Source organism: Lampetra planeri, chromosome 72, assembly GCF_965212315.1.
Source record: "Lampetra planeri chromosome 72, kcLamPlan1.2.h2, whole genome shotgun sequence".
Taxonomy (NCBI): Eukaryota; Metazoa; Chordata; class Hyperoartia; order Petromyzontiformes; family Petromyzontidae; genus Lampetra; species Lampetra planeri.
Window position 1 is genome coordinate 3,240,329 of NC_136177.1, and position 70,909 is coordinate 3,311,237.

The 70,909-nt window shown below is 53.3% G+C and overlaps 2 protein-coding genes across 2 annotated transcripts; one reads left to right on the forward strand and one right to left on the reverse strand.

Moving 5' to 3' along the window:
- Positions 1-32,688: 32,688 nt before the first annotated feature.
- Positions 32,689-41,535, reverse strand: LOC144737611 (zona pellucida sperm-binding protein 4-like). Its single transcript, XM_078620375.1, has 13 exons — positions 41,467-41,535; positions 41,004-41,077; positions 40,069-40,158; positions 39,117-39,238; positions 37,272-37,386; positions 36,589-36,723; positions 36,217-36,395; positions 35,802-35,899; positions 35,297-35,424; positions 34,165-34,354; positions 33,542-33,677; positions 33,303-33,396; positions 32,689-33,014 (listed from the first exon to the last, which is right to left on the reverse strand). The coding sequence occupies exons 1-13, from the start codon at positions 41,517-41,519 to the stop codon at positions 32,758-32,760; spliced, it is 1,671 nt and encodes a 556-aa protein (XP_078476501.1). The 5' UTR covers positions 41,520-41,535; the 3' UTR covers positions 32,689-32,757.
- Positions 41,536-41,801: 266 nt separating this feature from the next.
- Positions 41,802-47,797, forward strand: LOC144737640 (zona pellucida sperm-binding protein 3-like). The gene is made up of 10 exons (XM_078620404.1): positions 41,802-41,920; positions 42,406-42,617; positions 43,048-43,164; positions 43,738-43,837; positions 44,499-44,676; positions 45,061-45,196; positions 45,294-45,388; positions 46,139-46,233; positions 46,631-46,759; positions 47,618-47,797. Exons 1-10 carry the CDS (start codon positions 41,866-41,868, stop codon positions 47,746-47,748), a joined length of 1,248 nt encoding a protein of 415 aa, XP_078476530.1. The 5' UTR covers positions 41,802-41,865; the 3' UTR covers positions 47,749-47,797.
- The last annotated feature ends 23,112 nt before the right edge of the window (positions 47,798-70,909 follow it).

Sequence of the window (70,909 nt, forward strand, 5' to 3'; positions counted from 1 at the left end):
TTACCAAAAGAACCAAAGAGTATGGATCCTTGCAGTCACGAAAACTTCAAATCTAGAATTATCTCTTCCACTCACTCCGGGTCATTAGCCGTTACCACCGGAGCATCCCATTCAGTGTCGAAAACTCAAGGAAATCCAAGACTTGTTTACCCCTTAACGATGCTTCATGGAACGTCCGCACCCTCCTGGACTCTGACGATAAACAAACTACAGACCGCACAGAAGGACAGCCCTCGTGGCCCATTAATTCAGAGAATACAACATCGACATTGTAGCGCTTAGTGAAACCCTCTTACATGGAGAAGACTCTCTCGCAGAGGCAGAAGTTTGTGAGGGCTACTGCTTCTTCTGGAAGGGTGATCCAGAAGATGCTCGCCACCTCCAAGGTGTGGGTTTTGCTGTGCAAACCTCAATCATTTAATGCGTGGCTGAATTCCCTATTGTTAGTATTGAGCTTCTGCTGATGTGGCGCATTCCCTTGGCCTGGGGGCACTCTGCCAAACTCATCGGTGCTCATGGGCCTATACTGGATGCAGACAATGATGCCAAGGAGGCTTTTAATAAAGCTCTCGTCACTGCCATTAAAAACACGCTGCGCACCGACAAGCTACTCCTAATGGGATACTTTAATGCCAGGGAGGGCTTGGAACACCAGATTTGTGACCGTGTACTAGGCCGACATGGGCTGGGTGAGCTAGATTACATCATCATCCGTCAGTGCGCCCACAAGGAGGTGCTAGTAACCCGAGCCATGAGTGGAGTGGAATATTGGACTGATCACCATATGATCAGAGCCAAGTTCCGCGTTGAGATCCGTCCATGCCATCCAAGGAAGGCCCCAAATAAGAGACGGAACGGCAATGCTCTCAAACATCCAGTTGTCACAAAAAAACTCCCCCCAAACTCCCTCGACCCAAACAACACATGGACTGAGTTGCAAAGAATTCTAAAACAGTTCCATGAAGGAATGCATGCCAGAGTGGTGCTTGGTGGACTTCAATCAGAGCTCTTCAACGTGGAGGTCGGGGTCAAGCAAGACTGTGTTCTGGCTCCAGTGATATTCAACATGCTCCTTGCTGCCATCACAAGCATTGCACACAACTCCCTCAACCTGGTGGTCCACCTGTGCCAGACGGGTTCAGCACATGAAAGACGCCATCTCACAGCGGAGATGCGAGAGATGCACCCAGAGACACCCCCAGACACCAACGCACAGCTGGAATAACGCCATCCGAGACCCATCACACGTGTCCGATCTGCAGCAGAGTGTGCGGCTGTCGCATCGGCATCCACAGCCACATGAAGTGGCACATACGCCAAAAGTACTAGCCCACCCACAAGAGGAGCAATCGCCATCTTTTTTCTATGGACAGCCAAGAGAAAGAGAGGTCTAGTAACTATAGTAGCATCTACCGACTATAGTAGTAACTGCAGATTTCAAAGGCGGGGGGGTAGGAAGAGGACATCAGTGGGGGCAACAGACGAGGCGCAAAGCACCAAAAAGCCTTCCAAACGAGCTAAAACGTGTTTTCTTAGCCCGTGCTGCAAAAGTAATTGTGCAGTCCGGCTCGTCTTCCCATGCACGCTGTCCAGGATTATCCTCAGCCTGTGCTTTTGCAACAGTAACGGTGCAGTCTCCGGCTTGTCTTGATGCAAGCTGCTCTGCAGTTTACTCAGCCCGTGCTGCCAAACTGCCTTCAACGTTTGGTTGCTGTTGAGAGCCGCAGCTGCTCCGTTTGTTTTGCACGCCACAATGCTGCCACACTTTTTTGCTTGGGAGGTTGTTTTTCTTGGCATTTTTTCTCGTAAACAAAATAGCCACCAAGTCTTTAGCGCCAACACTAAGCAACCGGTTTGCATTGCTCGAGGCAACCACGCATGTGCAGATGCGCGTTGTGGCTTAGTTATCATTAAGATCAGCGTACATTGTAGGTTGATTTACCAAGTTTATATTGGACCAAGGATACAAACAAATAGCGAGTGTTCATTCGGGGGCTTAGTTTGTTGGCTTTGTGTACCTTGTTGAAATGTAAACCCAATAATTTGTTTAAAGCGTTAAGGCAGACAAAATGACGTTCATAGGTAAAGAAGGAGTGCGTATATGGGTGCCATAGACATTAATATTACAAATGTTATCAGTTCAGGACAAAGTAATTTTATAGGAGGATATTTCAGGCTATAGGTCAAGTTGTTAAGTGGTTCGTGTATTTTCTAATTTTAACAAGTATGACTTAGAAGGAACAATCAAATCACCCCGATAAAATAGAGTGCTGTTTCACGTGTCATCATGTCAGTTATTATGCAGGATTGAGTAAGTCCAGGAGAAATGGTCTTTACAGGTTGCCCGTCCTACAGTGCGAGGGAGTTCAGGAGAAACGCTATTCAGACTCTTAGGTTTTTTCGTTAAAGTCACTTAGGTAAAAATTAATAATAAAAATAATACAAATAATAATAGAAATAAAATAATAAATCACGACGTTTCGGAGGCAACACAAGTCTCCGTCATCAGGTGGGACCATCACAGCTAAATTTACTGTATCAAGTGAGGCAAAATTCCAAGAGACAAGCTCTTAAATACAAGTTAAGGGGGAGGGGGAAGGGCTTATTTGAATGTGGTAGCCAATGAATGGAACGTGTTGGGGGGGGGGGGGCGGGGCTAAAAGAGAACAATAGGTGCACTTGGGGTTGTAACCGGTGTTGGCTGATAATCCAAATACAAACAAGTGTAGGGGTTATTACGGGGAGAAAAGGCGGACGGGAAACACAAGGGTGTCTGCACCCACACACACGGGTGTCTACACCCACGACCGCATCCGTTAACCACTGGGGGGCCATGGGGGTTCTGTGAGCCCCCATAACCCCGCCCCTCCGAGGGGATCCCTATAAAAGGCGGGGAGCCAGAGAGCTCGTGGCCAGTTTTAGAAGAAGCTTACCAGTGAAGTCTGAAGACCGGCAGAATAGGCCCTGGGACTCCCCTGTCTCGCTGCCCTTGTCAGGGCCGAGCTGGGTAAGCCAGCGGCGCGGCCCAAGAGCTTCCGGACCTCTGCTCTTGTAAGGGCAAGGCCGGCTTAGCTGGGTGCCGGGATCCGTGCTTACCAGGGCCGGATCAGACAGCCTCCCGTAGCACTATTAGAGGAGGACTGGGAACAGGACAGGGGAATTAGTGCTAGGGGTGGTTTCCCATCTAGTAAGGGTGAAGGGGCCATTACCCCTTCAACTATTGTATTTGTCCTTGAGTTAATAAAAGAGTGTGCCTCGACTCCATCGTCAGTCTCCCTGGAACTCACTACATCTGGCGTCAGAAGAGGTCCAAAGCATGGATACGAGATGGACGACTCGTGCCCAAGACCCCGGAGAGGATGACAACAAAGGAGAGGCGGTGCAAGATGTCGCCACCGACGTACCTGGCCAACCGCTGCCGGCTCCAACACCTGCGGGGCAGTCGGACAGGGTCGGGACGTCGGCTGATGAGTTGGCGTTAGCCCACTCCCGACTGGCGGAGCTCCTATATGCAGCGGCTGCCATGCTGGAGCAGATAACTCGCCTGGGGCCGGGGGGAGCGGCGCAGCGGGAAAACGGACAGCGCCCGCCAGATACTCCCGCCTTTGCGATGGGCCGGAGGCTTGAACTTCCCGCCACGGGTACAGTAGGAGCCGAGGGGGGGGCCCCAGCTCGTCACGCGGGTGGCGGGGCCCAACCAGCGTGCGCCACGTCATCGGCGGGGGAGGGTCGCAGTGCCTACCTATCAGCAGTCGCCAGGTCATCACCAGCGGACGACAGCACCGACCAAGCTGGAACCAGCGCGTCACCGATGGCGCGACCTCTATTAGGGTCCGCCATTGCTCCCCATACCGTCCGGGGACACGGTACGAGTGCTGGGAGATCATCGGAGACGGAGCCGACATTTCAGCAACGCCTGCCGGCCCTACAGGTGTTCGTATCGAGCCGCGGCGATTGGGGTGGGTTTCAGCGCCGTTTCGTCGCCCACCAAGAAATGGCTGGGTGGACGGACAACGAGGCGCTGTGTGCTCTTCCGGCGATGCTGGATGGCGACGCCCTTGGCACCCTCACCGCTGCACCCAGGTCGGCACGCTCCACGCTTCAGTCGGCGCTGCAGGTGCTGGCCACGGTTTATGGGCCGCCTTCTGATTGTCGCCAGCTTTTCTACGAGCGGCAGAAGGGCGACAAGGAGTCACCACTCGAGTACCGCACGGCCCTGCTGGCATTGGCGAAGGCGGCCTTCCCGCGCATGGACGAGGAGGGGATCGATGCGATGGTGGCCGAGAAAATTTTGCTATTGGCCGACGACTTGAACTTCGTCATCCTGGTACAGGATGATGCGGACATGTCGTCATTACGAGCTGCAAGGCACATTCATGCCAATCTGATTTCCCAGCAGAGGAAACAAGGCAGCTGCGGGACACACCGTGGCGGCAACCACCTCCGAATCTGAGGGGGGCTTCGCTGCGGGCCGTTCTGCGGGATGGCGGTCTGGCGGCGACCGGCTCGGGACGTACCGAGCCACCGAGAGCAGCCCAAGTCTTCTGGAGCACTCGTCGTGTGCTACAACTGTGGCCTCCGGGGCGACGTGGCTTCGGGATGCCGGGCTCCTCGACAGCGCGGAGCAAGAACTGCGGCTGAGGACGGACCTCTTCAAAAGCCTCCACATGTTCGGCCTGCACGCACACCCACTTCCCTCTCACATGCCCTAACACACGATTCTCGGGGTTCGGGTGCTGGTGCGTTGGGTCGCGGCTTGATGGGGAGGGCGCTCCAACCGGGCCAATGGTCCGAGTTGGCTCACCGTGTTGTGGCTGCATCGGCGGGGTCGTCCGTTGTCACAGGGCACATTGATGGGGTGGAGGTATGGGTATTGATCGACACGGGAGCATCGGCGACTATCATTTCCGATTTGCTTTATAATATCCTGCCCGTTCAGAGTCGCCCGTTGCTCCCCGTCGACATACCGTGTTACGCTGCAAACGGGGGCTCGTTAGGTATCATCGGCCAAATTCGATCGCAAATTTCTATCGGGGACATTAAATTATCTGGCCCGGTGTTGGTCTCCTCCTCTCTGGCAATTCCGTGCCTGTTGGGGACAGACTTTTTGGCCAAATTGCCTGTCAAAATTTTGATTGACCAGGGATGCATCGAGCTTCCATCGGGCCGACGTATAACGTTCCTGCCTTCCACCCCTGCCTTGCGTACTGCCTGTGCAACGGTACAGGCGCTCGTTGCTCGAACGGTGCGCGTACCCCCGGGGGCACAGATGCTTGTGCCCCTGCGGTTGCGTCGACCGTTCGCTAAAGGGGTCTCAGACCAGGGCATTATGCTGGGGCCGTCTAGGGCCGGGGTGAATGGGCCAGATTTGGTGACGGCCCAGACTATTGTTAGAGGGGATGAGGACCCGTTTATCGTGGTCCTCAATGTCGGGACACGGACGGCGGTGGTTTCACAGGGAACCGTGTTCGTACATGCGATTCCGGTACCTGTGGAAACGCTGATCATTGGCCAGGTGGCCACCGCTTCTCAGCCGCGACTGCAGTCAGACATTGACGAGGGTTGGCTGGAGTCGCTTTGTGCTGAGACACCTGACCTGTCCGACTCACAACGTGCTAAATTGCGTACCCTTTTGTGAGAATTTTCCGACGTCTTTAGTAAGCACAAATACGATATCGGATGTACAAAATTGCTGCACCACCATATTGACACCGGTGACATCGCTCCTATCCGCCAAAATCCTTTTCGGTTAAGTCCCGCCGAAAAGGATCATGTCAAATCGGCTGTAGATGACATGTTGGCTTCTGACATTATTTCTCCCTCGACCAGCCCTTGGGGTGCACCCATAGTATTGGTTAAAAAGCACGATGGGTCCCTAAGGTTCTGCGTTGATTTTCGGCGGTTGAATAAGATCTCGGTGGCCGATGCTTACCCGCTTCCTCGAATGGACGAATCTCTGGATGCCCTAGCAGGATCACGATTCTTCTCCACCTTGGATTTGCTGTCAGGGTTTTGGCAACTTCCCTTGGACGACGAATCGAAGCCCAAAACGGCTTTTCGAACGCCGCACGGCCTCTTCCAATTCAATCGGTTGCCTATGGGGCTCCACTCCACTCCCACAACGTTCCAGCGCCTGATGGAATTGGTTCTCACTGGCTTGCAATGGGAGGTATGTTTGATTTACCTAGACGACGTGATCGTATTTAGTAAGACGTTCGAGGAACATCTTGATAGGCTTCGGGCCGTCTTTCTCAAAATGCGCGCAGCTAATTTGAAATTCAAACCACAAAAGTGCCATTTGCTACGCGAATCTGTAAGATATTTGGGTCACATTGTCGGACGGTCAGGTATCTCAACCGATCCCGCCAAAACACGTTGTGTCAGCTCCTGGCCGACTCCCACCTCGGTGGGGGAGGTTAGGAGCTTCATCGGTTTTGCTTCATATTACCGGCGGTTTGTCGCGGAGTTCGCTTCCATCGCTAAGCCGTTACATGCCTTAACGGCAAAGGGGGTGAAATTTAATTGGGGGCCGGAAGAGGAGGCTGCCTTTAACTCTCTTCGTGACGCCGTGGTGGGGGCCCCGCCGTTGAGTTACCCCGATTTTTCTTTACCTTTCGTGCTCGACACGGACGCGAGCAACACGGTGATTGGGGGCGTGCTTTCCTAAGTTGTGGGTGGCATGGAGCGCGTTGTGGCTTACGGTAGTAGAGTATTGTCTCCTGCCGAGCAGCGATACTGCGTCACCCGCCGTGAACTGTTGGCTATTGTTTTCTTTATTCAACAGTACCGGCCATATCTGTACGGCCGGCATTTCACCGTCCATACAGATCATGCGGCATTGCAGTATGCCCTGTCTATTCATCAGCCATCGAGGCAGTTGTCCCGATGGCTGGAGATCATTCAGGATTTCGATTTCGAAACAACATATCGCAAGGGAATTCACCACACCAATGCCGATGCCCTGTCACGCCTGCCGGTCGCTTCGGATTGCACTTGTTTCTTGGGCTCGGGGCGTTGCAAATCGGCGAGCGACGGCCAGGATCGGGTCCTTGCGGCCGCCGTTGAGGTTCCTTCGAACGTTGGCCCTATTGATATGGGAGGGAAGGATTCCCTACTGGGCTTGTCAGGTGCGGAGTGAGGGCGCCTCCAAATGGAGGATACGTCGCGCGGAAAGATCCGGTCAGGGGAAGTCGGGCGTTGACTCATGGGGGTTGTGTCAGGGCCTCCTCATGCATTGGGACGGAACGATCCGCCGCCACAGGCTGGTGGTGCCTTCCGCGTTGAGGGGTAGGGCTGTATGGGCTGCTCATGAGCGGCTCCTGCACCTGGGCACCCTCAAAACCCTTTCCATGCTCCAGCTTAATTTCTTTTGGCCGGGCATGGCAAGGGATGTGGACGATCTGTTGCAGTCTTGTACCCAGTGTGCTCAACAGAAGCCGCGAGCAAGGGGAGCCAGCCCACCGCTCCAGTCTATTTCGGTCACCCGGGTTAATGAGCTTGTCGCTCTTGATATTTTGGGGCCGTTTCCTTCCACGCCTAGGGGTAATAAGTACCTATTGGTTGGCGTGGAATATTTCACGCGATGGCCTATGGCTTGGCCCCTTGCCAACCAGTCGGCAGCAGCCGTTGCGGAGGCTTTTGTCCAGGGCTATGTCCTCGACAAGGGCACTCCGGAACGGTTGTTGACCGATCAGGGAAAGAATTTCACTAGTGCCCTTTTACACGAGGTGTGTGAGCTTCTTGGTACGAAGAAAATTCGTACTTCGCCTTACCACCCACAAACGGATGGGATGGTAGAACGCCTGCATAGGACTCTTACGTCCATGCTGTCCCACCAGGTATCTGAGTCCCAAACCGATTGGGACCTTCAGATCCCGGGAGTTCTGGCAGCGTACAGGATGGCTCCTCACGCGGCGACCGGATTCTCGCCATTTTTTTTAATGTATGGCCGCGAAGTTGACCCGCCTGTCGCGACCCAGCTGAGAATTGCCACGCCACATGCTAAATCCAAGTTGGCGGACCATGTTAAATTTAACATTCTCCGGTTGGCTGAGGCACGGGAGGCGGCTATGCAAAACTCTGACTTTCGCCAGAAGGCGAATGAAAGGTTGCAATCGCGCCGGTCACACACGCACGAATGGCACCCGGGCGACAGAGCGTGGCTACACTGCCCCCAGGTACCATTGGCTACCTCGTCTAAGTTGTTGCGACCATGGAGGGGCCCCGTGGAAATTGTGCAGGTTATGCGGCCTCAATGTGTTCGCATTAAATGGGGGAAGCGTCGGTGGTTCGTACACCCTTCACGGTTGAAGCCGTTCTTTGCGCCACATGCTTCCTCTCATGACTATGGCCGAACATGTGGGGGGTCCACTGACTCCTGGAGGGCGGGGTCGCCGCCAGCCTCTGATCCGCTGCTAACTGTTCCGTCTTCAGGGGCCCAAGGACTGACGCCCTCTCGGCCGCCAGCCTCCCCCGAGGGGGTCGGCGCTGGCTCGTCCAGGAAGCCGGAGGGCCGTGCACCTGCACTTTCAACACCTGCCGCCGACCCTACCGGGTCGGGCCCTTGTGACGGGCCCACTACACGGACATGCGCCAAGACGCGCCGGTTGTTGTGAGTTGCTTTCCGCGCGTGTTCCGCTGCTGGAGGGCTCGCTCACCTTTTTTTTATTTTTTTTGTGGGTGGGGATGGGGAACCACACTCTGTACATATGTTGCATGTGGGGGCGGTGGGTATTTATATGGGACCGTCGGTTGTTGTTACTCTTGTTCTTGTTATTGTTATTGTTACGGGCACACGCATGTTGACTGTGTTAAGTCTTTATTGTTGGTTTTTGAGGGGTTGTTGCAGCCGGGACGGCTGCGAGTTGTACAGTGGGGGGTGATGTAGGGGTTATTACGGGAAGAAAAGGCGGATGGGAAACACAAGGGTGTCTGCACCCACACACACGGGTGTCTACACCCACGTCCGCATCCGTTAACCACTGGGGGGCCATGGGGGCTCTGTGATCCCACCTAACCCCGCCCCTCCGAGGGGATCTCTATAAAAGGCGGGGAGCCAGAGAGCTCGTGGCCAGTTTTAGAAGAAGCTTACCAGTGAAGTCTGAAGACCGGCAGAAGAGGCCCTGGGACTCCCCTGTCTCGCTGCCCTTGTCAGGGCCGAGCTGGGTAAGCCAGCGGCGCGGCCCAAAAGCTTCCGGACCTCTGCTCTTGTAAGGGCAAGGCCGGCTTAGCTGGGTGCCGGGATCCGTGCTTACCAGGGCCGGATCAGACAGCCTCCCGTAGCACTATTAGAGGAGGACTGGGAACAGGACAGGGGAATTAGTGCTAGGGGTGGTTTCCCATCTAGTAAGGGTGAATGGGCCATTACCCCTTCAACTATTGTATTTGTCCTTGAGTTAATAAAAGAGTGTGCCTCGACTCCATCGTCAGTCTCCCTGGAACTCACTACACAAGTAAACCCCTAAAAACAAAGTTTTTCACTACAAATCCTTTATATGTGTAATGTAGTAACTCGGCGGGAGACGACTTCACGGGTAACACACTCTTTATTTTATCAAACTCGTTCACAGGTGACTAACACCTACTTTGTATCTCGGGTGACAAACACCCACTTAGTATCTCGGGTGACAAACACCCACTTAGTATCTCGGGTGACAAACACCCACTTAGCTACTTGGCGACTAACGCCCACTGAGCTACTCGGATGACCAACATCCACTTAGTATCTCGGGTGACAAACACCCACTTAGCTACTCGGCGACTAACGCCACTGAGCTACTCGGATGACCAACATCCACTTAGCTACTCGGCGACTAACGCCACTGAGCTACTCGGGACACTCCCTGCCCGGGGTATCCGTCTCGACTGTGGGTCCCCAGCCCGACCCAAGGGGGCGTCGGACCCCGGGTCCCACAGCCTCGCCTCCGAGCCACACAGTGCCCCGGTCCCCACAAGGACGGCGGGACTAGGGGTCTCGGGGCACTAGGTCTTCAGCTCCGTCTTCGGGTCTTCAACTGGGTAACTTCCCCCCGAGTGCTCTCGCGCGTCCCCCTTTATACCCCACCTGCGGACGTCGCTGCGAGCACCCACTTATTCGACCAATCGCTGGGCGCTGGCTACGATCCTGTTTTCCCACATCTCATCGTGCCTCACCACCCACGCCGCGCCGCCCCGTCATCTGTCACTCCCGGCGCGCGCGTCCACACCACGCCCACAACGCGTGCCCAACCCCGCACCCCGCGCCGCCCCGTGATCCATCACTGTCACAGTCGGCGCACGTCAACGCCACCACTACATCACCCCCTACCACATAGCTCGCAGCCGACCCGGCTGCTATAAAAATATACAAACCGCCCTGTGTGCCCCGTAACACAACACAACAACAAGAACAACAAGTAACGTAACAACACAACACGACGCGAACACTACCATCCGCAACCATCAACCAATGCCACCGCGACAATAGAACAATATATACAAACCGGCGAGTGACAATAGCAATGTGTATGCAGAAAGGAAAATAAATGGAAAAAAAAAAAAAATTCTTTCGACTCGTGCAGTGTCCCCTTTTTTCCGAGCGTCCCTACAACGGGACATTACCCCGGCAGAGGGGAACACCGGGCGAGCTCGGTGTAGAGAAAAAACGTCTTCATGAAAATTGTTGAGCCCTAGCCCGAGTCCGCCTTGCCGGTCCGTCGTACGGCACCAGACGCGGTTGAACGTCCGGTGGTGCCGGCGGTTCAGGAAGACATCGGCCAGGCATCGAGGACCCGTGCGTGCCCCGGGGTTCAGGCTCCCGACGGTCAGCAGCCGTCAAGCCCGAGGCACCTGGGGGTGGGTCAGGTGGAGACACGTGAGGATCAGCCTGCGACACCTCCCTCCCCGAGTCGACGGTCACATCACACGCCCGGTCGTCACGGCACAGAACGGGGTCACACGGTGCCGCATAGGGCTTCAGTCGGGAGGGGTGCACGTACCAACGGCGTTTCCCCCATTTAATCTGTATACTCTGGGGTCGTGCAACCCGCACAATTTCCACCGGTCCTCTCCAAGGTCTCAACAACTTGGGGGACGTAGCCAACGGTGCATGTGGACAATGCAGCCAGGCCTTATCGCCTGGTTTCCAATCATGCGTATGCACCCTCCGCTCATGCAATTTCTCGTTTGCAATTTGCCGCGACCGCGAATTCAACCTCGCCGCCTCCCGCGCTTCAGTCAATTTGGCGATATTAAATTTGATGTGGTCTGCCAATTTAGATTTTGCACGTGGCTGGGAAATCCCCAGTTGGACGTCCATGGCCGGATCGGCCTCCCGCCCATACATAAGAAAAAATGGGGAAAACCCCGTCGCCGCATGAGGGGCCATTCGATAGGCCGCGAGTACCCCCGGCACCTGTAAGTCCCAATCAACCTGATCGTCGCAGACCTGTTGGCACAACATAGACGTAATCGTCCTGTTCAGACGCTCAACCATCCCGTCAGTCTGCGGGTGGTAGGGGGAAGTACGCACTTTCTTTGTACCCAACAGGTCGCACACCTCGCGCAACAAAACGCTCGAAAAATTCTTTCCTTGATCCGTCAGCAAGCGTTCGGGGGCGCCCTTGTCCAAAACATAACCCTGGACAAAGGCGTCCGCCACCGCCGCAGCCGACTGGTTGGCGAGCGGCCATGCCATAGGCCATCGGGTGAAGTATTCCACGCCAACCAGCAGGAACCTATTTCCCCTTGGTGTAGCCGGAAAGGGCCCCAAGATGTCCAACGCTACCAATTCGTTTATACGCGAAACCTGAATGGATTGCAGCGGTGGATTAGCTGCCAATGGTGGCGGTTTCCTTTTGGCGCACCCTACGCATCCCTTAAGAATATTCGCCACGTCGTTACCCATCCCCGGCCAATAATAGTCTCGCTGGATTAGGGCGAGCGTTTTGTGAAAACCCAGATGCATGAGCCGTTCATGAGCTGCCAGAACAACCCTACCCCGCATAGCAACAGGCACAACGAGCACGTGACGCCGGGACATGTTGTCCCACTTCATCAAAAGGCCCTGTCTGCACACCCAGGAACCGACCCGCGCCTCCCCTACCTCGGGAGCGCCAACTTTCCGACGTAGCGTAAGTAGGGAGCTGTCGGACATCTGGAGACGGCCCCACTCAATGAGGGGCAACGACAACAGCGAATCCCTCCCCGTGGGGGCGTCCTCTCCCGGGGTGTCAGTGGCGGCGAGCGCAACTCCCGGGGTGCCGGCGACCGGGGGTTTGCACTGCGCCGATCCCAACAAACATGTGCAGTCCGTGCATGGAGGCAACCGCGACAAGGCGTCCGCATTTGAGTGTCGCAATCCCTTGCGGTAAATCGTCGTGAATTGGTAGTCTTGAAGGACCTCCAACCATCGGGACAATTGGCCCGATGGCTGTGCCACGCGCATAGCGTATTGTAGAGCCGCATGGTCCGTACGGACCGTAAAATGACGGCCGTAAAGATACGGCCTGAATTGCTGTGTAAAAAACACAATCGCTAACAATTCACGACGAGTTACGCAATAGCGTTGTTCGGCGGGGGAAAGAACTCTACTACCGTAGGCGACCACCCGTTCAACCCCCCCGACCACCTGTGAGAGCACCCCCCCGATACCCGTGTTGCTGGCGTCTGTGTCAAGCAAAAACGGTTGTGTGAAATCGGGGTAACACAAGGGGGGAGCCTGCACCAAGGCATCACGAAGGGAGCAGAACGCAGCCTCCTCTTCCGCCCCCCAGTGAAACCTCACACCCTTAGCCGTCAAAGCGTGCAGGGGCCTGGCTATGGTGGCAAATTGCTTGACAAAACGACGGTAATAGGAGGCGAAACCAATGAAACTGCGAACCTCCGTGACCGAGGTTGGCGTTGGCCATGAGCTGACGCAATGCGTCTTAGCAGGGTCCGTCGAGATCCCTGAACGACTCACGATATGGCCCAAATACCTGACCGATTCCCGAAGCAGAAAACATTTAGCCGGTTTAAATTTAAGCTTAGCGGAACGCATCCTGAGGAACACCGCTCTCAGTCGCTGGAGGTGCTCCTCGAAAGTCCGACTAAAGACGATGATATCGTCGAGATAAATCAAACAGGTATCCCATTGGAGGCCCGACAAAACCAATTCCATGAGTCTCTGGAACGTGGCGGGAGCGGAATGTAAGCCCATGGGCAAACGGTTGAATTCAAATAGGCCACCAGGTGTCCGGAAAGCAGTTTTAGGTTTAGACTCGTTATCGAGTGGCAATTGCCAAAATCCAGAAAGCAGATCGAGTGTGGAAAAAAACTGTGCTCCCGCCAAGGCATCCAGCGACTCATCCATCCTGGGGAGCGGATACGCATCCGCCATCGAGATTTTGTTTAAGCGGCGGAAATCGACACAAAACCGCAAGGACCCGTCCTGTTTCTTTACTAGGACAATGGGAGCACCCCACGGACTAGAAGAGGGCGAAATGATATCGGCCGCCAACATATCATTAACCGCCGAGTGCACATGTTCCTTCTCGGCTGGGCTGAGCCGGAAGGGATTCTGACGAATAGGGGCCGCGTCCCCTGTAGCTATGTGGTGGCGCAACAGGTCAGTGCAGCCGATATCGTACTTATGTTTGCTGAACACGTCAGCAAACTCGAGTAGCAAACCCCTCAATGCTCCCAATTGCACCTCGGACAAGTTAGCAGAACCGGCACACAACGAGTCCAACCACTCAGTCCCCTCATCACTTGGAGGATGCGACTTGACAGTGAAATCTGCTTGAGCCACGAGCCGTTCCTCAACGGGTAGCGGCGCGGCGTGAGCCAGCACCGTTCCCTGCGCAATTACGGCCGGCCGCGACCCCGTATTCAGGACCATTACGAACGGCTCACTGTCCCCTCTCACCATGGTTTGAGCAACCGCTAAGTCGAGGCCCCTTCTGGCTCTGTTAGACGGCCCCAACAGCACCCCCTGTGCCTCCGCACCCACCTCGAGTGGCTTCCTGAACCGAAGGGGTACTAACATTTGCGATCCCGGGGGCACCCGTACAGTGTGAGTTGCCAGCGCCTGCACCGTCGCACAAACCGTGCGCATTTTGGTAGGGCTCGTCAAGAACGCAACCCGCCGACCTGACGGAAGCTCTATGCAGGCCTGATCTATAAGAATTTTGATGGGCATTTTGGACAAAAAGTCCGTACCTAGCAAACAGGGGACGGCCAGCGATGATGATACAAAAATAGGGCCCGCCAATTTGATGTCACCAATGCAAATAGTCGCCCGAATCTGGCCGATGATCCCCAGGGATCCCCCATTCGCCGCATAAAATGGCACGTCTACTGGCAGAAGGGGTCTACTTTGGACGGGAAGAATGTTATAAATAAGGTCCGAGATGATGGTGGCCGACGCACCCGTGTCAACAAGCACCCGGACCTCAACCCCGTCAATGAACCCCGTTACCACGGACGACCCGGCCGACGCAGCCACGATCCTGTGGGCCAATTCGGACCACTCGACTGCTTGCGGGCCGCGTACGGACCCCCCTCGCCGAAATGAACCCCCGGCACCCAGCCGCGAACCCCCCACCGCCAAGCGGCGACCCGAATGTGCCGTGTTTGTGGACCGAACGTGTGAGGTGCCGCGACTTGCCGGGTTTTGTTGGGATGACTTGTGGCCCTGGTCGTCGTCCCGACGTGGTCCTGTGGCGCGCTGACGCGGGGCCCGGCACCCGGCTGCGACGTGACCCCGAAGGCCGCAGTTGTAGCAGACGACGGACGTCGTAGGTTTCGGTTGCTCCAGCTTGCGGGGCGAACGTGTGGACGAACGACCTCCCGTTCTCCACTCCCCCGGACGCGATGCAGCGAAGGCCTGCTCCTGATCCGCAGCTGGCTGAGGTTCGGCGATCGTGGCGGCCAGTGCCGCGTTCCCCGCCCATTTGCAGACGACCCCCGGCTTGCGTTTGAGGACCTCGTACGCGTGAATGCTCGTGGCGATCGCCAGGGAGCAGATATCCATCTCGTCCGCCACATTGATGGGGACCCCCAACTCGTGGGCCAACGCCAGCAGCTGCTCCGTCACCATGGCGTCCTTCCCCTCCTTATCCATGCGGGGAAAAGCTGCGTCCGCCAAGGCGAGTAGTGCCGTGCGATAGGCGAGCGTCGTTTCTCCAGCCACCTTCCGCCGATCGTAGAACTGGTGGCGACACGTGGAGGGCGGCCCGAACACCTTCGCCATCAGGTGTAGTGCGGCCTGGAGCGTAGAGCGGGACGACCTTGCAGCAGATGTGAAGGCTGCAAGCGCGTCGGCGTCAAGCATCGCTGGCAACGCACGCAGGGCAGTGGTGTCGGACCACCCCGACATCTCCTGATGAGCGAGGAACCTTCGTTGGAAGGCTCCCCAGTCGCCCCCATCCGCCTTGAACGCCGACAGCACGGGCAATCTTTGCTGGAGGACCCGATCGTCGTCGACGTCGGAGAGATTTTCCCGCGCTCCGCTGTAGTTGTGTAAAATGTCGGCTCGGTTGTCAGGCGCAAAATGGAGAGCTCCGGCGACGCTGATGACGTGGGCTGCGCTGAGCGGAGGTGTCCGGCCACGTGGCGTCCGTCTTTCCCGCCAATCGGTGGCGGCCCCCCAAAAACGGCGGCAACTTCCAGACTTTTGGCGCGAAGCGCCTTTTGGCGGGATTCCTCCAACGTCGCTTCCTCCACCAACCCCGCAGCCGTTTTTCCGCTCGCCGGAACGGAGATGTCGGCCAAGACAGCGGCGGCGGCGAGTAGCAACTCCGCCAACCGGGAGTGCGCGTCCTGGAGGCTGGTGTCGGAGGCAAGCGGGGCGTCGGCCATCACCGCGAAGTGCTGCATCGGCGGCAACTCCTCGTCCTCTCCTCCCGAGGTTGGTGTCCCCGGTACGCCGTCGTCGTCCCGACCTCGCTCGTGGGTACGGGTAGTCTTCCTCGTGTCCATACTTCTTGAAGACAGGTTTACTTCTGACGCCAGTTGTAATGTAGTAACTCGGCGGGAGACGACTTCACGGGTAACACACTCTTTATTTTATCAAACTCGTTCACAGGTGACTAACACCTACTTTGTATCTCGGGTGACAAACACCCACTTAGTATCTCGGGTGACAAACACCCACTTAGTATCTCGGGTGACAAACACCCACTTAGCTACTTGGCGACTAACGCCCACTGAGCTACTCGGATGACCAACATCCACTTAGTATCTCGGGTGACAAACACCCACTTAGCTACTCGGCGACTAACGCCACTGAGCTACTCGGATGACCAACATCCACTTAGCTACTCGGCGACTAACGCCACTGAGCTACTCTGGACACTCCCTGCCCGGGGTATCCGTCTCGACTGTGGGTCCCCAGCCCGACCCACGGGGGCGTCGGACCCCGGGTCCCACAGCCTCGCCTCCGAGCCACACAGGGCCCCGGTCCCCACAAGGACGGCGGGACTAGGGGTCTCGGGGCACTAGGTCTTCAGCTCCGTCTTCGGGTCTTCAACTGGGTAACTTCCCCCTGAGTGCTCTCGCGCGTCCCCCTTTATACCCCACCTGCGGACGTCGCTGCCAGCACCCACTTATTCGACCAATCGCTGGGCGCTGGCTACGATCCTGTTTTCCCACATCTCATCGTGCCTCACCACCCACGCCGCGCCGCCCCGTCATCTGTCACTCCCGGCGCGCGCGTCCACACCACGCCCACAACGCGTGCCCAACCCCGCACCCCGCGCCGCCCCGTGATCCATCACTGTCACAGTCGGCGCACGTCAACACCACCACTACATCTGCGTGGCATCGGGGCGGCTAGAGTCCTCTCGTCCTCTGGCTTGAGATGGCTGCCACCTATGGGTCAGATGATTGTCTGGCAGCATTAAACAATTGGTAATTAAATATTTAAGTTTTTTTCCCTAAACAGTGTAAAATTTTGGAAACATTTTTTTCACGAAAATGCATTGTCACGCACAACGAGGCTGTGTGCAAAATGTCATCTCGATTGGATCACGGGAAGTGGGTTAAAAAACGACCGAAAGATTTGCACGGTCCTAAGCAAGCAAGCGAACTTAATATAAAGGATTTAACAAGTATAACCCGTAAAAACAAAGTTTTTCACTATAAATCCTTTATATGCGGGGCGGCTAGTCCTCTCGTCCTCTGGCTTGAGATGGCTGCCACCTATGGGTCAGATGATTGCATGGCAGCATTAAGCAATTGGTAATTAAATATAATATTTTTGTCCTATGAAGTGTAAAATTTTGGAAAAAAAATTTCACGAACATTAATTGTCACGCACAACGAGTCTTTGTGGAAAATGTCAGCTCGATTGGATCACGGGAAGTGGGTTAAAAAACGACTGAAAGATTTGCACGGTCCTAAGCAAGCAAGTGAACTTAATATAAAGGATTTAATAAGCAGTACTGTTAAACGCTGGGGGTGTCAACACTCGGTAAAGTAGAATAGTACCTGTCAAATAAAATGGTCCAAATATGTGTAGTTAAATTTTTTACATGTGAAGTATTGGAAAATGACGGCAGGAAACTCCTTGACGGGAACACACTTCTTTTATTAAATCTTGACTTGTAACAATACAACGCGTGGCCTCTCTTCTTCACACCGCACTTCTCTTGACTCAGGATTCTGTGCTGCCGGCTTTCTGTGCCTCGTGTAGACTCCGCGCCTCGGCTACACTCTTCTCTCGCCTCGTGTAGACTCTGCGCCTCTGCTACACTCTTCTCTCTCTCCTCGTGTAGACTTTGCCTCTCTCTCGCTGGCTACACCGTATGCATACTCGGCTCGTGCAGACCGTTCTCTCTCGCTGGCTACACCGTATGCATACTCGGCTCGTGCAGACCGTTCTCTCTCGCTGGCTACACCGTATGCATACTCGGCTCGTGCAGACCGTTCTCTCTCGCTGGCTACACCGTATGCATACTCGGCTCGTGCAGACCGTTCTATCTCGCTGGCTACACACTATACATTACTCAGCTCGTGTAGACCTTTCTATCTCGCTGGCTACACACTATACATTACTCAGCTCGTGTAGACCTTTCTATCTCGCTGGCTACACACTATACATTACTCAGCTCGTGTAGACCTTTCTATCTCGCTGGCTACACACTATACATTACTCAGCTCGTGTAGACCTTTCTATCTCGCTGGCTACACACTATACCTTACTCTCTTCTACTCTCCATTTCTCTCCTCTCCGGGCTCTATCTCTACACCTTCGTCTTCATTCTTAGATGGTTCCACTTCTGCCCCTTGCTCCTCTGTGCATCACCTTATATACCCCTTCTTCCCGGGAGACGGAGCGGATGCGGACCTCAACGTCGGCACCGCTCCTCCGTTACCCAATCCCCACGCGCTATCCCCACGATCCGGTTCCGCTCAGCGCGTGTTTCCACTCTCCGACCAATCACACCGCGCTGCTACCCGATCACTCCCTCTGGGCGCGTCACCGGCACACAGCCAATCAGCAGCACTACCCCCACCCGCGCACTGACGCCTGCTCCTCCCCGTCAGCGCGCGTCACCACACACACACCCGTACATACGCGCTGGCACACGACATATACACCCAGCGCGTATCACCACTACATCACCCCCTCCCACATAGCTCGCAGCCGGCCCGGCTGCTAACAACAACCAACCACGACGATAAAACGACAACCAACAAAAAAACCCCATAACCCCCCGAGTGTGCCCCGTAACATAACACAACAACAACAACAACAAGAATAACTATGTACAGATTGACAATGAACGCGAAAAGTCAACAATAACACGATACGAGCAAATACGAAACGAACGCGCCCCACGTCCCTGCGACTACACGCAGTGACGAGGCGCTCCAGCTGCCCCGACTCCTCACGAGGCAGGTCATGCAAAGTAGCACGACCTGGCGCGAGTCCGTCTGGCTGGTCCATCGTATGGGGCGGGACACTGACGACCGTCCGGCGGTTCCGGCCGCCCCAGACGGCGCGGAACGGGCCTGAAAGGGCCGGCCCCGCCGCGGAGATCCGGCCGCCGGTGATCGGCAGCTGTCAGTTCCGAGACACCTGGGAGCAGATCAGGCGACAATACGTGTGGATCAGGCAGAGACATTTCCCCCTCTGGGTCGCCGGTCACGTCACACGCCCGGCCATCACGACACAAGGGGAGGCCATATGGAGGCGAGAACGGTTTCAGTCGGGAGGGGTGAACGTACCACCGGCGCTTTCCCCACTTTATCTGAACGCACTGGGGCCGTGCAACGCGCACGACCTCCACGGGTCCCCTCCACGGTCTCAACAATTTAGGCGACGTAGCCAAGGGTGCCTGAGGGCAATGCAGCCAGGCCCTGTCACCTGGTTTCCATTCATGCATGGACACCTTCCGTGCCCGCAACCGTTCATTAGCAATTTGGCGAGCCCGCGAATTAAGCCGTGCGGCCTCCCTCGCCTCTGTCAGCTTATGAATATTAAACTTAATATGTTCTGCCAAATTAGAATTAGTTCGTGGAGCGGACAGGCCAAGTTGCGTTTCTATTGGCGGGTCAGCTTCCCGACCGTACATCAAATAGAATGGGGAAAACCCCGTAGCTGCATGGGGGGCCATTCTATACGCGGCAAGGACTCCCGGGACCTGCAGGTCCCAATCTACATGTGCCTCGCACACCTGCTGGCACAGCATGGAAGTCAAGGTTTTGTGGAGTCTCTCCACCATCCCGTCAGTCTGCGGGTGGTACGGGGAGGTACGCACCTTCTTGGTACCCAACAGATCGCACACCTCTTGCAACAATTTACTCGAAAAATTTTTACCTTGGTCGGTCAGCAGGCGTTCGGGAGCCCCCTTGTCCAGGACATAGCCCTGGACGAAGGCATCCGTCACAGCCGCTGCCGACTGGTTAGCGAGAGGCCACGCCATAGGCCATCGGGTAAAGTATTCGACCCCCACTAACAAATATTTATTCCCTCTCGGCGTGACTGGGAAGGGCCCCAAAATATCGAGTGCAACGAGCTCGTTGGTACGCGAGACCTGAATAGATTGCAGCGGTGGATTAGCTGCCACGGCCGGTGGTTTACGCCTGGCGCACTCAACGCACCCCTTCAGAATATGCACCACATCACTTCCCATTCCCGGCCAGTAATAGTCACGCTGAAGCAGGGCAAGCGTCTTGTTAACTCCCAAGTGCAAGAGGCGTTCGTGTGCCGCCAAGACAACCCTCCCCCTCACAGCGGAAGGCACCACGAGTGCGTTCCGCCGGGACAAACTGTCCCATTTCAATAACACGCCCCGCTCAAGTACATAGGAGCCGGTACGCTCCTGGTCCCCCTCGGGACCCCCAACCTTGCGGCGCAATGCTAGCAGCGAGCTGTCCGCCATCTGGAGGCGGCCCCATTCGCTGAGCGACAGCGAGAGCAGCGAGTCCCGACCCTGAGAGGCAGTGGAATCATCCCCACTCGGTGCGCCCGCTGTCGCAGCCAGTGCCCCCATCTCCCCCGCAAGCGTCGGTTTACAGCGCGCCGATCCCGACAAACACGCGCATTCATCACAAGGCAACAACCGCGACAAGCAATCGGCATTCGTGTGTCGCAACCCCTTACGGTACGTAGTCGTAAACTGATAGTCCTGGAGGACTTCCAACCAACGCGACAACTGGCCCGAGGGCTGGGCGACCCTCAATGAATACTGTAGCGCCGCGTGGTCCGTTCGGACTGTAAAGTGACGACCATACAGATATGGCCTAAACTGCTGCACAAAAAAAAACAATGGCAAGCAGCTCGCGACGGGTGACACAGTAGCGCTGCTCCGCCGGAGACAACACCCTACTACCGTAGGCGACAACTCTTTCGACCCCCCCAACGACTTGGGATAGCACCCCCCCAATGCCCGTGTTGCTAGCATCCGTGTCCAGCAAAAAGGGACTGGCAAAATCGGGATAACACAAGGGTGGGGCACCCACCAAGGCGTCCCGGAGGGAGCGAAACGCGGCCTCCTCCTCCGGTCCCCATTTGAACTTCACTCCTTTCGCCGTTAGAGCGTGCAAGGGTTTTGCAATAGTGGCGAAGTGCTCAACGAACCGCCGATAATAAGAAGCAAACCCGATGAAACTACGCACGTCGGAAACGGACGTAGGTGTCGGCCATGAACCGACACAATCCGTCTTCGCGGGATCGGTGGAGATCCCCGAAGAATCGACAATGTGACCCAAGTATCTAACGGACCTACGAAGGAGGTGACATTTGGCCGGTTTAAATTTCAACTTAGCCGATCGCATTCGCAAGAACACCCCTCTCAATCGCCGGAGGTGTTCCTCAAACGTTTTACTGAAAACAATGACATCGTCCATATAAATCAAGCATGTATCCCACTGCAAGCCCGACAAAACCAGCTCCATAAGTCGCTGAAACGTCGCTGGAGAGGAGTGAAGTCCCATGGGTAACCGGTTAAACTGGAACAGCCCCCCTGGAGTCCGAAATGCTGTCTTAGGTTTCGACTCTTCGTCGAGCGGCAACTGCCAAAACCCCGATAACAAATCAAGAGTCGAAAAATATCGCGCACCAGACAATGCATCGAGGGACTCATCCATCCTGGGGAGCGGATACGCGTCAGCCACAGAGATCTTATTCAGGCGACGGAAATCAACGCAGAATCGCAGGGACCCGTCCTGCTTCTTAACCAGCACAATAGGCGCTCCCCACGGGCTAGAGGAGGGTGAAATAATATCGGCTTCTAGCATATCGTTAACAGCCGACTGAACATGTTCCTTCTCCACGGGACTCAGTCGGAAGGGATTTAGCCTGACCGGCGCCGCATCGCCCGTTTCAATGTGATGGTGCAACAAATCCGTGCACCCAATGTCATACTTATGTTTACTGAATACATCAGAGAATTCAATGAGCAACTCGCGCAGCGCACCCAACTGCGCCGCCGACAAATCGTCCGAGGCGGCACATAACGAATGGACCCACTCAAGGTCTTCCCCTGGCTCAACGTTCCGCGCGGGGCTCGAGCCCACCTGCGCAACCAACCCATCATCCCCAGGAACCTGCGCCGCGTGAGCCAGCACGGTGCCCTGCGGGATGACAGCTGGTCGCGACCCCGCGTTCAAAACCATCACAAACGGATCCCTGTCAGCCCGCACCAAAGTGTGAGCCACCGATAAATCAAGACCCCCGACAGCCTTGTTAGAAGGACCCAAAAGCATACTCTGTCCCGAAGCCTCCCTCACCCATGGTTTTCGCAACCGGAGGGGAATCAACATCTGTGAACCCGGGGGCACTTGCACTGTCTGCGTCGCCACCGCTTGTATCGTAGCGCACGCCGTCCGAATGTCAGTAGGGCCCGTCAAAAATGAAATCCGGCGACCCGATGGCAGTTCAATGCATCGTTGATCGATAAGAATTTTAATGGGCATTTTAGCCAAAAAGTCAGTGCCCAAAAGACACGGAACTGCCAAGGAAGACGAAACGAAAACGGGTCCCGATAATTTGATATCTCCAATGCAAATGGACGCCCTAACCTGACCGATAATGCCCAACGATCCCCCATTAGCGGCGTAAAATGGCACATCCACTGGAAGCAGCGGACGACATTGGACTGGAAGAATATTATAAATGAGGTCCGATATAATAGTTGCCGATGCCCCCGTGTCCACTAACACCCTAATCTCAACCCCATCAATAGATCCCGTAACAACGGACGAACCCGCCGAAGCAGCCACAATTCTATGCCCCAATTCCGCCCATTCAATGTCTCCCTGGTCCCGGCCGAACCCCCCTCGCCGAACCGAATCCCCGAACCTTAACCGGCCCTCCTCCGCCGCAACGCGGCGTCCCATGTGTGCCGAATAAACAGGCCGAGCGTGTGAGGTGCCGCGACTTGCCGGGGATTGTAGAGATGACTTGGGCTCTCGGTCGTCGTCCAGCCGAGCTCCCATGGCGCGCTGCCGCGGAGCGCGGCACCCGGACGCCACGTGGCCCCGGAGGCCGCAGTTATAGCACGTGACGAGGGTCGGAGTAGATCTTGGTTGCTCCGACTTTCGGCCCGATCGCAGAGGCGACCGGGCCCCCGGCCTCCAGTCCCCTGGTCGTCCCGTGGCGAACGCCTCCTCTCGTGGGCTGACGACTTGGGGTTCGGCGACCACCAACCCCGGGGCTGCGACGACAGCAGCGTTGCAACCAACGCCTTGCTTCCGTTGTAGGGCCTCGTGCGCTTGAATACTCGTGGCGACTCTCAAAGAAGAAATATCAATGTCGTCAGCTGTGTTGATAGGGACCCCCAGGTCCTGCGCCAACTTGAGCAGCTGCTCCAAAACCATCGCGTCTTGGCCCTCCTCGTCCATCCGAGGGAACGCAACATCAGCAAGAGCCAGCAACGCCGTGCGATAGGCCAGCGCGGTCTCCGTGGCCGCTTTCCGTCTTGCGTAGAACTGATGGCGGCATGTAGAGGGAGGCCCGTAGACCCTGGCCAACAAACCCAGCGCATCCTTCAGCGTGGAGCGGTCCGACTTCCGTGCAGCCCTGAAGGCCGCGAGCGCATCGTCGTCCAGCATGGCGGGCAATGCCCGCAGCGCCGTAGCATCGGACCACGCTGACATCTCTTGATGCGCCAAAAACCTTCGCTGAAATTGGCCCCAGTCTCCGCCTTCCGCCTTGAAGGCTGACAACGTGGGCAGGCGCTGCTGAAAAATGAAGTCATCCGCCTCGTGGTTCCTCTCCGCCTGTCCGTCGGTGTCTAAGATGGCGGCTCCAGCAGCAGACGTAAGATGGCGGACCCCCTCGCGCGCTGATGAAGTCGATGCGCGCGCTTGGGAACCCACCACCACGTGGCGCTCGCCGTTCCCGCCAAAAGTAGGCCCAGGCGCAATGGCGGGAATCCCCCATTCGTTTTGGCGGGAATCTGCGGGGCGACCTTGTAAAATGTCCCCCACCGTCCCCGCTCCTCCCGACGAGCTGATCTCCGCCAAGATGGACGCGGCGGCGAGCAGCAGCTCCGCCAGTCGGGAGTGCGCCTCACGAAGCCCGGCGTCTGTCCCCGGTCGCTCGGCCGGCGCCGTCGACGGACCCTGCAGCGTGGGCAAGTCCTCTTCCTCACCCCCCGCCACCAGCGGCTCCGAGTCGTCCAGGTCTTCCTCGCGGTCAATCCCGTGGGTCCTACGGGTCTTCCTCGTCTCCATACTTGGAAGCCCGTTTCACTTCTGACGCCAGATGAAGTATTGGAAAATGACGGCAGGAAACTCCTTGACGGGAACACACTTCTTTTATTAAATCTTGACTTGTAACAATACAACGCGTGGCCTCTCTTCTTCACACCGCACTTCTCTTGACTCAGGATTCTGTGCTGCCGGCTCTCTGTGCCTCGTGTAGACTCCGCGCCTCGGCTACACTCTTCTCTCGCCTCGTGTAGACTCTGCGCCTCTGCTACACTCTTCTCTCTCTCCTCGTGTAGACTTTGCCTCTCTCTCGCTGGCTACACCGTATGCATACTCGGCTCGTGCAGACCGTTCTCTCTCGCTGGCTACACCGTATGCATACTCGGCTCGTGCAGACCGTTCTCTCTCGCTGGCTACACCGTATGCATACTCGGCTCGTGCAGACCGTTCTCTCTCGCTGGCTACACCGTATGCATACTCGGCTCGTGCAGACCGTTCTATCTCGCTGGCTACACACTATACATTACTCAGCTCGTGTAGACCTTTCTATCTCGCTGGCTACACACTATACATTACTCAGCTCGTGTAGACCTTTCTATCTCGCTGGCTACACACTATACATTACTCAGCTCGTGTAGACCTTTCTATCTCGCTGGCTACACACTATACATTACTCAGCTCGTGTAGACCTTTCTATCTCGCTGGCTACACACTATACCTTACTCTCTTCTACTCTCCATTTCTCTCCTCTCCGGGCTCTATCTCTACACCTTCGTCTTCATTCTTAGATGGTTCCACTTCTGCCCCTTGCTCCTCTGTGCATCACCTTATATACCCCTTCTTCCCGGGAGACGGAGCGGATGCGGACCTCAACGTCGGCACCGCTCCTCCGTTACCCAATCCCCACGCGCTATCCCCACGATCCGGTTCCGCTCAGCGCGTGTTTCCACTCTCCGACCAATCACACCGCGCTGCTACCCGATCACTCCCTCTGGGCGCGTCACCGGCACACAGCCAATCAGCAGCACTACCCCCACCCGCGCACTGACGCCTGCTCCTCCCCGTCAGCGCGCGTCACCACACACACACCCGTACATACGCGCTGGCACACGACATATACACCCAGCGCGTATCACCACTACACATGGTTAATAACATCTTTCCAATGATTGCTCAGTTTGTACCCATCATCACGGTTGAAGTTGTCTGTTTGTATATCTGGATGGCTTCTTGTACAAACCTTTGATGATAGCCAGAATGTTTGCAGAGTACCTTGGTCTCGGAAAAGACAATATCATGAGAGCCCACAGCGTTGTAGCAATGAACGGCAACGGTGGAAGACTCAATTTTGCCGTGTTTCCGATCTGACTTGTGCTCGCGGACACATGACGTTTAGTTTCACCAATGTAACAATCACCACAGCTGCAACTCAGTTTATAGACTCCAGGGTATTGCAAGTCAGGAATGACATCTTTTATAGATGGGATTAGATCACGGATTTTATGTACTGTATCAGACTTGGATATTAGGTTTGTTTAGAATTTTGGAGATCTTTTTGGTCACGCCTGCCATCTACAGCAACGTGATAGTTTTGATCGGATTTTCAAGTGGTTGTTTGGATGGTGGGAGAAACAGCTTGGCGGATATTGCGGTCAGTGTATCCATTCATCTTGAGGGTCCGATGTACTTGTTTTAAGTCACTGGCCAGGGGGTGTTGGTCAGAAATGCCATGAGCTCTGTGGTATAGTTTTGACGAGAGAACTCTTGAGCCGGGTGGTGGTGGGAATCAGGTTAAGTAGGAATGTGTGGGTGGCTTTCCTTCAAATCTAGAACACTGTTCAAGTTTACTTTTCCGGTAGAAGGGAGGCCCATGTTCAGAGAGGGAGTCAATGATTTCCAGCCCATGTGTGATGCAAACGGTCTTCCCAACAGCCGGATTTTCCAGGCAGATGTTTAAACACAGGTCCCAGAGTTCATGCAGGTTGGAGACAGGAAATTCCTGGCTATCAGCATGTGATGGCCATGCCCAAGCAGTTATCCATTTAGGAACAGAGTTGAGGCAGAGTGTCTCCAGTAATCACCCAAATGTAGCTAGAGATGGACGCGTCGTCACTGCATCAGAACCCAGGGGTCTGAAGCACCAAGCCACTCGTGCACAAGGCCACAAAAAATGTCTAGTCAAGCCACCACAGCGTTGTGGTTCCTTTCCAGGGGAAGAGCACTTTGACAAAGTGGACAGATGCTTTGTAATGTCACAACCAAACCTTTACTTTAAGCAAGTTAACCTTCAGTATTCCGTTTCTCCCCCTGTGCCCCACATTCTTGATGTACCTTTGAAAGTTTGCTATTGTGTGATGGGAAATGTTCCTGGTACATGTGTAGTGGTGGTGTTGACGTGCGCCGACTGTGACAGTGATGGATCACGGGGCGGCGCGGGGTGCGGGGTTGGGCACGCGTTGTGGGCGTGGTGTGGACGCGCGCGCCGGGAGTTACAGATGACGGGGCGGCGCGGCGTGGGTGGTGAGGCACGCTGAGATGTGGGAAAACAGGATCGTAGCCAGCGCCGAGTGATTGGTCGAATAAGATGGGTGCTCGCAGCGACGTCCGCAGGTGGGGTATAAAGGGGGACGCGCGAGAGCACTCGGGGAGAGTTACCCAGTTGAAGACCCGAAGACGGAGCTGAAGACCTAGTGCCCCGAGACCCCTAGTCCCGCCGTCCTTGCGGGGACCGGGGCCTTGTGTGGCTCGGAGGCGAGACTGTGGGACCCGGGGTCCGACGCCCACGGGGGTCGGGCTGGGGACCCACAGTCAAGACGGACACCCCGGGCAGGGAGTGTCCCGAATAGCTCAGTGGGCGTTAGTCGCCAGGGTAGCTAAGAGGGCGTTAGTCGCCAGGGTAGCTAAGAGTGTGGTTGTCACCCGAATAGCTCAGTGGGCGTTAGTCGCCAGAATAGCTCAGTGGGCGTTAGTCGCCAGGGTAGCTAAGAGGGCGTTAGTCGCCAGGGTAGCTAAGAGGGTGTTTGTCACCCGAATAGCTCAGTGGGCGTTAGTCGCCAGAATAGCTCAGTGGGCGTTAGTCGCCAGAATAGCTAAGTGGGTGTTTGTCACCCGAGATACTAAGTGGGTGTTAGTCACCCGAGATACTAAGTGGGTGTTAGTCACCCGAGATACTAAGTGGGTGTTTGTCACCCGAGATACTAAGTGGGTGTTAGTCACCCGAGATACTAAGTGGGTGTTTGTCACCCGAGATACAAAGTAGGTGTTAGTCACCTGTGAACGAGTTGGTAAAATAAAGAGTGTGTTACCCGTGAAGTCGTCTCCCGCCGAGTTACTACATTACAACTGGCGTCAGAAGTAAACCTGTCTTCAAGAAGCATGGACACGAGGAAGACTACCCGTACCCACGAGCGAGGTCGGGACGACGACGGCGTACCGGGGACACCAACCTCGGGAGGAGAGGACGAGGAGTTGCCGCCGATGCAGCACTTCGCGGTGATGGCCGACGCTCCGCTTGCCTCCGACACCAGCCTCCAAGATGCGCACTCCTGGTTGGCGGAGTTGCTACTCGCCGCCGCCGCTGTCTTGGCGGACATCTCCGTTCCGGCGAGCGGAAAAACGGCTGCGGGGTTGGTGGAGAAAGCGACGTTGGAGGGATCCCGCCAAAAGGCGCTTCGCGCCAAAAGTCTGGAAGTTGCCGCCGTTTTTGAGGGGCCGCCATCGATTGGCGGGAAACACGGACACCACGTGACCGGAGACCTCAGCTCAGCGCAGCCCACGTCATCAGCGCGCACCGGAGCTCTCCATTTTGCGCCTGACAACCGAGCCGACATTTTACACAACTACAGCGGAGCGCGGGAAAATCTCTCCGACGTCGACGACGATCGGGTCCTCCAGCAAAGATTGCCCGCGCTGTCGGCGTTCAAGGCGGATGGGGGCGACTGGGGAGCCTTCCAACGAAGGTTCCTCGCTCATCAGGAGATGTCGGGGTGGTCCGACACCACTGCCCTGCGTGCGTTGCCAGCGATGCTCGACGACGACGCGCTTGCAGCCTTCACATCTGCTGCAAGGTCGTCCCGCTCTACGCTCCAGGCCGCACTACACCTGATGGCGAAGGTGTTCGGACCGCCCTCCACGTGTCGCCACCAGTTCTACGATCGGCGGAAGATGGCTGGAGAAACGACGCTCGCCTATCGCACGGCACTGCTCGCCTTGGCGGACGCAGCTTTTCCCCGCATGGATAAGGAGGGGAAGGACGCCATGGTGACGGAGCAGCTGCTGGCGTTGGCCCACGAGTTGGGGGTCCCCATCAATGTGGCGGACGAGATGGATATCTGCTCCCTGGCGATCGCCACGAGCATTCACGCGTACGAGGTCCTCAAACGCAAGCCGGGGGTCGTCTGCAAATTGGCGGGGAACGCGGTACTGGCCACCACGATCGCCGAACCTCAGCCAGCTGCGGATCAGGAGCAGGCCTTCGCTGCATCGCGTCCGGGGGAGTGGAGAACGGGAGGTCGTTCGCCCACACGTTCATCCCGCAAGCTGGAGCAACCGAAACCTACGACGTCCCTCGTCGTCTGCTACAACTGCGGCCTTCGGGGTCACGTCGCAGCCGGGTGCCGGGCCCCGCGTCAGCGCGCCACAGGACCACGTCGGGACGACGACCAGGCCCACAAGGCATCCCAACAAAACCCGGCAAGTCGCGGCACCTCACACGCTCAGTCCACAAACACGGCACATTCGGGTCGCCGCTTGGCGGTGGGGGGTTCGCGGCTGGGTGCCGGGGGTTCATTTCGGCGAGGGGGGTCCGTACACGGCCCGCAAGCAGTCGAATGGTCCGAATTGGCCCACAGGATAGTGGCTGCGTCGGCCGGGTCGTCCGTGGTAACGGGGTTTATTGACGGGGTTGAGGTCCGGGTGCTTGTGGACACGGGTGCGTCGGCCACTATCATTTCGGACCTTATTTATAACATTCTTCCCGTCAAAAGTAGACCCCTTCTGTCAGGGGACGTGCCATTTTATGCGGCGAATGGGGGATCCCTGGGGATCATCGGCCAGATTCGGGCGACTATTTGCATTGGTGACGTCAAATTGGCGGGCCCTATTTTTGTATCATCATCGCTGGCCGTTCCCTGTTTGCTAGGTACGGACTTTTTGTCCAAAATGCCCATCAAAATTCTCATAGATTAGGCCTGCATTGAGCTTCCGTCAGGTCGGCGGCTTGCGTTCTTGACGAGCCCTACCAAAATACGCACGGTTTGTGCGACGGTGCAGGCGCTGGCAACTCAGACTGTAAGGGTGCCCCCGGGATCGAAAATGTTGGTACCCCTTCGGTTGAGGAAGCCACTCGAGGTGGGTGCGGTGGCACAGGGGGTGCTGTTGGGGCCGTCTAACAGGGCCAGAAGGGGCCTCGACTTAGCGGTTGCTCAAACCATGGTGAGAGGGGACAGTGAGCCGTTCGTAAGGGTCCTGAATATGGCGTCGCGGCCGGCCGAAATTGCGCAGGGAATGGTGCTGGCTCACGCCGCGCCGCTACCCGTTGAGGAACGGCTCGTGGCTCAAGCGGATTTCACTGTCGAGTCGCATCCTCCAAGTGATGAGGGGACAGAGTGGTTGGACTCGTTGTGTGCCGGTTCTGCTAACTTGTCCAAAGTGCAATTGGGAGTCGACGCTCCCACGGGGAGGGATTCGCTGTTGTCGTTGCCCCTCATTGAGTGGGGCCGTCTCCAAATGTCCGACAGCTCCCTACTTACGCTACGTCGAAAAGTTGGCGCTCCCGAGGTAGGGGATGCGCGGGTCGGTTCCTGGGTGTGCAGACAGGGCCTTTTGATGAAGTGGGACAACATGTCCCGGCGTCACGTGCTCGTTGTGCCTGTTGCTATGCGGGGTAGGGTCGTTCTGGCAGCTCATGAACGGCTCATGCATCTGGGTTTTCACAAAACGCTCGCCCTAATCCAGCGAGACTATTATTGGCCGGGGATGGGTATCGACGTGGCGAACATTCTTAAGGGATGCGTAGGGTGCGCCAAAAGAAAACCGCCACCATTGGCAGCTAATCCACCGCTGCAATCCATTCAAGTTTCGCGCACAAACGAATTGGTTGCGTTGGACATCTTGGGGCCCTTTCCTGCTACACCGAGGGGAAATAGGTTCCTGCTGGTTGGCGTAGAATACTTCACCCGATGGCCCATGGCATGGCCACTCGCCAACCAGTCGGCTGCAGCGGTGGCGGACGCCTTCGTCCAGGGTTATGTTTTGGACAAGGGCGCCCCCGAACGCTTGCTGACGGATCAAGGAAATAATTTTTCGAGCGTTTTGTTGCGCGAGGTGTGCGACCTGTTGGGTACAATGAAAGTGCGTACTTCCCCCTACCACCCGCAGACTGACGGGATGGTTGGGCGTCTGAACAGGACGATTACGTCTATGCTGTGCCAACAGGTCTGCGACGATCAGGTTGATTGGGACTTACAGGTGCCGGGGGTACTCGCGGCCTATCGAATGGCCCCTCATGCGGCGACGGGGTTTTCCCCATTTTTTCTTATGTATGGGCGGGAGGCCGATCCGGCCATGGACGTCCAACTGGGGATTTCCCAGCCACGTGCAAAATCAAAGTTGGCAGACCACATCAAATTTAATATCGCCAAATTGACTGAAGCGCGGGAGGCGGCGAGGTTGAATTCGCGGTCTCGGCAAATCGCGAACGAGAGATTGCATGGGCGGAGGGTACATACGCATGATTGGAAACCAGGCGATAAGGCCTGGCTGCATTGTCCACATGCACCGTTGGCTACGTCCCCCAAATTGTTGAGACCTTGGAGGGGACCGGTGGAAATTGTGCGGGTTGCACGACCCCAGAGTATACAGATTAAATGGGAAAAACGCCGTTGGTACGTGCACCCCTCCCGACTGAAGCCCTATGCGGCACCGTGTGACCCCGTTCTGTGCCGTAACGACCGGGCGTGTGATGTGTTCGTCGACTTGGGGAGGGAGGTGTCGCAGGCTGCTCCTCACGTGTCTCCACCTGACCCACCCCCAGGTGCCTCGGGCTTGACGGCTGCTGACCGTCGGGAGCCTGAACCCCGCGGCACGCACGGGTCCTCGATGCCTGGCCGATGTCTTCCTGAACCGCCGGCACCACCGGACGTTCAACCGCGTCTGGTGCCGTACGACGGACCGGCAAGGCGGACTCGGGCTAGGGCACAACAATTTTCATGAAGACGTTTTTTCTCAACACCGAGCTCGCCCGGTGTTCCCCTCTGCCGGGGTAATGTCCCGTTGTAGGGACGCTCGGAAAGAATGGGACGCTGCACGAGTGGAAAAAGAAAAAAAAAAAATTTCCATTTATTTTTCTTTCTGCATACACATTGCTATTGTCACTCGCCAGTTTGTATATATTGTTCTATTGTCGCGGTGGCATTGGTTGATGGTTGCGGATGGTAGTGTTCGCGTCGTGTTGTGTTGTTACGTTAGTTGTTGTTCTTGTTGTTGTGTTGTGTTACGGGGCACACAGGGGGGGTTTGTATATTTTTATAGCAGCCGGGTCGGCTGCGAGCTATGTGGTAGGGGGTGATGTAGTGGTGGTGTTGACGTGCGCCGACTGTGACAGTGATGGATCACGGGGCGGCGCGGGGTGCGGGGTTGGGCACGCGTTGTGGGCGTGGTGTGGACGCGCGCGCCGGGAGTGACAGATGACGGGGCGGCGCGGCGTGGGTGGTGAGGCACGCTGAGATGTGGGAAAACAGGATCGTAGCCAGCGCCGAGTGATTGGTCGAATAAGATGGGTGCTCGCAGCGACGTCCGCAGGTGGGGTATAAAGGGGGACGCGCGAGAGCACTCGGGGAGAGTTACCCAGTTGAAGACCCGAAGACGGAGCTGAAGACCTAGTGCCCCGAGACCCCTAGTCCCGCCGTCCTTGCGGGGACCGGGGCCCTGTGTGGCTCGGAGGCGAGACTGTGGGACCAGGGGTCCGACGCCCACGGGGGTCGGGCTGGGGACCCACAGTCAAGACGGACACCCCGGGCAGGGAGTGTCCCGAATAGCTCAGTGGGCGTTAGTCGCCAGGGTAGCTAAGAGGGCGTTAGTCGCCAGGGTAGCTAAGAGTGTGGTTGTCACCCGAATAGCTCAGTGGGCGTTAGTCGCCAGAATAGCTCAGTGGGCGTTAGTCGCCAGGGTAGCTAAGAGGGCGTTAGTCGCCAGGGTAGCTAAGAGGGTGTTTGTCACCCGAATAGCTCAGTGGGTGTTAGTCACCCGAGATACTAAGTGGGTGTTAGTCACCTGTGAACGAGTTGGTAAAATAAAGAGTGTGTTACCCGTGAAGTCGTCTCCCGCCGAGTTACTACATTACACATGTACACCGTTTGCTTGTTTTAGGGAAAAAAGCTTAAATAAAATCTGGATTCAGATTATTTAAGCATGGCAAGGTGCTATTGTTTGAAGAAGCCAATGGCCTAAACCTTGATACAAATTACTGCTATCGAGTGACTTGCCTTGGGGAAGAAACGTGAACAAATGCAGCACTAATACTGCCTACATATTGCACACACACCTCGTCAAAGGTTAGGACAGCAGTAGCAAATTTAAGAATTTTATTTTTGTCAATGGTCAGCAAGACATGCAAGTTCCAGCAATCACAAGTAGTCATCAATAGCTACTTCCGTCGAGCGCCACAGCCCGGCTCCTGCGCCTTCTGACGGCAATGGCAGCAGACAGGAGCGCAATTACGGCTGTGGCAATGACGAGGAGAATGGACAGGGTCCCAGCCGAGGCCCACGACGAAGAGGGAGCCTCCAGCAACAGAGCCGCGTCGTTAACAGGTGCTTCTTCAAAGAGCACGGGGCCCTGCAGCGACACCACGTGCTTTCCTACCACGCTGGAAGCGTCAGAGATGGCGTTGCGCTCTGGAACAACAGAAATCGGTTGATGACTACTGGTCCATACGAAAGGACATTATATGCTGCAGGTCAAGTTCCCTAGAAAATCGAACGAGTAGGTAATTTTGGCATGTCACAGTTTGTTAAAAACCAGTCTGCAAAGTCACAGCAAATGTGCTCTAAATAGAAATTATAACATAGCAACATGACCACCAACATTAAAACCCCGTTGTCATCTGGACAAATCGTTACTCTGCGAGGCTGTTCTGGGTATACAAGTGCAAGATATTCAATAGAAGGCGCGGTGGTGCTCACGGTAGCGCCTGGTCTGTCCACACTGCCGATTGCACTCGGTGAGGAAGTTGGGGCTGGAGCTGTCGCACACCACGATAGAGCAGTGCAAGTAAACCTGTGGCAGACAGAATGCATCGCTCCGGTAAGTAAAGTTTCCCCATGTTTTTAGGTAGTACTTTTGCTCTCCCCAGTTGTACACCGTAAACATCATACCTCCATGGTGACCTGGTTTTTAATGGCGGAAAAAAGCGGGCACTCACGAGGTCACGGGTGGTGCTGCGGTCAGAGTTCATGAAGGCGAAGGCCTGGAGTGCCAGACGCTTGTAGTGAGAAGGCAGTGGCAGGTCAGCGACACCAGGGAAGGACACACTGCAACAAGGAGACTGCACGGGGCAGCTGCACAGGTAAAAGTGCCGTTAACCTTCAATTCAAAGCAAGTGTCAGGTATCGGATTGAATGCACGCATCTTTATTGCAATATGCATGCAAGGATGAAGGCCACTTTAGTCAAGACATGTTCACGACCAGCAAGGCAAGCCCAATTGCCAATATGCAGTGCATCTGTGCAATGCAACCATCACTGAATATAGTCGGCCTTGTCCAAACCACCAGCTCTGGGAGGCAGAGGGTGGCTGTGTTAACATCCAGAACAACCCAAGGAGCGTTGTGGCCATTGATATTTTGGATGGCACTGCAATCTTGCTCAAGCGACGCCAGTGCTCAGTCACCATTACATGAACTGTTGTCATTGAAAGGCGACGTAATTAGCACAACTGTTTACGTGGGGAAAAAAAGAGACAACCAATGCCTCGAACCAGGTTGCCTCTGCAGGCCCTGCTGTGGCCGAGAGAGGGTTTAAAGAGCACTACCCCGCCCAGCCTCACCCATCCACCACAAGCTTCCACTGCGTGGGGTCGGTGGCATCTGCCGTGGGCGTGGCCCAGCAGTCCTTCAGGAAGAGCACCAGTGTGGGGTCAGAGCGGTGCAGCAGTGACGCCTGCACGTAGAGCGGCGTTCCCAGCAGCGTTACCAGCGGGTACTGCCAGGGCTGGTACGGCGTGGTGTAGGAGTTGTCTGGCAGCGTGCAGATATGGTTCACAAGGCATGTGGATTAGTGGTGTAAGGGTCCTGTTTAGAGCACATTGGACAAGGCACACAGAGTCTCTAAAACGTGCGCATTACTTTTGAATAGAACTAGGGCCATTATCGCAACTTTGTCCTGGCATAGAAATCGTGGTTGATATTTCATTTGTATTTTTCATAATAAATGCTGTCACCCTCACCTCCGCATGGTTGTCTACATACTGTATACAACGGCATCGCTAAATGTCTGTAGATGCTGCAACGGGCACGGTATCACACCGAGGGGTAGGAATCGGGTGCTAACAGTTGGCCAAACTCTAGTCAATTGATAACGAATGAAGCTATTGACCACCATTCGTTCAAGCAAAGGTGACCTGACAAGAGGCTAAGAAAGCCAGTCAAATTTGCCTTTAAACAATGCCCTCAAGGAGACCGTTTTGGTTGATGGGTTGTGCAAAAAGATTCATTTGGTAGAGCCATGGGAATTAAGGGCATTGTCATCCCTTTCAATGTCGGCCCCACACTAAAATGGTTTCAGCTGGTCGTTGCTAGATTCAAAACCACGGCAGAAGTTAGCATTTTAAGTTACACGTGCTACCATGGAGAATGTGCAAGTCGTTTTAGTTCATTTATGGATAATTATCAATCTGTTGGCAGGTTCACAATACTGGCAGCACAGCCTAGCGCAACGTTCGTTTGCAGTTCAAGTCCAGCAGCTGTGCCGATTAATGCATTCAAAAATCGCATGCAGTGGAAATTAAACCAGGGTTGAGCTACTAGCTGAGCAATGGCTAAAAAAGCACGACTTTCAGCTGGCTTCGAGTCAGAGCTAATAGACCCAAGTTTTCCCTGGGTAGAGCGACATCACAACCCGTGTTCAAGGTGACATTTGTCCACTCAGGTGCAAAGGGTGTGGGAGAGAGGAGTACTCACCAGTGAAGACCTGGAGCAGCAGGGAGAGGGGCCCAGTGGCCGTGGCTGGAGGTGGCGGTGGAAGAGTGCTCACCTGCACTCCAAGCTGCAGGTCTCCACTTCCAAGGAAGCGGCATTGAAGAACCATCCTGGTAAACAGACACCACCAGCCAAAGGCATGCACAACGTCCCTCACGGCAGCAAGAGATTGCAGGAGCGACACAGCGGACCGATAGGGTGTTTTGCAGACGTACCAGTGTAGGGACCACCTTGGTTAATACCGTGTTTACATTAGCCACAAGCTATATTCCTACTATTTCAAGATGTTAAAGATCCTGTGACGAGGAAAAGGCGCCCTTGTGCGTTGAATGTCCCAATTTAATGAATAAATAGTTGAATAAGGAAGCAGATTGGTCACGGTTCTGCAAATATTTATGGTCGCAGGGACAGTGGACATTTATGGGGGTGGGTCTCCTCTGCAAGACTTATGCTTGACCCTCATGAGCACAGCACTTGCAGTGCTTACTTGTATGTGGACGACTTGGTGATGGCGACGCTTCCATCAATGCAGAGCTCCCGCTCGGAGACCAACATCAACTCGTACACGAGCTCCTGCCCACTCCACTGGACACACCAAAAAGTAGTTCACACAAAACGATAATGCCATTGAGTGATCAAGCAGAAGAATGATAAGTGGTACTGGCCAGGAGTCCAAATTGCTACAAATTATATATTCGAATCCCCCCAAATTCTGCTTTGGCACTCGATTCATTTGACACTCAATCATAAAATGACCCTGTTCTTTATCAACTCGTGCATGATTGTGCTCTGCACATCAATGAGTTGTGCATCAGGAAGGGTCCCGATGCAGCAGTTCAACAAGGCCAAACAACAACCATCAGGATGTGGGCAGGGCAAAGCAGAGTCCAGGAGCCCAGTACCTGCACAGTGGCACCACACGCTGCCATGGGTACGTCAAAGACTGCAAGGTCTGCAGACACCAGCACGGGGCTGCACTGCGCACCGCCACCGCCAGTCAGGTGCACAGTGCTCAGGTCCAGCGGTGGAGACGTTAGGTTCCGAGACACGGGCACCACAAAGCGCCCATCTGTGGTGCACACTGGGTGGAGAATGGCGGGGAGGGTAATGGAGAGTTCGCTGAATCGCGAAAGATGCCCCATGCAGCCCGTGGTGATGGAACAAGTTCAGGGAACCAGCACAGCAGGATGCTACTGTGACAACATAGAACCTCAAAGCAAGAGCCTAGTTTAGGTAGTGAATTATGGAACTTCTGTTTTGAGTCAGCTACGTACCAGCCTCACTGTAGAAGCAGCGGCGTAGAGTGGGGTCGTAGCAGCAGCCACTCTGTGCACAGACGTCCGCGCTCGGGACACTCTGCACAGAGTTGCATGGGAAGTTCCCGCTCTGACCAGAGCACGTGGCGATCTCTAACAGCAGCAGGAGCACAACAGGTCATCGTACAAAACCCCACACGTACTTAAAATAAAACGGCATCGTTTGAGCCACGTGTCAAGTAAGTGAATGAGTGTTACTTGGCACATGACCAAATCACCCGAGCAATGCACGCAATCTCAGAAGCAGAGCAGGGTTGAGTTTACAGCAAAAATGGGCAAACACGTTGCTCACTGGCTGTAAAAGGCTCTGACAGTGCAGCACAATTTGTTGCATTTAAGGTTAGTGCCACCGAACCGCGGCCAACAAGGAGCAGCGCGGTGAAGCATGGTCAAATTAACCCTCACGACCCAGGGCATCACCAACCAGCAGTGCATTAGGAAAACGCGATTATATGGTGCAACTATTGCAATCAGCCATTGGGGGGGGAAAGTGCATCGGAAAAGGATTCAAGCTGCAAGTTTGTCCAGTAAATGCCAAGGGCATGAAAAGCAGTTAAGCCAGCAGACCTATTCTATAGCACCAAGTCACAGGTAGTGCAGTCTGTGGGTCCGATTAGCAGAGTCAAATCAATGGTACTCACCTCCAGCCCTCGCTGATCTTAGGTTCTCAGGGCAGTCGATGGTGAAAGCCCAGAAGAGCCCATTGAGCCCCTGCCGCATCTCCTGCAGCTCCACCTGGATCTTCCTCCTGCCGTCCTGGTGAAATAAGCAGACCTCAAAATCGGACTCGGGGCCAGTGCTCCAGGAAGGCTTAAACAAATCAGCAGATTTCGTGCATTCGACATTGTTGGGCGAGGCCAGGCTAATGACAAGTAAAGCTGTCAAATGGGAAACCCGCCACCACCTATCACCCAAATTAAGGCAGGTAGACCGCACGTGGGGGTTGCATTCCTGGGTCCGAAGTCACTTTCCCAGGTAAACCCCTGTCATTGTTCAAACGGATGCTGCGCTGCTCCGTGTGTAATACAGTTTCCATATTGACCTTGCCACAAAACCTCCATTATGCTTCCCACAAACACATAGCACTCACAAATTACCACCCTTCACAAGACTTTCATGTCTTGTGCAAACAACCTCAAGTAGTGCATATATTTCTGGCACAAAGCTCGTATGTTGGTTAGGTCTGCCACTTACATTTTGCCGTTGTAGCTCATACATGTCCAAGTCCTGTGTGCAATATTTTGTGACATCTACGTTGGTTTCTTAGAGGTCAGCTTGGATAGTGACCTTCTGTAGCAATACAGTGCCGTTTATTCTATACCAAGCATCAAACTGCTCCGATTCCCTTCTTTGCATTGAATAGAATCGTGAAAGCTGCATCCATTGGCAGGCGTGAAATACACAAACTGAAAGCTTGTTTTGCCGTGTAAGTTTGGTGATGTAAGAGTTAACCGTTCACACATTACCTTTATTAAGGTGGCCACTTTGGTGAAATGGACGTCTAGATGGCAAATCCTTTACCGTTAAGTACCGCAAGAGAACAATTATGCTGGAGATAAGACTGACGAGACACAGACTAAAGACAAAAAAGCAATGCAATGAGGCAAGGCCATGGGCAATAAAGGATACTTAGGATTGGTTTAAAGAGTAATGTAGCAACATGGCATACTACAATGAACAAGAGCACAAATGGCAAGTGCAAACCAAGGTAAACTGATAAAAAATTAACCCGTAAAAACAAAGTTTTTCACTCTAAATCCTTTACATGCGTGGCGGCTAGAGTCCTCTCGTCCTCTGGCTTGAGATGGCTGCCACCTATGGGTCAGATGATTGTCTGCCAGCATTAAGCAATTGATAATTAAATATTCAAAAATTGTATCTTAAAGTATACAATTTTGGAAAAAAATTCAAGAAAATTAATTGTCACGCACAACGAGTCTGTGTGCAAAAATGTCAGCTTGATTGGATCACGGGAAGTGGGTTAAAAAACGACCGAAAGATTTGCACGGTCGTAAGCAAGGAAGCGAACTTAATAAAGGATTTAAAAAGACAAGGATGGCAAGATCTTGATAACAAGACATATGGAATGAGCATTGCATCGATTGTACAGGGATACCGATCAAGAGAATGAGCTGCTGTATAAAACTAGAAACATAATCGCTACCACCTAGGCATGATCGAAATAACCATATCTTGTAGGCATAAATAGAAAGGGCAATGAAACTCATCTGAAAACAAATTTCAGAGTGGACGCCATGACAAAAAAAAATCAATCTTTGAAATAGCTATAAAAATGAAATGCACGAGCTAAGCAAATGCGGAGGGGAAAATACCAGTAGACAAAATCAAATTTCATTATGGCCAGACATCGGTGTCATGTGATAGCAGACCGGTTATGGATTGCGAACATCAATTTTGCTACTACCACAGCAGTCCCAGCGGGTACTTAGCATCGACGCAAGTCACAACGGTCTCCTCGTGTTCACCTCCACGCGCACGTGGCAGGCATCACCAGCAGCAGTGAAGTGGAGCGCAGCACCGTCCCTCGCGATGGAGAAGCCGCAGTCCCCCTGCACAGACTCCACATCCACGGCCTCATTCTGCACCGCTGGAGACATCAAGAACAAAGTTAGAAAAACCTGCATCTGGATGGATTGCGCACCACAAGTTCATGTGGGCAGCGTCACTGCAAGCGAGAGAAACAACAAAGTATGGCGTTAGTGTGAACGCGAATAGGAAATCTCCACAGAACCAGGAACGTCTCTAGGACACAGGATCCTCAATGCACTGTTGGAATTACGGCACTCCCAAACCTGCACAACGACCTCGTCTAATAGTTGCTAGTAAATAAGGCAGCGTGTCGGATTTAGCGACAAGATCTCCCAAGTCGTCAACGGAGGACTCCGGTGGGAAATGCAGACGATGCGAGTAGAGAACCAGAGTCTGACAGGAGTCATCAGGTTCAGTTTAGAACGGAAGTCACGACCTTGCATGAAATGTTCCAATGAAAGGGAGAGCGCCCATTGGGCAGGCAAGCAAGAGGTGGTATCGATTAATAAGGGATTCAACCGTCTAGTAAACACAATTATCCTATGGAAGAATAAGATTTGATTCTCGTCGTCGTCCGATGTATTAGACTAGTTGAAATGAACCATGATGCAAACACATTATTACGCTTTGAATTCCAGATTCTTAAAATTTCCATCGTTCATGCGAATTACATTTCACAACACGAACCAAAAATAGACACCGAATATGAGAAATTGCGAGGTCAAAGCGAATCGAAAACGAAGCAGTTGTGACCAAACAATTGACCAGAGAATCTCAGCCCCGTATCAATTTGATCGTATCCTTGGAGTGGCTTCATATATTCAATCATACAATGGATCAAGATGTCAATTATGTCATCATGATTTAATTGAAAGCTCGTCGACTCACTCCATACAAAGACACGGTAGTCACTGTGAGAGGAGCTGCTCCATCCCACAGAAAAACCCAGGGTAGAGGAGATGCATTGCTTCAGCAGACCTGGGGGAGGCAGTTCAGAAGTTGAAACGTCAACATCAACTACACCTTACGGAGCAATTAAAAAACAGCCAGCGACGGTTGGTGGGTGGGCGCAGTCCCTTTACTTTACTGTGCACACAAGTCTGTAAGGTGTTGCTTTTTTTTATTTGGCGCAAAGTCAAAAGGCACGTGCACGACTAGACAGTATGAACCTCACACCAGGGATCGTCAGCCTGCAGCTTCGAAGCCGTTGGTTGAAACATTATATTTTGGTTGTAGACCCCTGCATTATACTCTTGAAATTGTAGTAGAAAGTTGCCAAGGTAGAGCCTGATATGCAAATTATCAACGCGAGTGCACAGTTCCTTGTTACTATAATGGAAAGGAACAAGGTCATGATGATTTTGCACGCGAGTGTTACGTATAGTCCTGCGCAGTCAAATGTTGTACAATTCACCATTTTAAGTAAAGTTGCAAGGGCCGTGCCATCAGTCACCAGCCATATTTTTCGAAAGCGTTATTATCGTAAAAAGGAATATGCAAGGGAGAGTTAATGTCCCCGAACGCCCCCTTTTCCATGCGCTGGAGGATTATTAATGATCCACGTGCCAGCCTATGCCCAACGGCAGCCATCACGTCGCGTCACGTGACCGCTCCAACGGCAGGCACACAACAAATTCACCCCCCTCCACCTCGTCCAGGCAGCGCTCATGTTGGTATCTCGTGTCGCCGATAACGCTTTTCCAGTTCACCGAGAGACGCCGCAATTAGTCTTGTGCATGGCGGTGTCCATACACACGATAGTGGTATTGAGAGAATGCGCGATGTGGTTTGCATGTGGCGACAGCAGCAGCAGCGCCCCCTACCTCTCGGCTCCCCCAGCGTCCGCGGTCCCAGCGACTGTCGAAGCCTCGCGTGGACGGAGCCCAGGCAGAGGAAGCTGCGGGAAGTACGAGACACGTGACTGCCAAGACAAGAGAACGCATGGGGAGGAGAGAGAGGCAAACACCGCACCCCCCCACAAAAAAATAAGTGGCCCTGTAGCGATTTTAGGAAGGGCCTATTCAAGGCCAGCACGGTGCACGAAGGAGTTGGTGTAAACAGCGCCACGCAAAGCCACCTTTGGAACCCCACCACCCACAATGGGGCAAGCGAGACATTTCAGGACCGCATTTCCACGTTTTTATCTCAATGCATTTCTCCATGCAGGTCAGTTACCCAAAGCGATATGGAAACGCCCTCTCTTACAAACGTACACAAGACTTCATTATCCAGAGCTGTTGAGGAACATCCCTGAACACCACTCAGCACGCCCCTCCGCCTCCTCACCTGGTCAGGAGCAGGAGAAAAACTCGCAGAGCCGCCATCGTAAAACAAATCATCAGCTGCGTCGCTTGCCTTAGGCCATGGACCCCTTTTATATGGAGAGCACTCAGCGATCCCGATCCAGATTGGATCAGATCCACCCACGCATTGTCTAATCAGCGAGATTTTATCAGAGCAGATCGAGTCACTCATTGTCTCATCAGTAGAGGTTTGCTCGATCTCGGCGCACGTGCATGGATAGGAGCTGCACCGCAAATCACGCGGCACGTACGCAGGAGGAGTTAATTGGTTAATTACTGAAACTGAATGAGGCCGCGCGCAGATAAAAGCCCCGAGTCGGGACAGTAGCTGCGTTGGCTCTGCTGGTGCCGTGCTAAGTCTCGGTTTTTTGTCGTCCTTGCGATGGAGATCACGAGGGCTTTGTTTTCGGTCTTGGGGTTGTTATGTCTTGCCTCTGGTGAGTGGAGTTTGGTCGAAAGATGCTTTTACAAACCTGTGTTTTTGTCGTTCAATGCAATTACCGTGTTGACTGATGTGAACACCATAATATACTCGCACTAACGATGGGTTTGGTAGTGTGGCGTGGTGGTTAATTTACTGTTCTATATACCTGAACACGAATTTGCGTCCTGGTAATGTTAACATTGGCGACAAGTGTCTAGACCTGGGGCTTTGCCATAATTCGGCCCGTACTGATCTGTATGGTCAAACTGACGACCGCAATGTGCGAGACTTGATCCAGTAGTGGATTACCAAAACGTATTCTTAACCTGTCGTAACGCGTGTAATACATTTATTGAGGTGCTACTGGGTAATTCGAACTCTTGCATTAGCAGCTCCGTGTGGCTGATTGACTCGAGGCTCTGACACTTTCTACTGCTTCACTGACCACCTGTGTCACTTTGGGTAACTCTCGCGTCTCGTCCCGTGCGGCACCGCCAGCTGCAGTGGCCACCTCCGCCACGGTGAGTGTGGTGTGTGACGAGGCGACGCTCACGCTGACCGTGAGCAGGGACCTGTTCGGCACGGGTCACCTGGCCCAGGCGAGTGACCTGTCCCTGGGAGTGCCAGCCTGCCCCGTCACTGGGAGCGACGCCCTTGCTGGGACGGTGACCTTCCTCTACGCACTGGAAAGCTGTGGCAGCAGCATCCAGGTAACTGGCTGCTAATGCTGCTGTAACATAATCTGCGCAATCCAACTGCTTTATGTTTTTGCAGAGTATAGATGCAGAAGAATTACAATTCCGCATTCGAGTCAAGCCAGACTTCTTCAATAACAGCGGGGTTTATCGCTTTGAAGTCCCCTTAGTATTTGTAGATCGGTCATTGCATTATCATGTTAAGGTCTGTTCTGGTTGACCAGTCGTACATTATAGCTTTTTTAATCTTCCAAAATACATTGGGAATCTGCATCTGCCATGGTTGGTGTGGGTGTGTTTTTTTTATGGTGGACATGTGCTAGGTGAATTATATAAACCAAGGAACTGCTGCATTGGGTCTTTCACCAAGGTGTTTGAGCTTTTTTTTTTTTATTCCGCTAGCATTGCAATAGGTAATAAACCCCACGTCTTCCTCCCTTCTTAGATGAGTGCAGAGCTGCTGTCTTACGAGAACTCCCTCTACTACCGCCCCACGTCCAACACGGGCATTATCCGCACAAACTACGTCGCCGTGCCGGTCGTTTGCCGCTATCCCAGGCGAGTTCACCAGCAGTCTCTTGTTGACATTTGCTTAATTTAGAAGTCCAGCTAAACTGTTTACAATTCTACCACTGTCTTTAAAAATTACGTGCCGTTTCGTGTGCTTTAGCTTTGCGAGGCCTGAGTTTCAATAAAGCCAATGTCAGCGAGTTAATCCACCGATGGAAAGTCTCCGTGCTGACTGTCGTGGGGGTTTTTAGTGGCAACTTTACTGATGGCTTCACATCAAAAACGCCTGTCGTGGCCTGTCTCAAACATCCAGCCTTGCAAGTGTCCACGCCTGAAGTGGTGCATGCATTGCATACTGAATGAACCACGGTTCTCTTAATTATATACTCCATTCCCCCAAGTCGTCTACTTGCTCTTATTTGGTCCTCGTCGGATAAATGTCTTGCAAGTTGCGATGTTAAATATACTCTGAAAATATGGTTCTGTATCTCTTCGCTTGTCTATTCGTTGTAAGATGTTAACGACATTGCAATAATAATCTGGTCACAAATTGGTGCAGTTGAGCATCACCCACCTCTGCTCTTTGTAGAGAATGTGTGCCTGATCTCTTCCTGACTGCAGGAAGGGGAACGTGTCCAGCAATGCCATCAAACCCACATGGATCCCCTTCAGCAGCGCCAAGGTTATGCAACAGCAGCTGAGCTTCACGCTGAGGCTCATGACCGGTCAGTGGTAATACGAGGACGTTGATTGCCTATTATGCACATGGCTACTACCAGGATGACAGTTTAGACTATAAACCCTTCAAGATGTTTGCTTGGTATTGAAGAATATGCCAGATATATGCCCTTGGTCCCTAAACTTTATCTGAGGTTTAAGAATAGGTTTACCCCTTTTTTCTGGCAACAAAACTGGTGTTAAAATGTTAAAACGCCAAACTGAAACTTTTTTTTACAAGGAATCGTGTCTACATTAACCACTAATTGTGGTCAGAATGCAAACAAAACAACTGATAATATATGCATTGTCTTTGAAACTGATTGGTCCACACCAGACGGATTTCTGTCAGGCCAAAAGACTCTGCCAGAAAGAAAGCGGTCTCTGGTTTCCACCAAATGAGTTTCAAAGATGATGCATATGGTTAATGCAGACATGATTCATTTGTAAAACGTTTCAGTTTGCTGTTTTAACATCTTAACATCCTGTTGCCAGAAAAAAGGGAAACCTATTCTCATTTTGGTATTGGCAAAGGAGGTCCCATGATTTATCTGGTTTTCTTCCACAAGCAGTGGCGTGAGCAAGCACTTTCCTGGCTGCGCTTTTAGTCTGCACTCGGCCTTGGCAATTGTGTTTTGAAGATGTCTAATTGTGTTTTCTTTTATGAAGACGACTGGAGTGTGGCGCGACCTTCCACCGTATACCAGCTGGGCCAGACTCTGCATGTCGAGGCGAGCGTGCAGACACTGAACCACGTTCCACTGCGGATCTTCGTGGTCAGCTGCTTTGCAACCCCGGTTCCGGACAGGAACTCTCCCCTCAGCTACCAGATCATTTCTAACTCTGGGTGAGATTTCTCTCCTAATCCCACCCGATGAATGTTTATGCTTCTTGTCTTAAAGGTGGCATTCCACTGCTTGAGTATATAACAGAGCCTGACATTGGAATGCTGCTGAATCTTGCTCTGATGGTTAAGCCTGACCGGGTGTATGGTTAATAATTTTTATCATGTGGTGTCTGTCGGTACATTACTGATGAGAGATGTGGTCAATGTGCGTCATTGGTGACTGATTTGGTTTGCGAGTGGGAGGGGCCCCTTAAGAGGTGGGCTTGGCGCACCCTCTGTGCAGTATTATACAGTGGAAGAGGAGTACTACATCTCCTAGCGCTGGCTTTCTGCTGGCCTGCCCTATGTAAAGTCACGTGTCGTACATCTACGGTGCCTGTGCAGGTGTCTGGTGGATGGCAAAGTCTCGTATGATGCTCACCTCACGTCTGGCTTCCTGCTCCGGCAAAGTGACAACGTCCTTCGCTTCTTCATAGATTCCTTCCGCTTCCTTGCGACGTTGACCAACAGTGGCGATCAGGTGATCTACTGTCATTCAGGCTTCTACAGAAACCACCTTTTAGCCACGTGGTAGGCAGTGTGGTTGAGTAATAACCATCTTCCTCTTCTCGGTCTAGGTTTTCGTCTTCTGCCAGCTGAAGGTTGCAGATGTTGCTACATCTCCAACGGCTGTCAATAAAGCTTGCACCTACAGCCCCTCGGCTGCATACAGGTTGGTCTGCTTCCTTGTATTGCTCAGCAATTTGTTTTTCAGTGTCTTCCATCCAATAGCTCAATCCATGCCTTGCATGTTGGCTACATATTATTGCATGCCTGTGTGCTTAGCTAATATCCCTGAGACCTGACTTTGGTTTCTAGCTGCAACTGGTATTACAACATTTCCTGTGCAGTCTCACGGGTCTTTTCTTGTTTAGATGTATTCAGGTGATTATTGGTCATAGCCTGCACTTGTCTTGAGTTTAGCAACAAGTGTAGCGGCCTGCAAACGACGTCTGTCATTCGTTTGAGCTCCTTTTGAAAAATCACAGCCTCGTAGCCAGAGTTCAAATCTCACTCGTGGCTAATGTCGGCGCATCAACCGAGCCTCGCCTTCGTAGTTTTTTTTTTTTTCCTCAAGCTGATCACCAGGGCTGGTGTGTAACAACCTTGGAAGTGGTCCTGGTCACAGACTTTCCCTTCATGCTACAAATACTTTCAGTACTTTCCTATAATGCTCTGACTCTACAGGTCGGGTGCCGTCATACAGTTAAACACAACTACGCCCAGAATTGTATTCCTGGCCACTGCTCCCATCGAGTGGTATTGTCGCCATCGCTGTGGTCGACCGTGGTGCTGGCCAAATGGTACATCGCTGTACGTTGCTTTCCCTGAACGGGTGCTCAATCGGCACTTTGCTCAAATGTGAACGGATACGAGTAAGCATTGCCTGTGTAACTACAGACGGCGTTTGTGTGCAATGCAGGTGGGTCTCTGCTGATGGCTCTGACTCGGTGTGCAGCTGCTGCGAGTCCACGTGCCCCAGTGGAAGAAGGCGCAGGGATGTGGCAGCAGTGACTGGTGAGTACAACCGTCGTATTCAGCCATTTAGTCTTGTACAGAAAACCCTTGAATATCAAGGCAGTTACGTTCTTGGAAAGTGTCAGAAAAGCCAAACTGCGACATTCACTATGGTAAGCCTTGCCTAAATAATGGTGTTAGGGATGTGGCAATCAGGAATGGAGGCATCGCGATTGAAATAAGTAATGTGCCAAATAAACTAAATAGAAATAATCTCGATTTAAAGCTTTTGTGACTGCAGGGATTCATATTCTTGGTTTTTTTCGGTAAAGTCACGTAGAAGGAAAATACAAAAATTATCATGACGTTTGGATTGCAACACAAGCAATCATCATCAGTTGTGTGTGGGCTTAAGCCTGGGCATTCGCTGCATTACAAATGTGGTCCTCTCACTCAGGACCGTCGTATGCGGTGGAAGATGTGATGCTGGGCCCCATCGTGATTGCCAAGCCCTTCTCAGATGGTGCTGAGCCAAGCAGCCCTGCAAAACAGCAGCAGCCACGGGTTTCTACATCTGCATCCAAAGGTAAAGCTACCAGATTCTTTCATGGCACATTTTTTCCAGTCTCGGTTAAAAGCTATTTCTCATACTTTGATACTGGCAAAAAGGTCCCATGATGTATCTGCTCGCCCAGGGATATAAATGCTCTGATGCATGGATTGTCGTTGTACTGTTTGCCTTTTCGCGTTTTCTGGTTTGACTCGGACTAACCCATAAAGAAGGTTGTCTGATGTAGACCAATCCGTTTCAAAAATGATACCTATATAAAAGAAGCATGTTCACCAAAAGTACGTGCGGTTAATGCAGACCTAATTTAAAACCAGGACATCCATGAGGCAATGACGCTTTAAGGTTGACCTCTCATGAATTGGCAGTCTGTAATACTTAATCTCTATACGGAACTTTTTGCAGTTTGGGGAGGAAGCAATTTGTTTATGGAAGTCTGGTTTCTTAATCCTTTGAAAGGGCCTATGACATCCAACTACAACCCCCTTCCCCAATAACAAGTTGAAAAGGTACAAAACACGGATATTACAGCAGTGCCCTAAAAGGTATGACCAACAAATATTGCCATGATCCTTCTTAAATGTGCTTTGGTCGTCAGATGTAAATATGTTTTAAAATCTCAATTTGTTTAACATACCTAATGATATTTGTGATTATTTTTTAATAACATAACATGTGTGACGTGCTGAACTAAAGCCATCCACCAGTGTTAAATGGCAAACCTTGGTGAGTGACAAATTTGAACAGTACGTCTTTCACACCTTGACCAAATACTTGGATAGGTCAAATGCCCCCACAACTTCCAGCATGTGGAAACCCTAGCTTTATGGCTCCGCAGTTACTCACCAGCCCTTTCTCTCAATTGTTGTTTTACAGGTGCTGCTCCCGTCCTTGGTCTGGCAGTGGCTGCGCTGGTGATGGCTGTCGCAGCAAGCGCCACGGTGGCTTTGTTTGTTTCGAAGAGGCGTCACACGACTCCTTCAAAGGGATTGGAAACGAGCTTCTGATCTTCAGTTGCTTTGCCTAAGTTGTGATAAATAAAACTCTGGTGCATTACTACTTGTCTTGTGGGGTCGTTGCTTGGCGTTTCGAGCACTTTGTGTAACAACACCATAGCCCAGTTCGTGAGGGTGAGCATGGAAACAATTGTGGTCTCCAATTCATGCGTGCCAGGACTAGTAGGATGTACCTAATAATGGCAAATGGGTTTTTTAAACCTTCCCAATTGTCCAAGCTGGCAGTCGTTGTCCATGTACAATGGAGCAGTTGAACAATTTCAAGGAAGAAATCTATTCCTATGTCACTTTAATCTTCCATAAAAATGGCCCCAGAAGTTTTTAACCGTGGCAGGAATTGGGCATTGTTGGTACATTACAAAGACGGATAATGTGCAACAACCGTGCAAAAAAAATAGGCGCATTTAATACTGTACTTAAGCTGGTTGGAGTTTTACATGTGGAAATTTATTTCCAGAGTGCCCACAGCCTTAAATCAAAATATTACCGGTAGGAACAACAGTTCCACACTTCCCAACAGGGATTGGTGATCTGTCTTGCATAGCCACGCCCTCGATTTGTATTTCATAGAGTGCTTCGGGCGGGCTCGGCACCGCGTGACGCGCCGCCCAACGCCGCTTGCGCCGCGTGACACGGATCGCACGAATGCTCTGTCCAACCAAACTCCTACCTGCACACTCCGAAGAAACGTGTTTAGTCATCCTCGGGATGTGAGCTCAGAAGCTCTGTCCATTGGATGCATGTCAAAGTTACAACAACCAACAATACAAGCTATGGGAGTGCATAGTATCTTGAAGGTACATAAATTACACTATACAAAGTATATACGTTCAAATAGCATGAATACACCAAATCCCATGCTTGTGCAAATTGGCCCCAGACCAGAGTTTTGTGGTGGTGCTTGTGTGGTTGTGCAAGGTGGAGTTGAACTGGGGGTGCGGGCTAAAGTAGTGCAGCGTTTGTGGTACCTAGCTTTACAACCGTTGCATTTGATAGACTTTGCATTGACGTTCTTGCCACAGCCGCCACAGAGGAAAAACGGGCCTGGATTCAATTCAAAGTACCCAGCAATTATCAAAAGCCAGCTCCAGTATGCTGGGAGGCCTGGGCTTGGCTGGTGAAAAAACAGGAAAGTGCGAGTGGTGATGTTGCCATTTGCAAGTGCTTTCATAGTACTTGGTCTCTCCACTTTGAACAAGCGGTAACACTGAAGAGACTGCATGTGCAAGGAGTTATTTTCATAAGTGGGGCGTGTGATTCTTCCAGTTGACAAATGTAGTCTTTCGTGCTATGATGTGAAAGTCTGGAGCAGGTAATGTTGAGGTCTCGTTACCGTGCCACGTTTATACCCCCAAAGAGTCTCCTACGGACGAGGAGATGTTTGCCACATAGATCATTAACAAAAAGCTTGTCATCTCATGAAGTTTTGCAAAATCTAGGCAGAGCCAGAAGGCCTGGGGATATGTTTGTACCGTGACCAGGGCACCTTGGGCAGCCTGGTGAAACCTCCATGAATAAATTTTTCCTCATTCGTCAGGTATGCTGGTGTGTGAATTTAAACTTGGAGAGTCTTAAGTGAGAGCTCTTGGGGCTCGCCAGATCTGTCCATATCTCTGCGGTATAATCTCATGGGGCACAAACATGTCAATTTAACCCTTTGGTGCTTAAAATCAGTCAATGATTGGATAAACTAAAGCCCCAAGCTTCTTAACGAGGGATGTATTTATGGCATGTCTAATCTGAAAGTCTCTGAAATTGAGAGTGGGGATATTATATCATCCGCAAGCTTTTGAAAGACATCACCCTCCCGTTTGCATGTGTAGTGACATAAGAAGGGAGGGGCTGCTGGGGGCTCTGGGACCCTGGGCGGGCCAGGCGCTTAAGCCTCTTGGCGCCAGGCGTTGGGTTCCCAGGCGCTTAAGCATCTTGGCGCCGCCAACGGGGGGGGGGGGGGGGGGGGGGCCTGTGTGTGCTCTGTGGGATGTCTGGTGGCGCACACGGCCCCACCCCTCGTTGGACTAGGCATAAAAGGGGAGCTCCCTGGACAATCAGGGCCAGTCGTAGCTCAAGACCCAAGACACAAGACCAGCCATCTGAGGACCCTGGGATGTTGTGAGAGCCAGTGGTGGGACTCTGGAACTCCCGACTCTACGACCTTGTGAGGGCGAGTTCCAGAGCGTAGCCAGAGTAGAGTATCCAGGCTGTGTACCTAGGCTGTGTACCTAGGCTGTAACAGAGTATCAGGAGTGTCAGGACTGTTGGAGAGTTGGAGTGTTGGATTGTAATAAAGAAGTTACCTCTACAAGTGTCTCCGGAACCCGTTACATTTGGCGTCAGAAGTGGCAATGGAGACAAGAAGTAAGCCACGTACCTTCAGTCCTGACGGCGATGTCGAGGAGCAAGCGGCGACGGGGCAGCCAACTCGGGCTGAGCAGCCGTCCACCACACCTGCCGATCCTCCTCCAGCGTCGGGAGGAGCAATGGGGGAAACGTTGCTTTGCCTCACTGAGCTGCTCCACGCCACCGTCTCCATCCTGGACGACATGCGTCGCTCACAGGCGGAGACAGGAGGGAGAGAGGTGGCGCAGCGGCCGCGCCATTCCGCCGGCTCCAACACAAGTATGGCAGCTGTTCCCGCCGCAAATACATCCGGGTGTGTCGTCACTTCTGCCGGGGGAGCAATGACCGCTGGGAGCGACGTGACTTCCGGGCCCAGCGTGGGCCAACCAAACGATGCCGCGTCATCAGCGCTGCATCCCTCACCGCCGGGTGACAGCTGTTTGCAACCAAACAACGCCGCGTCATCAGCGCTGTGTCCCTCACCGCCGAGTGACAGCGCTGCGAACGCGAAGCCAGCGCTCGGACCAGGTCAATGGTCCGAGTTGGCCCATAGGGTCGTTGCTGCGGCGGCAGGGTCCTCTGCCGTAGTGGGTTCCATCGAGGGCGTTGATGTTCGTATGTTTATCGATACGGGTGCGTCGGCGACCATCATTTCAGACATAATTTATAACATTCTGCCTGATACATGCCGTCCCTTGCAGCCAGTTGATGCGCCATGCTATGCCACAAATGGGGGTTCGTTGGGCATCACCGGACGGATCAATGCTCAGATCCGCATTGCTGACGTCCAATTAGTTGGGCCCATTTTGGTCTCATCAACCCTCGCCGTTCCGTGCCTCCTCGGAACAGATTTCTTGGGGAAGATGCCCATTAAAATTCTCATTAACAAAGGGTGTATTGAGCTCCCCTCCGGCCGACGCATGGCCTTCCTGCCCACACCCACTCGGTTGCACTCCGCATCTACGACGGTGCAGGCGTTGGCGGCCTGCACAATTCACATTCCTCCCGGCTCTCAGATGTTAGTTCCCCTCCGGTTTCGTAAACCCCTTGACTACGACGCGTTCATGGGGGGTGCTGTGATCGGGCCTTCGCGTTCAGCTGAGCGGGTGTCGGACCTCGTGTGTGCACAAACGCTCGTGCGAAGCGACCACGACCCCTTTATCCACGTCCTTAACGCGGGATTGGAAATGGCCGTTATCTGTCACGGAATGGTGCTTGCTCACGCGACGCTAGCCCCGCCAGAAGATGTGATCGTGGGTCACGTAGGGGGCGAGTCCTCTTCCGTTGCCAAGCCAGGTCCTGACACAGGATGGCTCGACGCGCTTTGCTCCACTTCTGCCGATTTGTCACCATTACAGCATGCTAAATTACGCACGCTGCTGAGCGATTTCGCCGACGTTTTCAGTCAAAGCAAATTCAACATTGGCTGCACTAAATTGCTAAGCCACCACATCGACACGGGTGATGCCGCTCCAATTCGTCAAAACCCATTCCGGTTGAGCCCGACCGAAAAGGAACATGTACGGGTGGCCGTCAACGATATGTTGGCGGCCGATGTCATTGCGCCATCAAATAGCCCATGGGAGGCGCCATTCGTTCTTGTTAAGAAGCACAACGGGAGCCTCCGCTTTTGTGTTGACTTCAGGAAACTTAATAAGATTTCTGTGGCCGACGCCTACCCACTTCCCAGGATGGACGAGTCGCTCGATGCCTTAGCAGGTGCGCACTACTTCTCCACCTTGGATCTCCCCTCGGGGTTTTGGCAGCTACCCCTTGATGATGCATCCAAACCAAAAACGGCCTTTCGCACGCCGCAGGGACTGTTCCAATTCAACAGACTTCCCATGGGTCTTCACTCGGCCCCGGCGACGTTCCAGCGCCTGATGGAGCTGGTCCTCGCTGGGCTCCAGTGGGATTCTTGCCTAATCTACCTCGACGATGTAATCGTATTCAGCAAAACTTTTGATGAACACCTCACGCGATTGAAGGCAGTTTTCCTTAAAATGCAGGCGGCTAACCTCAAATTCAAACCGCAAAAGTGCCACCTCATGAGGGATTCGGTTCGTTACTTGGGCCATATTGTCAGCCGCTCGGGAATTGCCACGGACCCCGAAAAGACAAATTGCGTGCGCTCATGGCCAACTCTTACCTCTGTTGGGGAGGTGCGGAGTTTTATTGGCTTCGCCTCATATTATTGACGATTTGTTGCGGGATTCGCATCCATCGCGAAGCCCCTTTACGCATTAACGGCCAAAGGGGTAAAATTCCGTTGGGGAGAGTTAGAACAGGCATCGTTCAATGCCGTCCGAAAAGCACTGGTCGATGCTCCTACCCTGTCTAATCCAGATTTTACCACTCCGTTCATTCTGGATACAGACGCCAGCAACACCGGAATTGGAGGGGTGCTGTCGCAAATTGTCAATGGAGTGGAGCGAATCGTCGCCTATGGCAGCAGGGTGCTGTCGCCCGCGGAGCAACGTTACTGCGTGACGCGCCGCGAATTGCTTGCTATCGTTTTTTTCATAAAGCAGTACAGACCATACGTGTATGGCAGGCATTTCACAGTACGCTCCGACCACGCGGCGCTACAATACGCCTTGCGAGTGGACCAACCATCTGGACAGCTCTCGCGTTGGCTCGAGATCCTCCAGGACTTTGCGTTCACTGTCATTTACCGCAAGGGGATTCAACACGGGAACGCCGACGGGTTGTCGCGACTGCCGACCAATGGGCACTGTGCTTGTTTTTTGGGTGCGGGGCGTTGTAAGCAGCCTGACGGGGGTACCGCCCCCATCCCTTGCGGCCGCGGCCGGAGATGGGGTCGGGGACCACGGGGCTCCCTCCACGCAAGTTCTGCAGGACGCATTGCTGAGCCTCGGGTTGGACGACTGGGGACGTCTTCAGATGAAAGACGTCTCCCTCCTCAAATTGAGACGCCGCGCTAGGGATGCCAAGGGTCACAGGGGGCAGGGGGGCCCCGTATTATATGTCATCCGGGAAGGCGTCCTCATGCATTGGGATGGGGGGTCCCAATCCCACACGTTGGTGGTGCCCACCTCCCTGCGGGGGCGACTTGTGTGGGAAATCCACAGTCGCCTCTTGCACTTGGGTGTTCAGAAAACACTAGCTAAAATCCAATTGGAATTTTTCTGGCCGGGCATGGCAAACGATGTGGCTGACATTGTGCAAGGTTGCACAGAATGTGCACGGCGGAAACCACCTGCTAGGCCGTCCTGCCCGCCGCTCCAATCCATTAAGGTTTCCCGGGTCAATGAGATCGTCGCATTGGATATTTTGGGTCCATTTCCCGAAACTCCTCGGGGTAGTAAATACCTTTTGGTTGGGGTCGAATATTTTACCCAATGGGCCATGGCCTGGCCACTCCCCAACCAGTCTGCAGCAGCCATTACAGAGGCCTTTTTCCAGGGCTACGTCCTGGATAAGGGTGCTCCCGAACGCCTGCTGACCGACCAAGGGAAACATTTCTCTTCCACCCTGTTGCGGGATGTGTGCAACCTGCTAGGGACACACAAAATTCGCACCTCGCCATATCACCCCCAGACTGACGGTATGGTCGAGCGATTACATAGGACACTTACCTCCATGCTAAGCAACCAGGTGTCTGAGTCACAGACTGATTGGGATCTCCACATACCTGGTGTCTTGGCCGCCTATAGAATGGCGCCCCATGCTGCCACGGGGTACTCGAAGTTCTATCTTATGTATGGTAGGGAGGTTTGCCCCCCAATCGACGTACAATTGCGCATTAAACAGCCCGCACCTAAGGCTAAGATTGCCGACCACATCCGTGCTAATGTGCGTCGTCTCGTGGATGCCCGGGAGGCTGCTCAAAATAACTCAGAAGCCCGTCAGCTTGCCAATGAGCGGTTGCAGAATCTCCGCACGTCCCGCCACGTTTGGGTAGAAGGGGACTGCGCCGGGCTCCACTACCCGCAGGTACCATTGGCTACTTCCTCAAAACTGCTTAAGCCTTGGAGAGGCTCGGTTGTTATTATTCGCGTTCTCCGCCCGCAGTGTGTCAGGATCCAGCATGGCAAGCGACGTTGGTTCGTGCACCCGTCACGTCTAAAACCTTACATTCAACCCTACACACCTCCTTCACTTCTTCGGGGCCGAGAGCGCGACATGTCTGACGAGCCGCGCCGCGATGATGTTGCTTCTAACTCTCGGGCAGGTCCCGCTGTCCCGCCCTCAGGTGCCTTGGGAATGAAACCCGCTACGGCCGACCCAGCGGGAACAAGCTTGCCCGCGGGATCAGCGACCCAGGACACAAGCGCAACAGCGGGTCGTCGGTCCCCTCCCGCCTCCGTCGCGACCGATGGACCTGCCACTCGGACTCGCTCCAAACTCAAACGATTTTCATGACCCCCGCCCAGGAACTCTCGTCCCAACGCGATGCCACTCACCTTACCATCGTGTATAGTGGGCGATTGGGGCGTCCGTTCATCCTGCATATATGTGTTTATACAGTGTTGTTCTGCATCGGTGACCACAAGAGTGGGAGAGGCGCTTTCTTCTCATTTTTTTTTCTTGATTTGTCACACACTCATTCTGATGGTTAACAAATTATTTATTGTACAATTGTATCTTTTTTTTGACAGCCGGGTCGGCTGGAGGCTACGTAGAGGGGGGTAATGTAGTGACATAAGAAGGGAGGGGCTGCTGGGGGCTCTGGGACCCTGGGCGGGCCAGGCGCTTAAGCCTCTTTGCACCAGGCGCTGGGTTCCCAGGCGGGTCCAGACGCTTAAGCCTCTTGGCGCCAGGCGTTGGGTTCCCAGGCGCTTAAGCCTCTTGGCGCCGCCAACGGGGTGGGGGGGGGCTATGTGTGCTCTGTGGGATGTCTGGTGGCGCACACGGCCCCACCCCTCATTGGACTAGGCATAAAAGGGGAGCTCCCTGGACAATCAGGGCCAGTCGTAGCTCAAGACCCAAGACACAAGACCAGCCATCTGAGGACCCTGGGATGTTGTGAGAGCCAGTGGTGGGACTCTGGAACTCCCGACTCTACGATCTTGTGAGGGCGAGTTCCAGAGCGTAGCCAGGACTGTTGGAGAGTTAGAGTGTTGGATTGTAACAAAGAAGTTACCTCTACAAGTGTCTCCGGAACCCGTTACACATGCAAGAGGTCATAAACCATTTCCAGCCCAGACTCCCAACTTCAGTAGATTATCCGGTGGCTTAATGGGGAAGGGTACACCCGATTTTCACGTAGTTATTTAAAATCGAAAAAATGTTGGGAAATTTTTGTATGGCATTTTTTTTGGTGTGTGGATTTTTTTTGTGTTTCAAAAAATACTCGGAAATTGACCAATAAACATGCAAGCAGACAAAACAAATATCCGACTGTAAACAGTTACTGTATTTACTGTATCATACCACTGCAATCTCGAAGACTGAATAGGGTGATATACGTACTATGCTCTTGCTTCAATCGCATTTGACGATCGCTGGACTGCTGCAGCTTTTTAGAGTTGTGCTCTTGTGAATACGCTCACTTTTCTCCTGATCGCATGACATATGTCGTGATTGTAGCATCACTACTGTGTACACGCACACGTGTGACGTCACTATGCCGGGAGCGTCACTACCACGTGGGTCTACACACACACATGACGTCATCCCGGCTGTAGGCGGGAATGACGTCAGGGCCGGTTCTGGACTCGGGAGACCACGGGGGTGGTGTGAGGTCGTGGCACGCTCTGTGATCCCGGCTGGACACGTGACCGGATCCCAGTGGGGGGCCGGGGGCCCAGGGGGCACCTCGGGGGGCACGTGGACAGCAGGGGGGGGGGCTTCGAGAGGGTTCTCGAAGGGAGGCGTAGCCGGGGTGGGGCCCGGGCAAGCCGTGGCCCATATAAGCAGCCTCCTCACGAGGTTCGAGGATGCCCATGCCAAGAATGAAGATGCATCGTGAAGACGCCAATAAGAGTCAAGCCTCTAGTCAGCGGACCTGCCAGTAGCCCACCTGGCTGGGTCACGCTAGAGTAGCTGAGAGTTAGAGAAGTGTGTGTTAGCTAGAGTACGTTGGTGGTCACCACCCTATGTGTAATGTACAGTGTTATAATACTTACTGTTCTAATAAATGGGTGTTGCCTCCCAAGAAGTGTGTGCGCCTAAATTGAACCCACTGCATTTGGTGTTAGAAGTGGCTAACGTTAGGTGTTATCCTAGTCAGTATAATATGCGCACGATTACTATAACTTACTTGGATGCTTTCACACGACGGGGACGGTGGAAAAAACATCTTCCGGGCGGCCCCGGGGTCTGCAGCCCCGGTGAAGGAGGGAGAGGGCGCTGCAGGTGGGGCAGCAGGACGCACATCACGTCGCTGCTTCGTTGCCATCGAGAGAGAGAGAGCGCCGGAGCTAGAGGGGAGAGGACGCCGCCGTTGCTGCGGGTGCCTGGGCGGGAAATTCGCGCTGGAAATTCGCGCGCACACCATGCACGCGCGGCCGCCATCTTGGCGGTGGGTTGGAACGCCGTTCCCGTCATTTTCAACACCTAAAGAGGGAGGTCTTCGGCCGTCTCGGTGGCATCCTGTCGCAAGAGGATACCGTGCTCACCATCCAAGATTCTTCAAGTTCCACCCTGCCATCCTCACAGCCTCTAAGGCGAGTCGTGACACAATGAACCCGGCTCTAAAAACACATCTCACCCATCTTACGCATGCCGGATTGCGTTTGCGTGTTGTTTCTTTTTTGCTTGCTGGGCTGTGGTACATGTTTTTTTGGCTGTGTGAGTGTAGAATGAACGCGGCGTCTGTGCTCGTGTGTTGCTGTGGAACTTTTTTTTTGTGTGCGGTTACGGCATCGGATCGTTATCTTGATGGGGCATTTAATGATTAATTCATTGTCAAGTGTCTCGAGCTCCGTTAACGTCCTGTGGGTTGCCGTGTTAATGACTCGCGTTGTTACATCGTTTATGTTGTTGCGGAGTCGCGATTGTTATTGGGTATACTGTATGGAGCTTCGCTCGTAATTGTTCATGTGTGACTGTCAGAAACTTTGATTGTGATCGTTGTCAATGTGTGACTGTCAGATACTTTGATCGTCATTGTTGCCAAGGTACAAACCGTATGGAGATTTGTTCGTGATTGTTATCAATGTATAGACTGTATCGATCCTTGCTCGAGAGTGTATGGACTGTTGGGTACTTGCTTGTGATTATTTACTATGTACGGATTGTCTGGGGTATTGCTTGTATGTGTTGTGATGTTGTGAAATTGCGATTGTGTGTGGGATGACTGAATGTAGCGTGTTTCTTGAGTTGGGTGCCGAAGCCCCGTGGAAATCCCATGGTTGCCGTTGTGTAGGATTTTTGAATGACATGACCGGTGTGGTTCGAACTCGCTGATGGGTTCGAGGGTGCCCCTTGGATTCTGTGTGGTTCAGGAGTGCGTTGGGCTGTGGATTGCCGCCAGATGGCATCGCTCTCTCCGCTCGATTGTGTACAGCCGAATGCTGCAATGCGAGTCTTGGAGAGAGTGATCGATGTGTCCTCCCAGCTCGATTGTGTACAGCCGCATGATGCAATGCAAGTCTCCGAGAGAGTGATCGATGTGTCCTCTGTCTCCATTTTGTACAGCCGAACGCTGAAATGCGTGCCTGGTGAGAGACAAGCTTTAAAATCCCCCCCCCCGATACGGCTGACGCGTGAATCTGGACACGCGTCGGAAAGGCGGTAGGGTGGTAACATGGAAATTTCCCCCGATATGGCCGACGTGCATGGTTTTAGGATAGAGACGCCACGTCGGAAAGGCGGGGGGTGCTAACGGGTGACACGTAATGTCTGTGGTGGTCCTCAGTGAGGGCTGCTGGGACGCAAGCGCGGGAAACCACGGAAATGCGGTTCGGGGGTGCGGCCGCCACTTTGTACGAGCACGGGTAGCCTTGGAGATGCGGTTTGAGCATACGGCCGCCATTTTGTGCGCGCGTGGGAGCCGCGGCGATTGTTGCGCGTTGGGCCGCCATTTTTTTTATGCACGCGGGAAACCGCGCAGATGTTCGTGCGTTGGGCCGCCATTTTGTGCACACGCAGATAACCACAGCGATGTTCATGCGCCGGGCCGCCATTTTGGGCATGCACGGGAAGCCGTGGGGACGCGGGTTGCGCATGTGGCCGCCATTTTGTACGTACACGGTTGGCCTCGGAGATGTTTGCGTTGCACGTGTGAACTATTTCTGGGCAAGAGCAGGCATTTCTTTTTTTGTGCTATGTCGATTACACATATTTTCACAAAAAATTTAGATACTGGGGCAACCCTGAAGTGAGACGTTTTTGCCCAGTACATGGGTCAGCCTGGAAGCATGACTTCCTTGACCCGGGATGTTGTAAAACATCCAACGTTTTACCTTTGGGTGCAGCATACTGGCTCGACCTTGAAGCGTGACTTCCTTCAGCCAGCACATGGGTCGACCCTGAAGTGCGACTTCTCGACCTGGGACGTAGGGAGACATCTGGAATGTTAAGCAGTGTGTGTAGGTAGGTGTTAGACTTTCGGTCTTCGCTCTATTGCCACCTGTGCGGTGGAACGGTAGCGGAGCGGTGTGAGACCCTGCCATCCATGGGGTGGTTGTGTGATTTTGGTTTGATTACCGGTGTTGGTTGTGCATCCAACGCGTCGAAATCTATGTATTTTAGTTTTTCTGTCTTCCGCCGGGCGGAAGACGATCATCTCCACTTCCCTGGGCCCGGGTGGCTGTCGTGGCCGACGAGCTGAGGCGCAGGCTTGTGGTGCTGTGCCTCAGGAGGTGGTTTCTTCTCGTCACAGAATTCCTGCACCTGCCGCCCTTGGAGTCGACGGTTGTGCTGACCGGATGTGGACTTAAAGGGGTGAGTGGAGCGCCCGTACATCACTCCTGCTCATCCTGTTGCCCAACTCCTGAGAAGGGGCCGTGCCCTCTTTGGGCCTTTTTCAAGTTCCCCCAGGACCTCCAGGGAGAGCGTGCTTGCCTCCTCTGAGGGCTCAGCCACGCGAACTCCTTCGAAAGACTGGCCGCTGTGCATGACTCTGACGCCTTGTTGATTGCTTACACCGTTGTTGAACAGTCACAGTAACATGTCTGTCTGTGCATACAATTTCACATGGATGGGCTGTGCTGCGGGAAAAGTGGATTGACCAGTTCTTCTCGATGAACATGTGTTGTTGTTGGTTCCCCTCGTTCCATACGTTTTACCCTTCCCCCCATCTCGGTGTTTGTACATATGTTCTCGCGGTAATTATTATCGTCGCCGGTTATTTATTGATGTTGTTGTTGGAGACTGTTTTTTCTGTATTGTCACAGCCGGGATGGCTGTTTTTTTACATGGGGGAGGGTGATGTAATGATTGTATTATCACTACTGTGTACACACTCACACGTGTGATGTCACTATGCCGGGAGCGTCACTACCACGTGGGTCTACACACACACATGACGTCATCCAGATATATAAATATAGACATAACTTCATCCGAGAAGATGGATACAAATTGATAAATCATTGGAAGGATGTTATTAACCAGGTATAACCTTAACTGCTTTATGGTGTGCCTTCATATCCGCATCTACAGTCTCTTACACCCAGCCCTACTCATTCCCATCATTCGGAAATTTGCCGTTGCATGTCGAGCTTGCAGCGCAGGTCATTTACCGCTCCCTGCTCCTCAGGTTATCTGCCGTCAATGTCATTTTTGCTTCCCCCCCCCCCACCCTCTTTATCCTTGGCTACACCCCCCTCCCTCCCTCATCTATATAACCCCCTGTTACTAGCAGCTTTTTTGCCTACTTTAGCAACTGTTTTTTTCTGTGGTTGTCCCACCTGATGACGGACGCTTGTGTTGCGTCCGAAACGTCGATGTTTATTTATTTATTTAGCTATTTCTTTGTGCATATTTGTATTTGCTTATTTGTTTGTTTGTTCCTACGTGACTTTACCAAAAGAACCAAAGAGTATGGATCCTTGCAGTCACGAAAACTTCAAATCTAGAATTATCTCTTCCACTCACTCCGGGTCATTAGCCGTTACCACCGGAGCATCCCATTCAGTGTCGAAAACTCAAGGAAATCCAAGACTTGTTTACCCCTTAACGATGCTTCATGGAACGTCCGCACCCTCCTGGACTCTGACGATAAACAAACTACAGACCGCACAGAAGGACAGCCCTCGTGGCCCATTAATTCAGAGAATACAACATCGACATTGTAGCGCTTAGTGAAACCCTCTTACATGGAGAAGACTCTCTCACAGAGGCAGAAGTTTGTGAGGGCTACTGCTTCTTCTGGAAGGGTGATCCAGAAGATGCTCGACACCTCCAAGGTGTGGGTTTTGCTGTGCAAACCTCAATCATTTAATGCGTGGCTGAATTCCCTATTGGTAGTATTGAGCTTCTGCTGATGTGGCGCATTCCCTTGGCCTGGGGGCACTCTGCCAAACTCATCGGTGCTCATGGGCCTATACTGGATGCAGACAATGATGCCAAGGAGGCGTTTAATAAAGCTCTCGTCACTGCCATTAAAAAAACACTGCGCACCGACAAGCTACTCCTAATGGGATACTTTAATGCCAGGGTGGGCTTGGAACACCAGATTTGTGACCGTGTACTAGGCCGACATGGGCTGGGTGAGCTAGATTACATCATCATCCGTCAGTGCGCCCACAAGGAGGTGCTAGTAACCCGAGCCATGAGTGGAGTGGAATATTGGACTGATCACCATATGATCAGAGCCAAGTTCCGCGTTGAGATCCGTCCATGCCATCCAAGGAAGGCCCCAAATAAGAGACGGAACGGCAATGCTCTCAAACATCCAGTTGTCACAAAAAAACTCCCCCCAAACTCCCTCGACCCAAACAACACATGGACTGAGTTGCAAAGAATTCTAAAACAGTTCCATGAAGGAATGCATGCCAGAGTGGTGCTTGGTGGACTTCAATCAGAGCTCTTCAACGTGGAGGTCGGGGTCAAGCAAGACTGTGTTCTGGCTCCAGTGATATTCAACATGCTCCTTGCTGCCATCACAAGCATTGCACACAACTCCCTCAACCTGGTGGTCCACCTGTGCCAGACGGGTTCAGCACATGAAAGACGCCATCTCACAGCGGAGATGCGAGAGATGCACCCAGAGACACCCCCAGACACCAACGCACAGCTGGAATAACGCCATCCGAGACCCAACACACGTGTCCGATCTGCAGCAGAGTGTGCGGCTGTCGCATCGGCATCCACAGCCACATGAAGTGGCACATACGCCAAAAGTACTAGCCCACCCACAAGAGGAGCAATCGCCATCTTTTTTCTATGGACAGCCAAGAGAAAGAGAGGTCTAGTAACTATAGTAGCATCTACCGACTATAGTAGTAACTGCAGATTTCAAAGGGGGGGGGGGGGGTAGGAAGAGGACATCAGTGGGGGCAACAGACGAGGCGCAAAGCACCAAAAAGCCTTCCAAACGAGCTAAAACGTGTTTTCTTAGCCCGTGCTGCAAAAGTAATTGTGCAGTCCGGCTCGTCTTCCCATGCACGCTGTCCAGGATTATCCTCAGCCTGTGCTTTTGCAACAGTAACGGTGCAGTCTCCGGCTTGTCTTGATGCAAGCTGCTCTGCAGTTTACTCAGCCCGTGCTGCCAAACTGCCTTCAACGTTTGGTTGCTGTTGAGAGCCGCAGCTGCTCCGTTTGTTTTGCACGCCACAATGCTGCGACACTTTTTTGCTTGGGAGGTTGTTTTTCTTGGCATTTTTTCTCGTAAACAAAATAGCCACCAAGTCTTTAGCGCCAACACTAAGCAACCGGTTTGCATTGCTCGAGGCAACCACGCATGTGCAGATGCGCGTTGTGGCTTAGTTATCATTAAGATCAGCGTACATTGTAGGTTGATTTACCAAGTTTATATTGGACCAAGGATACAAACAAATAGCGAGTGTTCATTCGGGGGCTTAGTTTGTTGGCTTTGTGTACCTTGTTGAAATGTAAACCCAATAGTTTGTTTAAAGCGTTAAGGCAGACAAAATGACGTTCATAGGTAAAGAAGGAGTGCGTATATGGGTGCCATAGACATTAATATTACAAATGTTATCAGTTCAGGACAAAGTAATTTTATAGGAGGATATTTCAGGCTATAGGTCAAGTTGTTAAGTGGTTCGTGTATTTTCTAATTTTAACAAGTATGACTTAGAAGGAACAATCAAATCACCCCGATAAAATAGAGTGCCGTTTCACGTGTCATCATGTCAGTTATTATGCAGGATTGAGTAAGTCCAGGAGAAATGGTCTTTACAGGTTGCCCGTCCTACAGTGCGAGGGAGTTCAGGAGAAACGCTATTCAGACTCTTAGGTTTTTTCGTTAAAGTCACTTAGGTAAAAATTAATAGTAAAAATAATACAAATAATAATAGAAATAAAATAATAAATCACGACGTTTCGGAGGCAACACAAGTCTCCGTCATCAGGTGGGACCATCACAGCTAAATTTACTGTATCAAGTGAGGCAAAATTCCAAGAGACAAGCTCTTAAATACAAGTTAAGGGGGAGGGGGAAGGGCTTATTTGAATGTGGTAGCCAATGAATGGAACGTGTTGGGGGGGGGGTGGGCGGGGCTAAAAGAGAACAATAGGTGCACTTGGGGTTGTAACCGGTGTTGGCTGATAATCCAAATACAAACAAGTGTAGGGGTTATTACGGGGAGAAAAGGCGGACGGGAAACACAAGGGTGTCTGCACCCACACACACGGGTGTCTACACCCACGACCGCATCCGTTAACCACTGGGGGGCCATGGGGGTTCTGTGAGCCCCCATATCCCCGCCCCTCCGAGGGGATCCCTATAAAAGGCGGGGAGCCAGAGAACTCGTGGCCAGTTTTAGAAGAAGCTTACCAGTGAAGTCTGAAGACCGGCAGAATAGGCCCTGGGACTCCCCTGTCTCGCTGCCCTTGTCAGGGCCGAGCTGGGTAAGCCAGCGGCGCGGCCCAAGAGCTTCCGGACCTCTGCTCTTGTAAGGGCAAGGCCGGCTTAGCTGGGTGCCGGGATCCGTGCTTACCAGGGCCGGATCAGACAGCCTCCCGTAGCACTATTAGAGGAGGACTGGGAACAGGACAGGGGAATTAGTGCTAGGGGTGGTTTTCCATCTAGTACGGGTGAAGGGGCCGTTACCCCTTCAACTATTGTATTTGTCCTTGAGTTAATAAAAGTGTGCCTCGACTCCATCGTCAGTCTCCCTGGAACTCACTACATCTGGAGTCAGAAGAGGTCCAAAGCATGGATACGAGATGGACGACTCGTGACCAAGACTCCGGAGAGGATGACAACGAAGGAGAGGCGGTGCAAGATGTCGCCACCGACGTACCTGGCCAACCGCTGCCGGCTCCAACACCTGCGGGGCAGTCGGACAGGGTCGGGACGTCGGCTGATGAGTTGGCGTTAGCCCACTCCCGACTGGCGGAGCTCCTATATGCAGCGGCTGCCATGCTGGAGCAGATAACTCGCCTGGGGCCGGGGGGAGCGGCGCAGCGGGAAAACGGACAGCGCCCGCCAGAAACTCCCGCCTTTGCGATGGGCCGGAGGCTTGAACTTCCCGCCACGGGTACAGTAGGAGCCGAGGGGGGGGCCCCAGCTCGTCACGCGGGTGGCGGGGCCCAACCAGCGTGCGCCACGTCATCGGCGGGGGAGGGTCGCAGTGGCTACCTATCAGCGGTCGCCAGGTCATCACCAGCGGACGACAGCACCGACCAAGCTGGAACCAGCGCGTCACCGATGGCGCGACCTCTATTAGGGTCCGCCATTGCTCCCCATACCGTCCGGGGACACGGTACGAGTGCTGGGAGATCATCGGAGACGGAGCCGACATTTCAGCAACGCCTGCCGGCCCTACAGGTGTTCGTATCGAGCGGCGGCGATTTGGGTGGGTTTCAGCGCCGTTTCGTCGCCCACCAAGAAATGGCTGGGTGGACGGACAACGAGGCGCTGTGTGCTCTTCCGGCGATGCTGGATGGCGACGCCCTTGGCACCCTCACCGCTGCACCCAGGTCGGCACGCTCCACGCTTCAGTCGGCGCTGCAGGTGCTGGCCACGGTTTATGGGCCGCCTTCTGATTGTCGCCAGCTTTTCTACGAGCGGCAGAAGGGCGACAAGGAGTCACCACTCGAGTACCGCACGGCCCTGCTGGCATTGGCGAAGGCGGCCTTCCCGTGCATGGACGAGGAGGGGATCGATGCGATGGTGGCCGAGAAAATTTTGCTATTGGCCGACGACTTGAACTTCGTCATCCTGGTACAGGATGATGCGGACATGTCGTCATTACGAGCTGCAAGGCACATTCATGCCAATCTGATTTCCCAGCAGAGGAAGGCTAACAAGGCAGCTGCGGGACACACCGTGGCGGCAACCACCTCCGAATCTGAGGGGGGCTTCGCTGCGGGCCGTTCTGCGGGATGGCGGTCTGGCGGGCGACCGGCTCGGGACGTACCGAGCCACCGAGAGCAGCCCAAGTCTTCTGGAGCACTCGTCGTGTGCTACAACTGTGGCCTCCGGGGCGACGTGGCTTCGGGATGCCGGGCTCCTCGACAGCGCGGAGCAAGAACTGCGGCTGAGGACGGACCTCTTCAAAAGCCTCCACAACATCCTCCGGCAAGTCGTGGCACCCCACATGTTCGGCCTGCACGCACACCCACTTCCCTCTCACATGCCCCGACACACGATTCTCGGGGTTCGGGTGCTGGTGCGTTGGGTCGCGGCTTGATGGGGAGTGCGCTCCAACCGGGCCAATGGTCCGAGTTGGCTCACCGTGTTGTGGCTGCATCGGCGGGGTCGTCCGTTGTCACAGGGCACATTGATGGGGTGGAGGTATGGGTATTGATCGACACGGGAGCATCGGCGACTATCATTTCCGATTTGCTTTATAATATCCTGCCCGTTCAGAGTCGCCCGTTGCTCCCCGTCGACATACCGTGTTACGCTGCAAACGGGGGCTCGTTAGGTATCATCGGCCAAATTCGATCGCAAATTTCTATCGGGGACATTAAATTATCTGGCCCGGTGTTGGTCTCCTCCTCTCTGGCAATTCCGTGCCTGTTGGGGACAGACTTTTTGGCCAAATTGCCTGTCAAAATTTTGATTGACCAGGGATGCATCGAGCTTCCATCGGGCCGACGTATAACGTTCCTGCCTTCCACCCCTGCCTTGTGTACTGCCTGTGCAACGGTACAGGCGCTCGTTGCTCGAACGGTGCGCGTACCCCCGGGGGCACAGATGCTTGTGCCCCTGCGGTTGCGTCGACCGTTCGCTAAAGGGGTCTCAGACCAGGGCATTATGCTGGGGCCGTCTAGGGCCGGGGTGAATGGGCCAGATTTGGTGACGGCCCAGACTATTGTTAAAGGGGATGAGGACCCGTTTATCGTGGTCCTCAATGTCGGGACACGGACGGCGGTGGTTTCACAGGGAACCGTGTTCGCACATGCGATTCCGGTACCTGTGGAAACGCTGATCATTGGCCAGGTGGCCACCGCTTCTCAGCCGCGACTGCAGTCAGACATTGACGAGGGTTGGCTGGAGTCGCTTTGTGCTGAGACACCTGACCTGTCCGACTCACAACGTGCTAAATTGCGTACCCTTTTGTGAGAATTTTCCGACGTCTTTAGTAAGCACAAATACGATATCGGATGTACAAAATTGCTGCACCACCATATTGACACCGGTGACATCGCTCCTATCCGCCAAAATCCTTTTCGGTTAAGTCCCGCCGAAAAGGATCATGTCAAATCGGCTGTAGATGACATGTTGGCTTCTGACATTATTTCTCCCTCGACCAGCCCTTGGGGTGCACCCATAGTATTGGTTAAAAAGCACGATGGGTCCCTAAGGTTCTGCGTTGATTTTCGGTGGTTGAATAAGATCTCGGTGGCCGATGCTTACCCGCTTCCTCGAATGGACGAATCTCTGGATGCCCTAGCAGGATCACGATTCTTCTCCACCTTGGATTTGCTGTCAGGGTTTTGGCAACTTCCCTTGGACGACGAATCGAAGCCCAAAACGGCTTTTCGAACGCCGCACGGCCTCTTCCAATTCAATCGGTTGCCTATGGGGCTCCACTCCACTCCCACAACGTTCCAGCGCCTGATGGAATTGGTTCTCACTGGCTTGCAATGGGAGGTATGTTTGATTTACCTAGACGACGTGATCGTATTTAGTAAGACGTTCGAGGAACATCTTGATAGGCTTCGGGCCGTCTTTCTCAAAATGCGCGCAGCTAATTTGAAATTCAAACCACAAAAGTGCCATTTGCTACGCGAATCTGTAAGATATTTGGGTCACATTGTCGGACGGTCAGGTATCTCAACCGATCCCGCCAAAACGCGTTGTGTCAGCTCCTGGCCGACTCCCACCTCGGTGGGGGAGGTTAGGAGCTTCATCGGTTTTGCTTCATATTACCGGCGGTTTGTCGCGGAGTTCGCTTCCATCGCTAAGCCGTTACATGCCTTAACGGCAAATGCGGTGAAATTTAATTGGGGGCCGGAAGAGGTGGCTGCCTTTAACTCTCTTCGTGACGCCGTGGTGGGGGCCCCGCCGTTGAGTTACCCCGATTTTTCTTTACCTTTCGTGCTCGACACGGACGCGAGCAACACGGTGATTGGGGGCGTGCTTTCCTAAGTTGTGGGTGGCATGGAGCGCGTTGTGGCTTACGGTAGTAGAGTATTGTCTCCTGCCGAGCAGCGATACTGCGTCACCCGCCGTGAACTGTTGGCTATTGTTTTCTTTATTCAACAGTACCGGCCATATCTGTACGGCCGGCATTTCACCGTCCATACAGATCATGCGGCATTGCAGTATGCCCTGTCTATTCATCAGCCATCGAGGCAGTTGTCCCGATGGCTGGAGATCATTCAGGATTTCGATTTCGAAACAACATATCGCAAGGGAATTCACCACACCAATGCCGATGCCCTGTCACGCCTGCCGGTCGCTTCGGATTGCACTTGTTTCTTGGGCTCGGGGCGTTGCAAATCGGCGAGCGACGGCCAGGATCGGGTCCTTTCGGCCGCCGTTGAGGTTCCTTCGAACGTTGGCCCTATTGATATGGGAGGGAAGGATTCCCTACTGGGCTTGTCAGGTGCGGAGTGAGGGCGCCTCCAAATGGAGGATACGTCGCGCGGAAAGATCCGGTCAGGGGAAGTCGGGCGTTGACTCATGGGGGTTGTGTCAGGGCCTCCTCATGCATTGGGACGGAACGATCCGCCGCCACAGGCTGGTGGTGCCTTCCGCGTTGAGGGGTAGGGCTGTATGGGCTGCTCATGAGCGGCTCCTGCACCTGGGCACCCTCAAAACCCTTTCCATGCTCCAGCTTAATTTCTTTTGGCCGGGCATGGCAAGGGATGTGGACGATCTGTTGCAGTCTTGTACCCAGTGTGCTCAACAGAAGCCGCGAGCAAGGGGAGCCAGCCCACCGCTCCAGTCTATTTCGGTCACCCGGGTTAATGAGCTTGTCGCTCTTGATATTTTGGGGCCGTTTCCTTCCACGCCTAGGGGTAATAAGTACCTATTGGTTGGCGTGGAATATTTCACGCGATGGCCTATGGCTTGGCCCCTTGCCAACCAGTCGGCAGCAGCCATTGCGGAGGCTTTTGTCCAGGGCTATGTCCTCGACAAGGGCACTCCGGAACGGTTGTTGACCGATCAGGGAAAGAATTTCACTAGTGCCCTTTTACACGAGGTGTGTGAGCTTCTTGGTACGAAGAAAATTCGTACTTCGCCTTACCACCCACAAACGGATGGGATGGTAGAACGCCTGCATAGGACTCTTACGTCCATGCTGTCCCACCAGGTATCTGAGTCCCAAACCGATTGGGACCTTCAGATCCCGGGAGTTCTGGCAGCGTACAGGATGGCTCCTCACGCGGCGACCGGATTCTCGCCATTTTTTTTTATGTATGGCCGCGAAGTTGACCCGCCTGTCGCGACCCAGCTGAGAATTGCCACGCCACATGCTAAATCCAAGTTGGCGAACCATGTTAAATTTAACATCCTCCGGTTGGCTGAGGCACGGGAGGCGGCTATGCAAAACTCTGACTTTCGCCAGAAGGCGAATGAAAGGTTGCGATCGCGCCGGTCACACACGCACGAATGGCACCCGGGCGACAGAGCGTGGCTACACTGCCCCCAGGTACCATTGGCTACCTCGTCTAAGTTGTTGCGACCATGGAGGGGCCCCATGGAAATTGTGCAGGTTATGCGGCCTCAATGTGTTCACATTAAATGGGGGAAGCGTCGGTGGTTCGTACACCCTTCACGGTTGAAGCCGTTCTTTGCGCCACATGCTTCCTCTCATGACTATGGCCGAACATGTGGGGGGTCCACTGACTCCTGGAGGGCGGGGTCGCCGCCAGCCTCTGATCCGCTGCTAACTGTTCCGTCTTCAGGGGCCCAAGGACTGACGCCCTCTCGGCCGCCAGCCTCCCCCGAGGGGGTCGGCGCTGGCTCGTCCAGGAAGCCGGAGGGCCGTGCACCTGCACTTTCAACACCTGCCGCCGACCCTACCGGGTCGGGCCCTTGTGACGGGCCCGCTACACGGACATGCGCCAAGACGCGCCGGTTGTTGTGAGTTGCTTTCCGCGCGTGTTCCGCTGCTGGAGGGCTCGCTCACCTTTTTATTTTTTATTTTTTTTGTGGGTGGGGATGGGGAACCACACTCTGTACATATGTTGCATGTGGGGGCGGTGGGTATTTATATGGGACCGTCGGTTGTTGTTACTCTTGTTATTGTTATTGTTACGGGGCACACGCATGTTGACTGTGTTAAGTCTTTATTGTTGGTTTTTGAGGGGTTGTTGCAGCTGGGACGGCTGCGAGTTGTACAGTGGGGGGTGATGTAGGGGTTATTACGGGGAGAAAAGGCGGACGGGAAACACAAGGGTGTCTGCACCCACACACACGGGTGTCTACACCCACGTCCGCATCCGTTAACCACTGGGGGGCCATGGGGGCTCTGTGATCCCCCATAACCCCGCCCCTCCGAGGGGATCTCTATAAAAGGCGGGGAGCCAGAGAGCTCGTGGCCAGTTTTAGAAGAAGCTTACCAGTGAAGTCTGAAGACCGGCAGAATAGGCCCTGGGACTCCCCTGTCTCGCTGCCCTTGTCAGGGCCGAGCTGGGTAAGCCAGCGGCGCGGCCCAAAAGCTTCCGGACCTCTGCTCTTGTAAGGGCAAGGCCGGCTTAGCTGGGTGCCGGGATCCGTGCGTACCAGGGCCGGATCAGACAGCCTCCCGTAGCACTATTAGAGGAGGACATGGGAACAGGACACGGGAATTAGTGCTAGGGGTGGTTTTCCATCTAGTACGGGTGAAGGGGCCGTTACCCCTTCAACTATTGTATCTGTCCTTGAGTTAATAAAAGAGTGTGCCTCCACTCCGTCGTCAGTCTCCCTGGAACTCACTACACAAGTAAACCCGTAAAAACAAAGTTTTTTCCCTAAACAGTGTAAAATTTTGGAAACATTTTTTAATTGTCACGCACAACGAGGCTGTGTGCAAAATGTCATCTCGATTGGATCACGGGAAGTGGGTTAAAAAACGACCGAAAGATTTGCACGGTCCTAAGCAAGCAAGCGAACTTAATATAAAGGATTTAACAAGTATAACCCGTAAAAACAAAGTTTTTCACTATAAATCCTTTATATGCGGGGCGGCTAGTCCTCTCGTCCTCTGGCTTGAGATGGCTGCCACCTATGGGTCAGATGATTGCATGGCAGCATTAAGCAATTGGTAATTAAATATAATATTTTTGTCCTATGAAGTGTAAAATTTTGGGAAAAAAATTTCACGAACATTAATTGTCACGCACAACGAGTCTGTGTGGAAAATGTCAGCTCGATTGGATCACGGGAAGTGGGTTAAAAAACGACCGAAATATTTGCACGGTCCTAAGCAAGCAAGTGAACTTAATATAAAGGATTTAATAAGCAGTACTGTTAAACGCTGGGGATGTCAACACTCGGTAAAGTAGAATAGTACCTGTCAAATAAAATGGTCCAAATATGTGTAGTTAATTTTTTTACATGGTTAATAACATCTTTCCAATGATTGCTCAGTTTGTACCCATCATCACGGTTGAAGTTGTCTGTTTGTATATCTGGATGGCTTCGTGTACAAACCTTTGATGATAGCCAGAATGTTTGCAGAGTACCTTGGTCTCGGAAAAGACAATATCATGAGAGCCCACAGCGTTGTAGCAATGAACGGCGGAAGACTCAATTTTGCCGTGTTTCAGATCTGACTTGTGCTCGCGGAGACATGACGTTTAGTTTCACCAATGTAACAATCACCACAGCTGCAACTCAGTTTATAGACTCCAGGGTATTGCAAGTCAGGAATGACATATTTTATAGATGGGATTAGATCACGGATTTTATGTACTGTATCAGACTTGGATATTAGGTTTGTTTAGAATTTTGGAGATCTTTTTGGTCACGCCTGCCATCTACAGCAACGTGATAGTTTTGATCGGATTTTCAAGTGGTTGTTTGGATGGTGGGAGAAACAGCTTGGCGGATATTGCGGTCAGTGTATCCATTCATCTTGAGGGTCCGATGTACTTGTTTTAAGTCACTGGCCAGGGGGTGTTGGTCAGAAATGCCATGAGCTCTGTGGTATAGTTTTGACGAGAGAACTCTTGAGCCGGGTGGTGGTGGGAATCAGGTTAAGTAAGAATGTGTGGGTGGCTTTCCTTCAAATCTAGAACACTGTTCAAGTTTACTTTTCCGGTAGAAGGGAGGCCCATGTTCAGGGAGGGAGTCAATGATTTCCAGCCCATGTGTGATGCAAACGGTCTT

Coding starts and splice junctions, on each gene's coding strand:
- LOC144737640 (XM_078620404.1), top strand. CDS start 41,866: ATGGAGATCACGAGGGCTTTGTTTTCGGTCTTGGGGTTGTTATGTCTT. Junction 41,921..42,405: donor GTTGTTATGTCTTGCCTCTG/GTGAGTGGAGTT, acceptor CGGCACCGCCAG/CTGCAGTGGCCACCTCCGCC. Junction 43,838..44,498: donor CACGCTGAGGCTCATGACCG/GTCAGTGGTAAT, acceptor TCTTTTATGAAG/ACGACTGGAGTGTGGCGCGA.
- LOC144737611 (XM_078620375.1), bottom strand. CDS start 41,519: ATGATTTGTTTTACGATGGCGGCTCTGCGAGTTTTTCTCCTGCTCCTG. Junction 40,159..41,003: donor GACGCTGGGGGAGCCGAGAG/GTAGGGGGCGCT, acceptor TGCCTCCCCCAG/GTCTGCTGAAGCAATGCATC. Junction 36,396..36,588: donor CTGCTTCTACAGTGAGGCTG/GTACGTAGCTGA, acceptor TTCTCCACCCAG/TGTGCACCACAGATGGGCGC.